At 43.9% G+C, this 72,089-nt stretch overlaps 1 protein-coding gene across 1 annotated transcript; it reads left to right on the top strand.

Annotated features, from left to right (window-relative positions):
- Positions 1-49,892: 49,892 nt before the first annotated feature.
- Positions 49,893-71,859, top strand: LOC309568287 (nicotinamide/nicotinic acid mononucleotide adenylyltransferase 1-like; the record flags this gene model as incomplete). The annotated part of the gene is made up of 5 exons (XM_082273955.1): positions 49,893-50,010; positions 57,001-57,186; positions 59,711-59,729; positions 60,099-60,235; positions 71,462-71,859. The coding sequence occupies 5 exons, from the start codon at positions 49,893-49,895 to the stop codon at positions 71,857-71,859; spliced, it is 858 nt and encodes a 285-aa protein (XP_082130081.1).
- Between the last annotated feature and the right edge of the window lie 230 nt (positions 71,860-72,089).

The following is a 72,089-nucleotide window of genomic DNA, read 5'->3' as shown; positions in this document are numbered from 1 at the left end:
CATCTCAAAAGGGCAGAATCTGCCACAAAGCACCCTGGGATAGGGTAAAAGTCTAAGGGGAGCAGATGACGCAATGTCTTTGGCGGGAAGCAGAGTCCCAGGAGGAGGGTGACGGCTGTCTCTCCTCCTGTCAGCGCGAGTGAGAGTGTCCTGGGCAGTTGGCCTAGAGGATGGAGGTTGAGCTGAGCTGCAGAGGAGGGATCCAGAGGAGGGATCCAGAGTGCTGTGGACTGAGTGGAGCTGGGCAGAAGTTTCGGGGAAAACTGTATTGTGAGTTCTTGACACTGCCCAGGGGTCTGCCTAGGCGAGGGGACCACTCCAGAAGGTCAAGGGGATCCAGGAGCCAGCTAACGTGTGGAGAAGGTTAAGAGAAAGGGGGTGCCAGTGTTTAAGCCCTGAAGATAATTGAGAGAAAGAGGGTGCCCATGTGGGCCCTGAAGTGTTTAGCAGCGCAGCAGCAGCACAAGTAGCTACCTCAGCAAGGAGTGCTTAAGGGAGCTATAAAAGGACTTCTTTATGTGAGAAAGCAGTCCAGGGTCAGTTTGGAGTTAACAGGCACCAAGCCAGCGTTAACCAGCGTTGACCGGTGTAGCAGTATTTCCAGGCATTGAGCCTGATGTGGGTCTGCCATGGTTATCGTTAACAGCAACAGCACATTTAAGCTGATTCCCCAAGTGTGAGATCTGAGACAATGAACAGTTCGACATCTTTGGTTTGTTTTGTTTATTTTATATGAGGATGGGAGAAGGGAATGAATGGGATACCCCTCTGGCTCAACTAGGTACAAATTGGGACACTTGAAGAAAAATGCCTTCAAACGCTGGCTTGACGCCGGCTGAATGCTGACCAACGCTTGCTGGCACTTGTAGATACTGACTTGTTGTCACTGAACTGAAGACTGACTTCTGACACCCTGGTTAGCTCAAAAGTCCTTTACACTGCTTCCTCCAGTCCTTCCTGACTGAGGTAGCCTCTTGTAGACACTGCTGCAACTCTCAACACTGTAATACTGTATCAGGGCCTAACCGCTGGCACCCCCTTTACTCTTTAGGGTTAACACTTACACCCCCTTTACTCTTTTCCTGCACCGGCTAGCTAGCTCCTGGATCCCTCTGACCTTCTCTAGAGTGGTCCCCTCTGACTAGGCAGACCCCCAGGGGCAGTTAGCAGTACTCACGACTCTTTCCTGGAATTTAAACCCTCACAGCTCCGCTGGTCCTCAGCACACTGGATCCTCTCTGCAGCTCAGCTCAGCCCTGTATCCCCTCAGGCAGCCGCCTGGGATACCCAATCCTTCCTCACAGGAGGAGAGACAGCCGTACCCTCCCTCCTGGGATTCTGAATCCCGCCAAAGACCACCTGTCGTGTGCTCCCCACAGACTTATACACCCTCCAAGAATGCTCTGCGGCAGAATCTGCCCTTCCAGGATGGATACAAGCCCTGGTGTGCTATTGGTTAGGTTTCCGCCACTGCCCAATGAGAGCCCTCATTGGGACACAGTGGGGAGACTTGCCAACTCAACAGGCACAGATAGGAACACATGCCAGCCTAGCTGAAAATCATGGCCCTGCTGATAAGCAGACAAGGCCCACTATACTTTACCTAGCACCTACTTTGGAGGGTGCTACACCGGCATCTAGCCAGCGTCAAGTCAGCGCCAAGAAGAGTTTTCAGTTGTCCCTAGCAAATTGTACATAGTTGAGCCAAAGGAGTATCCCACTCATTCCCTTCTCCCATCCAAGTTATCAAATAAACCTAAAAAACCCAAAGATACTGGACTGGTCATTGTCTCGGCACTCACACTTGGAGGAACATGCACAGGTGTACTTTTGTTGCACCCGGTAGCCCAGGGGGACCCATATGCAGCAAAACAGCTGGGAACCCTGCAACATTGCCATCCTTTTTTTCCCTACAAACAGGGCTTTCTTTTGGTGGTATTTGACCACCTTTGCAGTTTTTTGATTATGCGCTAAAAACAAGTGCGTCAATTTTGAAAAAAAGCTATATTTTTCACTTTCTGCTATATAACATCCCCCCCCCCCCAAAAAAAAAAAAAAATCACATTTCTTGATCATTTTAGGCCAATTTGTATTTTGCCACATATTTTTGGTAAAAAAAATCCCAATAAGTGTATTTTGATTGGTTTGCGCAAATGTTATCGCGTGTACAAACTAGGGGAAAAGATTTTTGTTGTTTTTTTTTTTACTAGTAATGGTGGCGATCTGCGATTTTTAGCGGGACTGCGACATTGCGGCGGACAGATCGGACCCCTAACTGACATTTTTGACACTTTTGGGGGACCAGTGACATTACTACAGTAATATGCACTGTTATTCAGGGCCGGAGTGGGACTCATTTTCAGCCCTGGATTTTAATGCCTTAGACTATATTAAAATAATGTAATTAAAACCTCAGAATATAAGTTTGCAATGGCGCACTCTTCTCTACAGCCTTGTAATTCATTGTATTTTTCAAAAAATATCATCATTTCCAATTCAGTGCAAATACAGTAGCCTAAGTTTTGCTTCACAGTGAAGATTTATTAGAACAGTAAATAACAGGACAGTATCAGAATCTATTTTTTTTAACCACTTCAGCCCCGCCCACCGCACATTTACTGCGGCAGTCAGGTGCTCCTGGGCAACGTGACGTAGTACTACATCGCTCGCTCAGGAGACAGCTCGTTGGCTGGGGAGCCAGGGCGTGTGACTGGCGGCTCCGATGGCTGCCGGCCACTCGCGACCTCCCGCAGCTGACAGAGAAGGACAGACGGCTGATGTAAACACAGCCGTCTGTCATTCTCCCTGAAGTGATCACAGAGGCTATGCAATCCTGCTATATAGGATCGCATGTCTCTGTGATTACTTCACAAGCCACGCCCCCTGACAGTTAGAATCACGCCCCAACGAAAAAATTACACGGGCAGGGAAGGGGTTAACTGTACTGGTGATCAAGGGGTTAAAAACAAAAAAAATGTCAGTTAGGGGTCCGTTCTGTCCACCGCAATGTCGCAGTCCCGCAAAAAAATAATCGCAGATCGCCGCCATTACTAGTAAAAAAACAATAAAAATGACATAAATCTTTCCCGTAGTTAGTAAACACAATAACTTTGGCGCAAACCAATCAAAATATGCTTATTGTGATTTTCTTTTACCAAAAATATGTAGCAGAAAACAAATAGAAAAACGTTTTGGGACTTTATATGAGGCATAGCCACCTTCGGGCTATATGCCTCCATCCCTGAATCATAAAGAAGCATTGGGGAAGGGGGGAAAAATGAAAAGGGGGGTATACTAGGCAATAGATATAAATTGTAACATATGGTCAACTAAATGATGTGTGGACATTCCACAACATAATCATAATATAGTAACATAATACAAAGAGCTAATTGCCTAACATCCCAGAAGGCTGGGAAACATGGGATAAATAAAGGGGGGAGCAGGTGGGACTTTAAATGAAGTGCATACAAGGGGTTGGGATGTAAAGGACTGATATAGGTATAAAGGTGGGTCCACAATAAAATAACGATATAAGCAATTTAATAATGTGTGTCATCAATCATACAGATATACAATATTGGCATAGGTACATACATGTGATGGTATACAATAATACAGTTAAAACAACATGATTAGAAAATCACATATGGCTGGCAAGGCCTAAAATGGTTGAGACATTGACTGAAAAACGGGCATATGCGAAACTCTGAAATAAATACATAAGTAACCGTATAAGTATACAAAAGGTATTGCATCATAATAAGCTCTACGCGTTTCGTGGAGTAGATTCCACTTCTTCAGGAGCGGATGCATCCCATGTCACTGCAAAGAGAGTAAAGAATTCCCCTTATAATATAAAATTATTAGAGATAACAGGGATGGATATGTAATCCCAGTCCAAGCCAACTCCACCCAATTTACTCACAGCCATGAAAGTCATGTAAGTATAGAATGTTGTGGGCAACGGTCCAACAAGGAATAACGTCTAACCGGGAGCTGAGGAAGACCAATAAGCGACCCGGCGAGGAACCACGAGAGGGCATTCCAGAAGAAGCAAGTGTGTCCCAATAAGAGGAATAATTGTGATAAATATCAATAGAGGTCTCCTGAGGGGGTGCCATATGCAAATAATCTATGTAAAAATGATATAGTTGTGGGTTATAATGGTGAGGTAGCAAAATTAATATACCATATAGAAAACCGCATACCCAGACAAAGGATCTCCGTTATATAAGATGTAAGTAGGAGGTGATAATAGAGACAAGTCCACACATCATTTAGTTGACCATATGTTACAATTTATATCTATTGCCTAGTATACCCCCCTTTTCATTTTTCCCCCCTTCCCCAATGCTTCTTTATGTAGCAGAAAACAAATTGGCCTAAAATGTTAAAAAATTTTGTTTTTTACATTTTTTTTTTGAGAATTTCATATAAAAATATTTGAAAAATATTGTTATTTTTTCAAAATTGTTGCCCTTTTTTTGTTTATAGCGCAAAAAATAAAAATCGCACAGGTGATCAAATACCACCAAAAGAAAGCTCTATTTGTGGGAAAAAAAGGACGTCAATTTCGCTTGGGTACAGCGTCACACGACCGCCCAATTGTCCATTAAAGTCACGCAGTGCCGAATCGCAAAATAGGGTCTGGTCATCGAGCAGCCAAATCTTCCGGGGCTAAAGTGGTTAAAGGTAAATTATACCAAAAAAAAAATCATTAGTTGAACCCACAAGTGCTTTTTTTTAACCATAGTTAAATTAGTATTCATAAATATCCAAACAAGAAAAAAAATCTAACAAAAACAAATATATTAAACAAAATAAATAATAAAGATTAAAATAAAATGTATTGCACTTTCTAATGACAGTATCAATCATCTCTTTTTCAAGGAAACAGCTGCTTTACAACTTCAATTATTTTTCACAAATGAGAACATTAGCTAAAGAATAAAACAAGTATTGCACTGTAATCTGACTTCTTTTCACAGTATAACTTTTTGTTTCTAATGATTGTTTCAGCTCTTTTTCTTCTGCATAAGTTTAGGTAACATGGACAACCCTAAAACATTAACCACTTAAGCCCCGGAAGATTTTACCCCCTTCCTGACCAGGGCCTATTTTGCGATTCAGCACTGCATGACTTTAACGGACAATTGCGCGGTCTTGCGATGCTGTACCTAAACTAATTTGACGTCCTTTTTTTCCCACAAACAGAGCTTTCTTTTGGTGGTATTTGATCACCTGTGCGATTTTTTGATCATGCGCTATCAACAAAAAAAGAGCGTCAATTTTGCAAAAATAACAATATTTTTCACATTTTTTTATATGAGATTCCCCCCCAAAAAAATGTAAAAATCAAAATTTTTTACTTTTTAGGCCAATTTGTTTTATGCTACCTATGTTTGGTAAAAAAAAATCACAAAAAGCGTATTTTGATTGGTTTGCGCTAAAGTTATTGCATTTACTAACTAAGGAAAAGATTTCTGTCATTTTTGTTGTTTTTTTTTTTAACGAATAATGGCGGCGATCTGCCATTTTTTTTGTGGGACTGCGACATTGCGGCGGACAGATCGGACCCCTGACTGACATTTTTGACACTTTTGGGGGTACCAGTGACATTACTACAGTAATCAGTGCTATACATATGCACTGTTACTGTAAAAATGACACTAGCAGGGAAGGGGTTAACTTTTTTTTGAGAGGGAGGGGTTAAGTGTGTCCCTAGGGGCGTGTTTCTAACTGTGATTGGTTGTGGCTTGAGGTGTTAGAACAGTGATCAACGGTCCTACATAGCAGAACCGTATGATCTCCATTCTTACACAGGGGAGAATGACAGGCGGCTTTGTTTACATTAGCCGCCTGCCTTTCTCCCGGTGTAACGGACGATCGCGAGTTCCCGGCGGACATCGGGTCCGCCAAGCACACGCGCGGGGGGGGGTCCATGACCGAGTGGGAGCGCGCCTACGGCGGCGCGCGCTCGCTCCCCAGAGCCTCACAGGCTAGCGACGTATCCCTACGTCGCTTTGCCTGTGAGGGGCTGACCACCGCCGTAAATAGTCGTGCGGCGGTCGGCAAGTGTTTAATAAACGCCTGAGCAGAGCACTGGTCTCTGCAACTTTATCTATCACAGTGTCATTGTCCAAAGACATGAGAATTTCTTTCCACCGGGAGACCCGGGAATCCTACCTCCACCGCCACTGAAGAGAGGACCCGGGTCTCCATGTAAAAAAACCGGAAGTGATGTCATGACATCCCTTCCGGGTACTCGGCGCTGGATTAAAAAACTGACAGCATTCAAAACAGCCAAACTTGGCGTTTTGAATGCTTTTCAGTGCCGAGGAGGGGTTTAGGGTCTTTTAGACCCCCAGATCCCTCCACAAGGAATACCTTTAGAAAAAAATAATATAAAAAGAAATCTTTTTTTACATGTCTGAAAATATCGGCCGATACCGATATCCGATGACCAAAATATCGGTATCGGCATTAAAAAAACGATATTGGTCGATCACTACTTTTCACTTCTGCCTTTTGTATTTTCAGAAAGTAAGCACCTGCACTATCTCTGTGTGTCTTACTTTTTTCATGTTCCCCTATCCTTTGGTGAATGTTTCCAGTCTTTCATGCCTCCCTTTATGAAAGGGCCATCACTTACCAAAGGTGCAAATGCCAAACAAACTGAACAGTACAGAGATTTTTTTTTTTTTTTACAGTAAGGCTCCGTTCACATGTCAGCGTTTGGATCGCGGGCAGAACCGCCGCGGTTCCGCCCGCGATCCGGAGATTTATTGCAAATCGCGGGACGCCTAGCGTTGCCCTTTGATTTGCAATAGCCCCCCAAACGCCGAGCGATGTTGCCGCGATTTCCGCCTGCCGAATCGCGGCAACATTGCGCAAACAAAATCGCGGGACGCTTCTTTGGAGCGTATTGCGTCCCGCGATTTTGTTTGCGCGATGTTGCCGCGATTCGGCAGGCGGAAATCGCGGCAACATCGCTCGGCGTTTGGGGGGCTATTGCAAATCAACGGGCAACGCTAGGCGTCCCGCGATTTGCAATAATCTCCGGATCGCGGGCGGAACCGCGGCGGTTCTGCCCGCGATCCAAACCCTGACATGTGAATGCAGCCTAAGTTAGCCACTTGCGGTTTGTTCCATCTTTGCTATTGAAAACCTTTGGTATAGGAACATTTGGGATTTGTTGAGGATGATAAGAAAAAAATGTATGCATATCCTGATACTGAGGTCAAGCAAAGTAATCAAAACTATCAACAGAATCATATTTATCTGCCTTGTTCCTAGCTTGTGGTTCTGGGTTCTGCTGCTGAGTTGTTGCCTCTGCTATCGGTTCCTGAGTCGACTCTGCTCTCCCTTTCACACTTCCTTCTGTATCCCTAGACTCGAGTGCACCTGTATATTTAATCACAATAAAAGCATATTGTCATCTTTAACATATTTCACATTGACAAAAATCACTTAACCACTTCTGCCCCGCCCACCGTTCATTTACTGCGGCACTCAGCCGATGCCGGGAAAAGCGACGTAGCCCTCTCAGGAGACTCTAGGGGGCGTGAGCTGGGGATCTCCTGCAGCTCAGAGAGAGAAGGACAGACGGCTGATGTAAACACAGCCGTCTGTCATTCTCCCTGAAGTGATCACAGAGGCTATGTGATCCTGCTATATAGGATCGCATGTCTCTGTAATGACTTCACAAGCCACGCCCCCTGACAGCTAGAATTACGCCCCTACCCATATGGAAGAAAAATATATTTCCAATATATTTAGGGAAACAAAATTTAGAAATATATTGAATATGGCCAAAATTGTAGCATGTCAAATATATTTCCAATATATTTGGGAATTTTTTTTAGAAATATATTGAATATGGCCAAAATTGTAGCATGTCAAATATATTTCCAATATATTTTGGAAAAATAAAAATGTTTTTTTTTAAATATATTTTAAATATATTTTTCTTCCATGTGGGTAGGGACACATTTAACCCCTTGATCACCAGTACAGTTAACCCCTTCCCTGTCAGTGTCATTTTTACAGTAACTGTGCATATTTTTAGCACTGATTACTGTAGTAATGTCACTGGTCCCCCAAAAGTGTCTAAAATATCAGTTAGGGGTCTGATCTGTCCGCCGCAATGTCACAGTCCCGCAAAATAAATTACAGATCGCCGCCATTACTAATAAAAAACAAAAAACAATAAAAATGACATAAATCTTTCCCGTAGTTAGTAAACGCAATAACTTTTGCGCAAACCAATCAAAATACACTTATTGCGATTTTTTTTTACCAAAAATATGTAGCAGAAAACAAATTGGTCTAAAATGTTAAAAAAAACATTTTTTTCCCCATTTTTTTTGAGAATTTCATATAAAAAATGTGAAAAATATTGTTATTTTTTCAAAATTGTCGCTCTTTTTTTGTTTATAGCGCAAAAAAATAAAAATCGCACAGGTGATCAAATACCACCAAAAGAAAGCTCTGTTTGTGGGGAAAAAAAGGACGTCAAATTTGTTCAGGTACAGCATTGCACGACCGCGCAATTGTCCGTTAAAATCACGCAGTGCTGAATCGCAAAATCTTTCCCGTAGTTAGTAAACGCAATAACTTTTGCGCAAACCAATCAAAATACACTTATTGCGATTTTTTTTACCAAAAATATGTAGCAGAAAACAAATTGGTCTAAAATGTTAAAAAAAAACATTTTTTTTCCCATTTTTTTTGAGAATTTCATATAAAAAATGTGAAAAATATTGTTATTGTTTCAAAATTGTCGCTATTTTTTTGTTTATAGCGCAAAAAAATAAAAATCGCACAGGTGATCAAATACCACCAAAAGAAAGCTCTGTTTGTGGGGAAAAAAAGGACGTCAATTTTGTTCAGGTACAGCGTTGCACGACCGCGCAATTGTCCGTTAAAATCACGCAGTGCCGAATCGCAAAATAGGGCCTGGTCATTGAGCAGCCAAATCCTCCGGGGCTAAAGTGGTTTATTATTATAAATTTATTTATTTTTTTTCAGAAAACAAGACATAATTTCTTATGCCATTTTACTTGTCTAGTAAATGTATCTTGAATTAAGAATGTTTAGATATTTGAACTGGAAACAAAACAATCCTACCTGCCCATTCTGGTGTGTTGGGCTCATGACTGGAGCTTGGTAACGTTACTGGGCCTTGCTCTTCACTGTTAGCAGCAAACCGGACTAGAGGCGGCTGCTGCTGCAGAGCTACAAGAAAAAGTTTGATACATGAACGGCGGTTTGCAGACAACGTTGTTTTGCAGTTGCACGGTCGCTAGCATCTTGCACTGCTCCTAACTAATTAAATACAGAGATGTATAGTATCTAAGTAGAACTACTTCGCTACTGTATTTAAGTACGGAAAGGCGGTATCTGTACTTTCCTAGAGTAGAATTTTTTTCTCCTACTTCCACTTTTACTTCACTACATTTTTTCAATGATTTCAATACTTCTACTCCGATTTTTTTTTTGTTGTGCTGCATAGTTACTCGTTACAATTATAAAAATTACCACTGCCAGAACAGTAGATGGCAGGTTTCATGAAGCTCAAAACATGTGTATTATCAGCGCATACGAAAATAAAAGCTACTGTATGTATAAATAAAAGCTGCATTTGAAATAATAAAAAACAATATAATGTTCAAACTTTTGACTTCTTTCTTTAATAACTACATAACACAGTACTTGTACTTTTACTTTCAGTACTTGAGTAGCAAAATTTTTAAAAAACTACTTTCAATACTTAAGTACAAAAAATGTTGAATACTTTAGTACTTCTACTCAAGTCACTTTTTGATCGAGCACTTCCACTTCTACTCAAGTCACTTTTTGATCGAGCACTTGTACTTTTACTCAAGTATGGGTTTCGAGTACTTTATACAACTCTGATAAATTAACGTTAGCTTACCGGCCATCTCGTTGTCGTCTTCATTTGTTTTTTTTTTTGGGGGGAAAAATGTGCTCAGCTTGGAACATTTGGCCGCGTCAGTTTCCAAAGCCTATGGAGAGCAGTGGTGTATATTATGTGTACAGGGAAGAGAAAGCGAGCTCTATAGATGTGATAATGTAGTGTAGGACCCACTGACAATGGGGTACTTTGACGTAGTGGTGGGCTTGAGCACGATATGGCCATATGGTGGGACCAAATCCCCATTTTTATTTATGGATTGTCTCCATATTTGATAGGCAGTTCTTTTGCATGTGTGCGCTATTCTTTTTTAAAATAAACACCACACACATACCAGTGGTGTATATCATGTGTACAGGGAAGAGAGAAAGAGGATTAGCCAATCCGGGCCTGCCAGCTAAGCAGTAGTTACAGTAAAGGGGGTACCAAGTATTAATGCCCTGAAGAAAGGGAAGTAAAGGGGGCACCAGGAAGGGCCCTGAAGTGTTCAGCAGTACAGTAAATGTTTAAAGTCAGCTACCTTAGGAAGGAGAACCTCAGGGAGCTTTAAGGACTTTTAGCAGTCAATGGTCAAGTCAGAGTTAACCGGCATCCAGCCATCGTTAACCTGCGTCAAGTCAGAGTTAACCGGCATTCAGCCAGCGTTAACCTGCGTCAAGTCAGAGTTAACCGGCATTCAGCCAGCATTAACCAGGGTCAGGCAGCATTTTGTAGTGTCCCTGCCTAATTGTGCATAGTTCAGTTATTGGAGTATCCCACTCATCCCTTCTCCCATCCAAGTTCTCAAATAAACCCTAAAAACCAGAGAAACTGGACTGGTTCTGGTCTGAGGCGCTCACACTTGGGAAAACATGATTAACCACTTCAAGACAGGGCAGTTAGACCCCCTTCCTGCCCAGACCAATTTTCAGCTTTCAGCGCTCTCACACTTTGAATGACAATTGCTCAGTCATGCACGATGTCAGCTTTAGACAGTAAGTGATCTGGAATAAAGACAGGAAGTTCCATGTTGCAGGAAACAAAAGAAATTACTGGAAGTGGCAGCAGAGGAGGATCTGACGCTTCTGGGGAAATCTGTGGACATACAGTAGCATTTTTCTTTAGCTGGGACCTGTGTTATATGTTCCTGAGGGGATCATTATAAGCTGTCCGCACTGCATTGAGTTTACATCTGCTGGGACCTGCGTAATCTTTGCTCCTAAGGGGACCAGCACTTGCTGTCTGCATCTGGTGGTAAGCAGTTGTATATGTCGGTGGTGGTCATGGTTTTAGACTGAAGTTTGGTACTCCTATGGGTCTTATCTCCCTCTGGCTAGTCCTTTAGATTGACATCTATCATTTGGCACTATATTTCCATACTTCTGGTAAGCAGTTTGTACATGTGGTGAAGGTCACGTTCATGACTGACGTTTGGCACTTATCTGGATTTATATCTTTCTCTTGCTACACATATATGTGTCTCTGGTAAGCAGTTTGGGGTATTGGTAGTGACTGTTCTACACTTTAGCACCTATTTCTATTTGGAAGGTGGACTACACATATAGGTGGCAATCAGGGCTGCTGTTAGAAATCGCGGGGCCCTGTACAGACTACCTGGCAGGCCCCCCCCAAGAAAATATTAAAGATATATTTAGCTAAAATTACAACAAAATCACTATTAGCAGACACAAATATAACATAACTCACATAATTCCTGCTAAATCTAAAAAAAAAAAAAAACTATGTTAAATAAACATGAAGATGAGTTGAGAAAAATATACAGGCTGGGCAGTTGGAGCTCAGTGATCAAAGAGACAGAGAGAGAGAAACAACGTTACAAATAAACTCCTGAGTAGAGATAACATTAGAGCCAGTGCCGGGAGGGGGGCCCACACAGGGAGGGGGATTAGTGAAGGGACGACTGTCTCTTTCTCAGCAGATAAAAGCTGATAGCAGGGAGGGGGACAGATCAGATTCAGGTGCTGGAGGAAGATTTCTGTATTTGTTGTCCATCACTAATCACCCTCTCTGTGTGGCCCCCCCTGTGTGCTCGGGCCCCCTACAAGAGGGCTGGTGGTCCCCCCCTATCAGCGGCCCTGGTGGCAATATATGTGATGCGTGCACCTTCTTAATACAGTATCACTCTATGAGTTTTCTATTTTTATATGCACATGTTTGACGCCTACTGAGTACATCATATCATCTGAGGCTGGAATTCATCTTAGTGCCTTCCTCTATCCCTGGCTACATGTTGGGTCTGGAGAAATTACATCCCATAATAGGCGTTTGAATCAGTTCATTCTGGTAAGCAGTTTGTGCACACTATTGATATCCCTGTATTGACGAGTGATACTTCAGTTTGGATGCACTTATTTCTACGGACTACTTGGACACTGTAGTCAAGAATTTCTACCATCACCATTTTACTTTTTTACTTTTTACTTTTTTGCTTTTTCACTTTTTTACATAATTTGTGAATTTATGGACTATTGCACTCAATATTATATATAGTTCCAATAACGTTCAATTTATAGCGCAGCTTTGTTTATATTAGGCCCCTTTCACACTTATGCGACGCAATTTTACCGCGATTTTGCCGCGATTTAGTGGCGCGATTTTGCCGCGACTTTGCCACGATTTTGACGTGATTTTGAAAGCAATGGCAAGGCTATATGCCTCAAAACGCATTAAAATCGAGGCAAAGTAGTGCAGGAACTACTCTGAAGTCGGTGCGACTTCAAAACGCACTGATATGAATGGGGCTCATTGAAAATAATGGAAAACGACTTGTCATGCGATTTTGCGGTCCAAAATCGCAAAACAAGTCGCACTAGTGTGAATGGGGCCTTATAATTGCTCAGTCATGCTACAATGTAACCAAACAAAATTTTTATGATATTTTTCACACAAATAGAGCTTTCTTTTGGTGGCATTTGATCACAACTGGGTTTTTTGTTTTTTGTGATATAAGCAAAAAAAGAGCAAAAATTTTGAAAAAAAAAACACAATTTTTTTTAGTTTCTATTAAAATTCTTTGCAAAAAATTCATTTTTCTTCATACATTTTGACCAAAATGTATACTGCTACTTATCTCTGGTAAAAATAACCCAAATTAGTGTATATTATTTAATCTGTGTGAAAGTTATTGAGTCTAGAAGCTATGGTACCAATTCCTGAAAATTGATCACACCTGATGTACTAACGGCCTATCTCCTTTCTTGAGGCCCTAAAATGTCAGAACAGTACAAATACCCCACAAACGACCCCTTTTTGGAAAGTAGACAGTCCAAGGTATTTAATAAGAGGCATGGTGAGTTTTTTGAAGTTTTAATTTTTTCCCACAATTCTTGGGAAAATGAAAAAAAAATAATTTTTTCTTTTTTTTCCCACAATGTTGTCAACACATAGCATGTAAAATCAAAGATGACACCCCAAAATACATTCTGCCACTCCTCCTGAGTATGGCAATATCACATGTGTGAGACTTTTACACAGCCTGGCCACATACAGAGGCCCAACATCCAAGGAGCACCTTCAGGCGTTCTAGGAGCATAAATTACACACATAATTATCTGACTACCTATTACTCTTTTAAAGGCCCTAGAGCACCAAGACAATGGAATTGCCCACAAAATGACCCCATTTTGGAAAGAAAACACTCCAACGTATATTCTATGAGGCATTGTGAGTCTTTTGAACATGTCATTTTTTTCCAAAAGTATTTGGAAAATGTAGGAAAAAAATGAAAACCTATTTTTTTTTTTTTACACAAAGTTGTCAATTTATAGGATATTTCTAACACATACCATGTTTCCCCGAAAATAAGCCCGGGTCTTATATTAATTTTGGCACCGAAAGACACAGTAGGGCTTATTTTCCGGCTAGGTCTTACTTTCATGTGCTGTCCCACTCTTTCCTCTCTGCGTGCCAAGAATCCAGTGTGAACCTAGTTTAGTGTATATAAAATCCTAGGATGTGCTTTATTAGTGTTTTATATATGTCCAGTGTGTGTTTTTGTAATACAATAGTGTAAAATACCTTCATTACTGCTCTGTGCTCAGCTACAGCAGTGGTCCTAAACTCCGGTCCTCGGGGCCCACTAACAGGCCAGATTTTAGGTATTACCTTGCGGTGATGCAGACTAGAATACTGCAATCACTGAGCAGCAAATGAGATCACCTGTGATGTAATTTAGTTATCTTGCAAACCTGACCTGTTAGTGGGCCCCGAGGACTGGAGTTGAGGACCACTGAGCTACAGTAATCTCCCACTCTCTCCTGTCTTTCTTCTCTCATACCGTGGCTGTCAGACTCAGAGGGGGATATCAGCCCCTCCCCTCTGCAGTTTACACAGAAGCGCAAGGTAGATTAGATTTTAATAGTATGAAATACCTTCTTCATCGCTGCTCCGCTGATCTGCCGTCCTCTTCTCCCCCGCTGACAGCTGGGGGTCACGGAAGTGCAGATGTAAAGGTATTTCCCACAATTCTAATCGAACACCCTGCGCTTCTGTGTTACACTGCAGAGGGGAGGGGCTGAGATCCCCCTTTGACAGGACAGCTAAGGTATGAGAGGAGACAGAATCAGCTGAAATCAGAGCGGCGATGCAAGGAATGTACTGTATTTCACAGTATTATATTACAAAAACACACATTGGACATTATTTAAAACACTAATAAAGTGCATCCTAGGATTTTTCATATACTAAACTAGGGCTTATTTTCGGGGTAGGGCTTATATTGCAGCCCTCACCAAAAATAACACCAGGTCTTACTTTCAGGGTAGGTCTTACTTTGGGGGAAACACGGTAGCATGTACATAGCAAAAATGACACCCCAAAATACATTCTGCTACTCCTCCTGAGTATGGCGATACCACATGTGTGAGACTTTTACACAGCCTGACCACATAAAGAGACTCAACATCCAAGTAGCACCGCCAGGCATTCTAGGAGCATAAATTACACACATAATTATCTGACTACCTATCACACTTTTGAAGGCCCTTGAGCACCAAGACAATGGAATTGCCCACAAAATGAACCCATTTTGGAAAGAAAACACTCCAACCTATATTCTATGAGGGATTGTGAGTCTTTTGAACATGTCATTTTTTTCCACAAGTTTTTGGAAAATGTGGGAAAAAAATGAAAACCTATTTTTTTTACACAAAGTTGTTAATTTATAGGATATTTCTAACACATAGCATGTACATAGCAAAAGTGACACCCCAAAATACATTCTGCCACTCCTCCTGAGTATGGCGATACCACATGTGTGAGACTTTTACACCGCCTGGCCATAAACAGAGACCCAACATCCAAGTAGACACCTTCAGACGTTCTAGGAGCATGCATTTTACATCTAATTTCCTAACAACCTATTACATTTTTGAAAGCCTTTCATATTTCAAACACATAGCATGTACATACTAATTACACCCCAAAACATATTCTGCTGAGCAAAGAGTAAACAAAAGATTACCTGTGGTTTTAGTAGTGGTCCACAGAGGAGAGCATCCAGGTAGAAAGCAGGGATGTGGTCAGTGACAGCAAAAGCAATCGAACAGGCAGCAGGCAGAAATACTGTCCATAGTCATTACAGGCAGCACGCATGAATACTGTCCATAGTCATTACAGGCAGCACGCATGAATACTGTCCATAGTCATTACAGGCAGCAGGCATGAATACTGTCCATAGTCATTACAGGCAGCACGCATGAATACTGTCCATAGTCATTACAGGCAGCAGGCAGGAATACTGTCCATAGTCATTACAGGCAGCAGGCAGGAATACTGTCCATAGTCATTACAGGCAGCAAGCAGGGATAGTGTCAGCACAGCCAAGCATTGGTCCAGGTAGCAGGCAGAGATGTGGTCTATAAAGTCCTGGGTCATTATATGCAGCAATATGCTCAGCACAGCCAAAATATTGATCCAGGCAGCAGGAAGGACCATCAAGCTTAGGCCTCTGTCAGGAAAGAATGGGGACAGGGGTAGAGGCTTCTCCCACCCAAATCTCTTTGAAGCCTCCGGTCTCCAGACCCTGTTCTGGGAACACAGACAACCAAAAAACAGTTTTTCTATACTCTGAACTCTATTCTGAAGCCCCTCACATATGTGTGAGACCCCTGTCTACTGAAGTAGAAGGGCAAAAGATCAGTCCAAGTGGCAGGCAAAAAGCGTGGTTGATTAGTAGGCCGGGTCGGTACACTTAGAAGTCAGAAACTTGGTTTAAAACGGCAGGCAAAGGCAAAATCGGTAAACAGGCTGAGGTCGGTGCACGTGGATGTCAGAAACATGGTTTTAAAACGGCAGGCAAAGGCATCGTCGGTAAACAGCTGAGGTCGGTGCACTTGGATTTCAGAAACATGGTTTTTAAAACGGCAGGCAAATGCATCATCGGTAAACAGGCCAGGGTCAGGTAACGTAGAAACATGGTAGCAGGGAAATGATCTGGACAGGTATTTCAAAATGGGAAATGGCAGTCTTAAAAATAAGGGGATCTAAAATCTTATAGCTGTATGGTAGATTTTGAAGCAATCTCCAATGCATAGGCCAGGTTGGGAGGGACAATCGGGACGATGATAACTAGTGTCTCTTCTAATTCCATTTCTGCTGCACACACGACATCTCTTTTGGCACCTTCTTCCTGATTCTGTGGGGGGAATGTTATAGGGAAAATGTAGCTTGTGAAGTCTACTCACACAATCAGAGCGAATGCTTGCTGGGGCCGGTCCTTGTTGGTATATTAGGGCAGTGATGATGTCTTCAATGTACTTGAGGTAGGTGATGTGTTGGTTTCCTGGTGTTTTTTGATGGCAGACAAAGGAATTGTCCATGGCCATATGAAAAAGGTAAAATGCGACTTTTTTATACCAGTAACGGGACTTTCGGGTTGATAAGTAGGGTTGCAGCATCTGGTCATTTAAATCCACCCCCCCCCCCCATGAACAGATTATATTCGTGGACACATTCAGGCTTTGTAATGGGGCCACGTCTTCTGGAAATCTCCACCAAGGTGTCATTGTGGATAGTGGACAAGATGTAAACATCTTTCTTGTCCCTTCACTTCATGGCCAACACTTCCTCATTCCTCATAAATGCGGTTTCCCCTGGTTGAAGATTTTTTTGGACCAAAGCTTGTGGGAATCCCTTCCTATTTTTTCTGCTGGTACCACAGGCCAGGGTTTTTTCAAGGTACAGGTGACGAAAAAAGGGCAGGCTGGTGTAATAATTGTCTACATAAAGATGGTATCCTTTTTTGAACAGCGGGTATGCCAGGTCCCAGACAATTTTCCCACTGGTTCCAATGTATGTTGGGCATTCGGGGGGCTGGAGCTGGGAGTCTTTGCCTTCATACACACGAAAGGCATAGACATACCCAGTGGCTCTCTCACATAGTTTGTTCATTTTCACCCCATACCTGGCTCTCTTATTTGGGATGTATTGCTTGAAGTGCAGCCGGCCAGTATGATGAATAAGGGATTCATCCACACAGATGTTTTTATCTGAGACATAAACATTGGCAAATTTTTGTAAAAAATAATTTATTAGGGGGCGCAATTTATATAGTTTGTCGTGGTTGGGATGATCTCGGGGAGGGCACTGTGAATTGTCATTAAAATGGAGGAAGTGCATGATCATGTCATACCGTGATCTGGACATGACAGAGGAAAAAAGAGGCATGTGGTGGATGGGGTGGCAGGACCAGTAAGCACGGATTTCATTCTTCTTAGAAAGCCCCATATTGAGTGAAAGGGCCAAAAATACTTTAAATTCGTCCACTGTAAGACGGCGCCAATTGAACATACGGGCATAGGAAGAATTGGGGTTGGAGGCAATAAATTGATCTGCGTAAAGATTTGTTTGGTCCACCATATACTGCAGCAAATCTTGGGGAAAAAACAAATAAAAATAATCTAATAGGGAAAAATTGGAAGTGTTGGGCTGCACACCTGGCTGTGCGGTGAAAGGGGGGATAATAGTTGATCCTGAGCTGGCGGGCAACCATACAGGGTTTGCCAGGGCATCGGGAAGGTGGGTTTCGGCCCGGCTTCTTTGGGTTTCACTTGTTATTCCAATGCTGGTACTGGGCTCTTCTTGGGGTCTAGCTGCGGCGGTGTTGGTGCTGCTGGTTGTTGGAAGGTCTTCTGGGCTTATTCTCCTGATTCTCCTTATCCTTTTAGGAGGAGAGACTGTTTCCTCCTCGGATTCAAGGTCCGATCCACTATCCTCTACTGGCTCGTATTCCGAACCAGTATCAGATGATGCGAACTCCCCGGCGCTCTCATCATCCGACATGGCTAGAATTTCACATGCCTCCTCTGCTGTAAAAAATCTTTTGGTCATACTGGCGGTACTGATGGGTACTGGCGGTACTGATAGTACTGATGGGTACTGGCGGTACTGATAGTACTGATGGGTACTGGCGTTACTAATGGTACTGATGGGTACTGGTGGGTACTGGCGGTACTGATAGTACTGATGGGTACTGGCAGTGCTGATAGTACTGATGGGTACTGGCGGTACTGATGGTACTGGTGCATACTGGCAGTACTGGTGGGTACTGGCGGGTACTGGCGGGCTGTTGGATGTGCTGACAGATCCAGATGTGGTGACAGATCCAGATGTTCTGACAGATCCAGATGTGACAGAGATGGGCTGTGACACTAGGTGACAGGTTCTCTTTATTGGGGGGGGGGGGGGAGGCTGTGTAGTGCACTGGGTACTGTAAAAATCAAGAATTTTCACTCACTGTTGACAGATCTGCTCTCTTCTCCACACACGATTGGTGTGTGACAGGAGAAGAGGTCAGATCACTACTAACGGCTCCTGTGTTTTGATTGTGACCGGCTGTGATTGGACACAGCCGATCACGTGGTAAACAGCCAATTTTATTGGCTGTTTACCCTGATCGGGTATGCGCTGTGTCCGAGGGACACATTACATGCCTGATCGCCGGGGTGCGCGCACTCGGGAGCGCGCGGCAGCTGCTTTTCCAGCCGGGTCGGAATAACTCAACCACATTCCCGCCGTCATTTTGTAATAGGGCGGACGGGAAGTGGTTAAAAGTACTGTTGTTGCTAGCGGTAACCCATGGGTACCCACACTCAGCAGCACCCGTGGGGATCATGCCATATATATATATATATATATATATATACATATATATATATATATATATATATACATATATATATATATATATATATATATATATATATATATATATATATATATATATATATATATATACTGTATATATATATATATATATATATATATATATACATATATATATACTGTACACCCGAAAAGTCGGTATGTTACTGGCCTGACTCCCAGCCTCGGTCTGCTGTCTCTGAAGCTGTTTCACGATGGCCTCGATTTGCTGCTGGTGTCTCTGTTCCAGGCCTGCAATGCTCTCTTGGTGAGCCTGTTGTTGAGCTGCAAGGCTCCGCGGAAAACCCGCATTTGCCTGCTGTTGATTTGCATTTGCTTGCTGTTGATTTGCATTTGCTATAGCCAGTTGTTTCAGTATCTCCTCCATTTTGGGTTTACTTTGACTGCCCGCATCCTCCACCATGTGTAAGGGGTTAGCTCGGTAGCGGGTGTGGGTGACCCCTTGGGTGGGTTCGTTACACAGAGAGATAGTTGAGGAGTGGTTGAAAACAACGATCTATGGTTTATTCTTCCAATTTGCTGGAAACAAGTGCAAGCATCCAAACAGCATAAATCAAACAAACATAAAATAAACCCTGGTCACTTGGGGCGTCTACCTTCACAACACAGGAACCTACCTATGGTGTCTGTCCCAACCTACTGCTGGGCAGACACTGCTGGTCATACAGCAGAAGACCAATAGTCTATTTGTTTTCTTTTCACACAGAAAAAGTCAACACCGCCTCACCTTCAGAAGTCTCTCAGCTCACTGCTCTCCTTAACGCACAAAGCCTCAGGATGCAGCAATCAGTAGTCATCCTCTGGATAACTTATAGAGGCCTTAATTGCCTCATTCTGAATAGCTGAAGCTTTCCAACGTCTTTAAACCTTTCTGGCTATCTCTGCAGCCGACACCTGATAGTAATTGGTGAATTGTCTAAACAAGGCAGAAATGTATCTCCCGTCTGTGACAACACCCACAGATTTACCTGACTTCCTGTCACAATATATATTATTAGTGATCAACCGATATTGTTTTTTTACCGCCGATACCGATTTTTTGGTCATCGGATATCGGTATCGGCCGATATTGGCAGATATTTCCAGACATTACATTTTTTTTTTTAATGCCTGCAGGTACTGTGGTGGAGGGATCTGGGGGTCTAAAAGACCCCAAACCCCTCCTCTGCACTTAAAAGCATTCAAAACGCCAAGCTTGGCTGTTTTAAATGCTGTAAGTTTTTGAATTTGGCGCCGCCAGTACCCGGAAGTGATGTCATATCATGACATCACTTCCAGGTACTCGGCGGCGCTGAATTTAAAGAAATGGAGACCCGGTCAGATGGCGGCGGTGAAGGTAGGATGCCCGGGTCTCCCGGTGGGATAGGAGAGCCGAGCGAGCCGCGGAAGGCGCCAGGAGGGTGGGGGGACATCCCCTCCCACTCCTTGGAATGACAGCCGAGCGGCTTCTCAGCCGCATCGGTTGTCATTACAAGACAGCCAACCGTCGGCTATGGACGCCGGTAGCGGGGTGAGGCCTCTAGCTGTAGGCATCACCCCGGTACATGCACTTTCCCGAAATATCGGCAATATCGGTAAATCAAAAGGCCGATTCCGATATATCGGGGAAAGTGCATATCGGCCCTCGATATGTCAGCTTTGCCGATAAACGGTCGATCTCTAATATATATACCTAATATATATACAATATATATATATATATATATATATATATATATACTGTATAAAGTACATATGAATGTGTGTAAATCAGTATTATGCTCCCCTCTCTTAGTAAGTAGAGCTGTGCCTCAGCAATGACTGTTGTACCTACATCTTCACACTTTACTAGCCCATCCCTCGTCACCATAAAAATATTTATTTCCCAGGCTTGGTTACCCGGAAGTCTTTTATTTTATTTATTTTTCCCAATATTTCATGCATTGATGCGAAAACAAATGCAGGCTACACTATGGAGTTATTAAAAGAAAAAGTTATTTCAGATATTAAAGATGTTTTATCCTAATCTAGCTTAATATCACTTGAGATAACAAATGTATGCTGAATGTGCATATCAAAGATGATGTCACTTGCATATTACTGTCTGCAAACTGCACATTTTACTTATGTGAGAGCAAATAGCAAGTTGCAAGCTAACACTTTATTACACAATATATAATGGTTTATAGTTCCTATATGTAGACTTCAGACCCGGAGTGACAATGGAGCTGGGAATAACAGGGACCCTTCTCCTGGCTGCCTTTGTCAGCCTTGTTGTCTACTTCTTCACAACTAAGAGGAAAATGAAGAGGAAGGATATGCCCCCTGGACCACCGCCACTTCCAATGCAGGGCACTATGCCGCATATGAGCATTAAAGAACTGCCCAAGTCTATGGTGAAGGTAAGTACAGACCCAAACTATACAAAAGTCGCAAAAGTGACAATATTTTAATTTTATGGCTCTGATTGGTGTGCGGAGACACAAGACGGACAGCTCACCAGGCCTCCATTACAGCCCCGAACCTCCTGCCTCCTGCCACCAATCACACGGCGGCCAAGGGGCGGAGCTACCACAACACTAACATCGCCCAATGAGTTGCCCCCCACGTCACCATGAGAACTACCTACAACTTCCTCTTCACGACAATTTCCGGTCGGCGGGCGTGATCTTCACCCAACGATTGTCAACGCTTTTGATTCTGCCTATGTTCTCTGATACCATTGAAGAAACCAACTGTCCATTCTCCACCCTAACCTCTGCTGACAGTGACAGCGCTTCCAGGTCACCAGAGCAAGGGGTCGCCATGGCCATTGCGCCTGTTATTGTCAGCGCTATACGTGAGACTATGGGCAGTGAGTGAACACCAGCATCCCGCTACTAGAGCAAAAATCCACAAAAAACACCGACCAGCCCACCGACCCTCCAGGAATTCTCCCGGTGCTTCCTATTAGCCAATCCGGGCCTGATTATCGGCATTCCTTTCCTCACACGCTGTCATTGTGTGAAGAAAGGAGAGCCGATATCAGGCAAGTCTGACAGGGCACATTTACACTGATAATCAGTGTGTTAAATTTTAGTACAGCCCCATCAGTGCCAATCAGTGCCCATCAATGCAGCTTGTCAGTGCCCATCAGTGCAGCTTATAAGTGCCCATCAGTGCCGCCTATCAATGTTCATCAATGCCTATCAGTGCTACTTCATCAGTGTAGCCTCATCAGTGCCTCCTCATCAGTGCCCATCAGTGCAGCTTATCAGTGCCACCACATCAGTGTTGGCTCATCAGTGTCCATCAGTGTCACCTTATCTGTGCAGCCTCATCAGTGCAGCCTCACCAGTGCCCATCAGGGCCACCTCATCAGTGTTGCCTCATCAGTGCAGCCTCATCATTGCCCATCAGTGTAGCCCCATCAGTGCAGCCTCATCAGTGCCCATCAGTGCCACCTCTATCAGTGCAACCTCGCTAGTGTTCATTGGTGTAGCTTCACCAGTGTTCATCAGTGCAACCCCAACAGTGCCCATCAGTGCAGCCTCATTAGTGTCCATCAGTGCCACCTCATCAGTGCAGCCTCACCAGTGCCCATCAGTGCAGCCTCTTCAGTGCCCATCATTGCAGTCTAATCAGGGCAAAAATTTTATATAAGTAACTAAGAAAAACTTTTTGATTGTTTAGCACAAAATAAAAAATCTAGTGTTGATTAAATGCCACCAAAAGAAAGCTCTATATACCTAAAGCGGAGTTCCACTCAAAAGTGGAACTTCCGCTTTAAGGCCTCCTGACCCCTGACATGCCACAATTGGCATGCCATTTTTTTGGGGGGGGGGGGGGCAGCGGGTACCTTGTTTTGACAGGTACCCACTCCCACTTCCGCTCGGGCCGCCTAGGCGGCTCAAGTGGAAGTTCTCCTCCCCCCTTTCCCTCCCTGCAATCTTCTGGGACACGTCAGAGATCCCAGAAGATTGCCCGTCCATTCAGGACGCGCATCGTGACTCGCGCTTGCGCAGTGCGTATCCGGCAGTGAAGCCGCAAGCTGTCACAGCTGGGTGCCTACAGTAGTGATTTCGGTGCTGCGGGGAGAAGAGGGAGACAGTAGTGATGCGGGTGCTGTGGGGAGAAGAGGGAGAGAACCGAGGCTCCTGCCAGCTGAATCGCTGGAGCTGGGTACCCACAGTAGTGATGCGGGCGCTGTGGGGAGAAGCGGGAGAGAACCGAGGCTCCTGCCAGCTGAATTGCTGGAGCTGGGCACCCACAGTAGTGAGAGAACCGGGGCTCCCGCCGGGCCGCATCTCTGGAGCGTAGGATAGGATACACTTTTTGTAGCTGCTGACTTTTACTTAACACAAAAAACAGTAGAACTCTGCTTTAAAAATATGATGAAAATTTCATATGGGTACAGTTTTGCATGACTGCGCAATTGCCATTCGAAGTGCAACAGTGCAGAAAGCTGAAAATTGGCCTGGGCAGGAAGGGGTAAAAGTGCCCGGTATTGAAGTGGTTAACCACTTGCCGACTGCCGCCCGACTATATACTGCGGCGGTCAGCCCCTCACAGGCAAAGTGACGTAGGGGTACGTCACTAGCCTGTGATGCTCTGGGGAGCGAGCAAGCGCGCGCCGCCGGATGCGCGCTCCCGCTCGGTCACGGACCCCCCGCGCATGTCCCCGGCGGACCCGATGTCCGCCGGGTACTCGCGATCGTCCATAACACCAGGAGAAAGGCAGGCGGCTAATGTAAACAAAGCCGCCTGTCATTCTTCCCTGTGTAAGAATAGTGATCATACGGTTCTGCTATGTAGGACCGTTGATCACTGTTCTTACACCTCAAGCCACAGCCAATCACAGTTAGAAGCACGCCCCTAGGGACACACTTAACCCCTTCCTCTCAAAAAAAGTTAACCCCTTCACTGCCAGTGTCATTTTTACAGTAACAGTGCATATGTATAGCACTGATTACTGTAGTAATGTCACTGGTAACCCCAAAAGTGTCAAAAATGTCAGTCAAGAGTCCGATCTGTCCACCGCAATGTCGCAGTCCCGCAAAAAAAATCGCAGATCGCTGCCATTACGTGTTTAACCACTTAAGCCCCGGAAGATTTTACCCCCATTCCGACCAGGGGGTATTTTGCGATTCGGCACTGCGTGACTTTAACGGACAATTGCGCGGTCGTGCGACGCTGTACCTAAACGAATTTGGCGTCCTTTTTTTCCCACAAACAGAGCTTTCTTTTGGTGGTATTTGATCACCTGTGCGATTTTTTGATCACGCGCTATAAACAAAAAAAGAGCGTCAATTTTGCAAAAATAGCAATATTTTTCACATTTTTTTATATGAAACTCCCCCCAAAAAAAATGTAAAAATCAAAATTTTTTAACATTTTCAGCCAATTTGTTTTATGCTACCTATGTTTGGTAAAAAAAATAGCAAAAAGCGTATTTTGATTGGTTTGCGCAAAAGTTATCGCGTTTACTAACAAAGAGAAAGATTTTTGTCATTTTTGTTGTTTTTTTTTTAACGTGTAATGGCGGCGATCTGCGATTTTTTTTGCGGTACTGCGACATTGCGACGGACAGATCGGACCCTTGACTGACATTTTTGACACTTTTGGGGTTACCAGTGACATTTCTACAGTAATCAGTGCTATATATATGCACTGTTACTGTAAAAATACACTGGTAGTGAAGGGGTTAACTTTATTTGGGAGGGAGGGGCTGTGTGTGTCCCTAGGGGCGTGCTTTCTACTGTGATTGGCTGTGGCTTGAGCTGTAAGGACACTGATCAACGGATCTACATAGTAGATCCATGTGATCAGTGTCTTTACAGCGAGGAGAATGACAGGTCGCTTGTTTACACAAGCTGCCTGACATTCTCCCTCTCCCCCGCCGATCGCAGAGTGGCCGGCGGACATCGGGTCCGCTGGTCACACGCGCGGGGGGGTCCGTGACCACGCGGGAGCGGGAGCGCGCCTCCGGCGGCGCGTGCTCGCTCCCTAGACCCTCACAAGCAAGCAACGTAGCCCTACGTTAGTTTGCCTGTGAGGGGCTGACCGCCGACGTAGATAGTCGTGCGGCGGTCGGCAAGTGGTTAAAAAAAACAACAAAAATTACAAAAATCTTTCCCTTAGTTAGTAAACGCAATAACTTTTGCGCAAACCAATCAAAATCAAATTTTTTGCAATTTTTTTTACCAAAAATATGTAGCATAAAACAAATTGGCCTAAAATGTTAAAAAATGTTGATTTTTACATTTTTGGGGGGGAATTTCATATAAAAAAAATGTGAGAAATATTGTTATTTTTGCAAAATTGACTCACTTTTTTTGTTAATAGCGCATGATCAAAATATCGCACAGGTGATCAAATACCACCAAAAGAAAGCTCTGTTTGTGGGAAAAAAAAGGACGTCAAATTCGTTTAGGTACAGCGTCGCACGACCGCGCAATTGTCCGTTAAATTCACGCAGTGCCGAATCGCAAAATAGGCCTTGGTCAGGAAGAGAGTAAAATCTTCCAGGGGTTAAGTGGTTAAACAGTATAATCGCAATCTGTAAGCACTGACAATACCCAGAACAGGTAATTGGCCGGGTTAACAAGTCAAAAGTCAACACAGCATGACAAATTATAAGCCTCTCTGCTGGGGTACGGTTGAAAAACAAGTTCTGTTATGCATGCCAAAGAGAGCAATGGGCATAACCAGATTGCGTCTAATCATGGGAGCGGCCTAAAAGAGAATGCTTAAAAAGAACCGGGCCCTGACCACCTACCTCTAAATGAAGATAGCAGCTGCTTGGGTGAGTACACATTGTCATTACCTCAATGCTTCGCTTCATAGTGCGGAAATTTTAACTTAACGTGTGAAGTTTCACAGGCCTGTCAAACTTGCCTGTTGAGCTCAATGGTGCTGCGCAGCAGCTACAAGCCAAATCTTAGCTTGCGGATGTAACACAGTATTTCAATGCAAAATTTCTATTTGGCTGGGGGAAAAAAAACACATTCAGGAGGCAGCAGTGTCACTTCCTGCACTAACAGTGGGAGGTTTCCTAAAGTGGCACTGAATACCAGGAGTGTGCGTTAAAGGGATATTAAAGTATTTTTTCCCTTTAAAATAGCAAAAATGTTATACTTACCTGCCCTGTGCAGTGGTTTTGCACAAAGCAGCCCAGATCCTCTGTGAAGAACTCCGGACACCCTGACTGGGTATCTCCACCAAGAAGCTGCTTCCTAAGCTCTAGAACACGAGACCCCCGAATCTGGCTATAGTTTCCCTATGAACTAGGCAATACCAGTTTTGGAGCAAACCAGAATAAGAGCTGTTTATTGAACAGGAATACAGGCGTTTTATACACTTGAGAAGTATGTCAGTCACTACATGAACAATGACCCAAATATTTACCAAAAACATCACACAATGGTTTAGGTAATGAGGTACAGCTGACACAAGGTTAATCCCATCATAAAGGATCCTCCAAGAGTTAATCAGATTAGCCACCAAACAGAAACAATAGGTGAATGGGAATCCACACCCAGACAATGCTTTGATTAATCAGGATTTCACTCCAGGGCAGACTGCCAGCATGGAGCTCATAAAGTGCAATACACATTATTACACATATAAACACATCCCCACAGTAGACAATAGGTGAGTTAATTATCACAATTAACATTGTGTGAAAGACAGGTGGTTGAGCTGATGATATCCTGCTGTGAGTCTAACTGTGTGGTGTGGAGCAGTCCTTATGGATAACGTGCCATCTAGACCTTTAACATGGTTACCAGGCCTAGAGTCCCAGAGTCTGTGTATCTTGGGGAGACATGGACTTGAATCCAAAGTAACATTACTCCAAGGGCCCCCCCAGCATACACCTCGCAAAGAGTAGTGTTCCTTTAACCACTTCCATACAGAGCAGTTACACCCCCTTCCTGCCCAGACCAATTTTCAGCTTTCGGCGCTCTCACACTTAATTACTCAGTCATACAACGTATCCAATCAAATTTTTTATCATTTTTTTCACACAAATAGAGCTTTCTTTTGGTAGTATTTAACCACTTAAGCCCCAGAGGATTTGGCTGCTAAAAGACCAGGGGGTATTTTGCGATTCGGCACTGCGTGACTTTAACGGACAATTGCGCGGTCATGCGACGCTGTACCTAAACGAATTTGGCGTCCTTTTTTTCCCCACAAACAGAGCTTTCTTTTGGTGGTATTTGATCACCTGTGTGATTTTTTTTATCATGCGCTATAAACAAAAAAAGAGCGTAAATTTTGCAAAAATAACAATATTTTTCACATTTTTTTTATATGAAATTCCCCCAAAAAAATGTAAAAATCAAAATTTTTTAACATTTTCGGCCAATTTGTTTTATGCTACATATGTTTGGTAAAAAAAATTGCAAAAGGCGTATTTTGATTGGTTTGCGCAAAAGTTATCGCTTTTACTAACAAAGGGAAAGATTTGTAATTTTTGGTGGGGTTTTTTTTAACGCGTAATGGCGGCGATCTGCGATTTTTTTTTGCGGTACTGCGACATTGTGGCGGACAGATCAGACCCTTGACTGACATTTTTGACACTTTTGGGGTTACCAGTGACATTACTGCAGTAATCAGTGCTATACATATGCACTGTTACTGCAGAAATGACACTGGCAGGGAAGGGGTTAACTGTATTGGAGAGGGAGGGGTTAAGTGTGTCCTAGGGGCGTGATTCTAACTGTAAAGGGACATGGCTATTGGTGTAAAAACAGAGATTAACGGTTCTACATAGTAGAACCGTCTGATCTTCATTTTTACACCAGGGAGAATGACAGGCGGCTTGTTTACATAAGCCGCCTGACTTTCTCCCTTCACCGGAGCGATCGTGAGTGACCGGCGGACGATCGGGTCCACCGGTCACACGCACTGACTTGTCAGTGAACGAGCCGGGGCGGGCGCACGCCCGCCTGCAATTGGCTCACAAGTCAGTGACAGGCGAGTGACGTACCCATACGTCACTCTGCCTGGCCGGGGCTGACCGCCGCAGTATATAGTCGTGTGGCGGTCGGCAACCGGTTAATCACCACTGTTTTGTTTTTGTTTTTTTTTGCGATATAAGTCAAAAAAGAGCGAAAATTTTGAAAAAAACACATTTTGTTTTAGTTTCTATTATAAAATTTTGAAAATAAGTAATTTTTTTTCATACATTTGGGCCAAAATTTATACTTCTACATATCTTTGGTAAAAACAACCCAAATTAGTGGTTATTATTTGGTCTGTGTGAAAGTTATAGAGTCTACAAGCTATGGTGCCAATCATTGAAAATTGATCACACCTGATGTACCGACGGACTATCTCATTTCTTGAGGCCCTGAAATGTCAGGACAGTACAAATACCCCCCAAATGACCCCTTTTTGGAAAGTAGACATTCCAGGGTATTTAGTAAGAGGCATGGTGAGTTTTTTGAAGTTGTAATTTTTTCCCACAATTCTTGGAAAATCTAAGAAATTATTATTATTTTTTTTTTTTTTTTACACAAAATCGTCATAACAACAAGTTATTTCTTACACACAGTATATGCATACTTGCAATTACACCCCAAAATACATTCTGCTACTCCTCCTGAGTATGGCAATACCACATGTGTGAGACTTTTACACAGCCTGGCCACATACAGAGGCCCAACATGCAGGAGCATAAATTACACATATAATTTCATTACAACCAATCACACTTTTGAAGGCCCTGGAACACCAAGACAATGGAAACCCCTACAAAATGACCCCATTTTGGAAAGCAAACACCCCAACACATAATCTAGGAGGCATGGGCTGCAGATAGGTACTCAGGTACTCTGATGGGCTGCAGACAGGTACGCAGGTACACTGATCGGCTTCAGAAAGGTACTCGGGTACTCTGATGAGCTTCAGAGAGGTATTTGGGTATTCTGATGGGCTAGAGACAGGTACTCGGGTAATCTGATGGGGTGCAGATAGGTACTCGGACACTCTGGGCTGGAGACAGGTACTCGGGTACTCCGATGACAGGTACTCGGGCATGACAGGTACTCAAAGTACCCGAGTACCTGTCATCAGAGTACCTGAGTACCTGTCATCGGATTACCCGTGTACCTGTCACCAGCCCATCAGAGTACCCGAGTACCTGTCATCAGAGTACCCGAGTACCTCTCACCAGCCCATCAGAGTACCCAAGTACCTGTCATCAGAGTACCCAAGTACCTGTCATCAGAGTACCCGAGTACCTGTCACTAGCCCATCAGAGTACCCGAGTACCTGTCATCAGAGTACCTGATGGGCTGGTGACAGGTACTTGGGTACTCCGATGACAGGTACTTGGGTACTCCGATGACAGGTACTCAAAGTACCCGAGTACCTGTCATCAGAGTACCCGAGTACCTGTCATCAGAGTACCCGAGTACCCGAGTACCCAAGTACCTGTCATCAGAGTACCCGAGTACCTGTCATCAGAGTACCCAAGTACCTGTCATCAGAGTACCCCCAATACCTGTCACCAGCCCATCAGAGTACCCGAGTACCAGTCATCAGAGTACCTGATGGGCTGGTGACAGCTACTCAGGTACTCCGACTTTGAGTACCAGTCATCGGAGTACCCGAGTACCTGTCATCGCAGTACCCGAGTACCTGTCATCAGAGTACCCGAGTACCCGTCATCAGAGTACCCGAGTACCTGTCACCAGCCCATCAGAGTACCCGAGTACCTGTCACCAGCCCATCAGAGTACCCGAGTACCTGTCATCATAGTACCTGATGGGCTGGTGACAGGTACTTGGGTGCTCTGATGGGCTAGTGACAGGTACTTTGATGGGCTAGTGACAGGTACTTTGATGGGCTAGTGACAGGTCCTATTTATTGGGGGGGAGCAATCAGTGTGTTTTGGGGTGCACTATGATCGGTAACTAGCTGTTACCACAATCTCCTCCTCACACAGGATCAGTGTGTGAGGAGCAGAACACGGTGACAGCTAGTTATCTTGTTCTCTGTTGACATTCTGTGACCGGCTGTGATTGACAGCTGGTCAAGTGGTAAAAAACCAATTTCATTGGCTCTTTACCTAGATCGGGGATGGGCTCTGCCCGAGGGAAGAGCCTCGTCCCCGATCGCCGCGCTGCCCCGGGGGCGCGCATTGAGGAGAGAACGAGCGGCTCGCGCTGGAGCAGCTCATGTGATCGGCTGTGATTGACATTTCATTGGCTGTTTACCTTGGTTGGGGATGGGCTCAGTCTGAGGGACGAGCCTCATCCCTGATCGCCACGTTGCGCGCCCCTGGGGCGCACAGTTGCGGCGAGAGCGGGCGGAAGTCATATGGCGTCCGCCCCGATCGACAAACCCTTCCTGCCGGCGTCATTTTACAATGGCCTGGTATGGAAGTGGTTAAAAGCCAGGGCCCATAGTCAGTAGGCAAGAGGCTAGCCTGAAGTTCCCTCCAAAAGCCCCTGTCCTGAGTGAGTTTGTCACTTCCTCCTCTTCTAGGCTCCCACGCCGTCAATACTGGCCCTTCCCTTCTGCTGGGTTCCCCCACAGCAAGCAGCTTGCTATGGGGGAACCCGAGCTGAGCAGCTGCTGTGTGTCTATTCACACATGGAGCCGCGACTTGGCCCCGCCCCCCTCTGTCTCCTGATTGGCTCACTGGCTGTAATTGACAGCAGCCGGAGCCAATGGCTCCCACTGCTGCCAAAAGCCAATCAGGAGTGCGAGTCCCCGAAGAGGCAAGGCTCTTGTGGACATTGGAGTATCGAGGGGGGCTTAGGTAAGTATTAGTGGGGTCTGCTGCACACAGGTTTTTTACCTTCATGCATAAAATGCATGAAGGTAAAAAACCTTGTGCCTTTACAACCACTTTAAGTACAGAGTGCAGGGTTCAGGGGTGTGCTGCATACAGAGTGCAGAGTCCAGGGGTGCGCTGTGTACAGAATGTAAGGTACAGGTGTGCCCCCTTTTCCCCCCAAATTGCCACTTCCTCCAGTACAGTGCTCTACTTCCACCCCAAATTCCCCTCCTTGACAGTACCTGATAGAGAACTGCAGAAGAGCAGAATAGGTTACTCCGGAGCTGTTGCCCCCAGACAAGCACCGGGTTCCAACTGCCTATCTATGCAGAGAGGCGGCAGGCAGAGCACAGTTGAGATCACTCCGCAGCTATAGCTAGAGGAGCAGGATCGGCAAATGCGGCCTCCTGCTCCTTCCACCGCCGGTTCCAGCCTGCTTCTATTTAAAAAAGATCCCAACTGGCTCCAAACTGTGCCTGGATAAGTGGCTGCTGGTGGTGCATCAAGCCGTCAAGGGGTTCTTTATTGCACTTGCCGAGCCAATACTAACCTGCTTGGAAAAAAAGGACTGATTTTTACTGACATAAACTTTCTCTAAAATACTTTAACCACTTAAGCCCCGGAAGATTTTACCCCCTTCCTGACCAGGGGGTTTTTTGCGATTTTTTACTGCGTGACTTTAACGGACAATTGCGCGGTCGTGCGATGCTGTACCTAAACGAATTTCACGTCCTTTTTTTCCCACAGACAGAGCTTTCTTTTGGTGGTATTTGATCACCTGTGCGATTTTTTGATCATGCGCTATAAACAAAAAAAGAGCGTAATTTTTGCAAAAATAACAATATTTTTCACTTTTTTTTATATGAAATCCCCCCCCCCCCAAAAAAATGTAAAAATCAAAATTTTTTAACATTTTCGGCCAATTTGTTTTATGCTACATATGGTTGGTAAAAAAAATCGCAAAAAGCGTATTTTGATTGGTTTGCGCAAAAGTTATCGTGTTTACTATCAAAGGGAAAGATTTTTGTCATTTTTGGTGTTTTTTTTTTTAACGCGTAATGGCGGTGATCTGCGATTTTTTTTTGCGGTACTGCGACATTGCGGCGGACAGATCGGACCCTTGACTGACATTTTTGACCCTTTTGGGGGTACCAGTGACATTACTGCAGTAATCAGTGCTATATACATGCACTGTTACTACAAAAATGACACTGGCAGGGAAGGGGTTAACTGTATTCGACAGGGAGGGGTTAAGTGTGTCCTAGGGGCGTGCTTCTAACTGTAGTGGGACATGGCTATTGGTGTAAAAACAAAGATCAACGGTTCTACATAGTAGAACCGTCTGATCTTCATTTTTACACAGGGGAGAATGACAGGCGGCTTGTTTACATAAGCCGCTCTGCCTTTCTCCCGCTGTACCGATGATCAGCGATGTCCACCGGTCACACGCCCGCACTCCTCCCTGAACGAGCCGAGGCGGGCGAGCGCCTCAGCGGGCGCACGCTCGCCCGCTATTGGCTCCGATCCCAGTGACAGGCGAGCGACCTAGATCTACATCACTCTGCCTGGCCGGGGCTGACTGCCGCAATAAATATACTGTGCGCAGTCGGCAACCGGTTAATAACAGCTAGACATGTGCAGAACGGAAAAATGTGTTTAGTTTTGGATAGAATCGTTATGTTGCTAATTTCGTTTCGTTATGGAATTTGTTTAGTTTGGTTTTGGAATTTGTTTAGTTTTGTTTCTTTTCCATTAAATTTCGTTTCATGTATTATTTTCGAATGAATTCCAACTTTTCAGAACGATTAGAATTTGGATCAGCAGCCGATTTGAATTCTGTGTGAAGAAATAGCTGGTTGTTAAGCAGCGGGCTGGGAAGCATGCCGCCAGCGTCCTTAACCACTTGCCGACCGCCGCACAACTATTTACTGCGGCGGTCAGCCCCTCACAGGCAGAGCGACGTAGGTCTACGTCGCTAGCCTGTGAGGCTTCTAGGGAGCGAGCGCGCGACGCCGGAGGCGCGCTCCCGCACGGTCACGGACCCCCCCCCGCGCGTGTGCCCGGCGGACCCGATGTCCGCCAGGCACTCGCGATCGTCCGTGACACCGGAAGAAAGCCAGGCGGCTAATGTAAACAAGCCGCCTGTCATTCTTCTCTGTGTAAGAATGGAGATCAGACGGTTCTACTATGTAGGACCGTTGATCTCTGTTCTTACACCAGTAGCCATGTCCAATCACTGTTAGAAGCACGCCCCTAGGACACACTTAACCCCTCCCTCTCCAATACAGTTAACCCCTTCACTGCCAGTGTCATTTTTACAGTAACAGTGCATATGTATAGCACTGATTACTGCAGTAATGTCACTGGTAACCCCAAAAGTGTCAAAAATGTCAGTCAAGGGTCCGATCTGTCCGCTGCAATGTCGCAGTACCGCAAAAAAATCGCAGATCGCCGCCATTTAACTTGTTAAAAAAAACAACAAAAATGATAAAAATCTTTCCCTTTGTTAGTAAACGCGATAACTTTTGCGCAAACCAATCAAAATACGCTTTTTGCGTTTTTTTTTTACCAAACATATGTAGCATAAAACAAATTGGCCAAAAATGTTAAAAAATTTTGATTTTTACATTTTTTTTGGGGGAATTTCATATAAAAAAATGTGAAAAATATTGTTATTTTTGCAAAATTGATGCTCTTTTTTTGTTTACAGCGCATGATCAAAAAATCGCACAGGTGATCAAATACCACCAAAAGAAAGCTCTGTTTGTGGGAAAAAAAGGACATCAATTTCGTTTAGGTACAGCGTCGCACGACTGCGCAATTGTCCGTTAAAGTCACGCAGTGCCGAATCGCAAAATAGGCCCTGGTCAGGAAGGGGGTAAAATCTTCCGGGTCTTAAGTGGTTAACAACCATGAGTCATCAACTGTCAGCGGGCTTCCCACTGACAGATGAATGTAAAGAATAGAACTTCGGCACTGCCCAGCAATAGAAAAATGTTAAAAAAAAACAGCATAGGGTTCCCCCTCCCCCCCTAAAATCCATATCAGACCCTTATCCGAGCATGCAGCCCAGCAGGTCAGGAAAAAGGGGGGAAGTGAGTGCCCTCCTCCTGAACCATACCAGGCCACATGCCCTCAACAAGAATGAGGGGTAGGTGCTTTGGCATGGGGTTCACTTTAAAATCCAAACCAGACCCGAAGGACTGTGGGGGGGGGACCCTAAGCCATTTTTTTTTTTCACATTTTTCTATTGCCAGGCAATGCCGTCATTGTTTTCTTTACATTCATCTGTCAGTGGGGAAGCCCGCTGACAGATGATGACTCATGTTTGCAGGGGAGGGCTGGTAGCCTTAGGTCTGGGGGGCAAGTCTCTAGTCAAGTGGCCCATTGAACCATTGAATCAGCTTACCATCCATGCCCACCTGGTTTTGGACTTGCAGCTGTATACAGTGTCTGGCCCCTACATTAATCCAGCCCTGAGTGAGGCCTTTTTACCAGTTTTTACCACTTTTCAGAGTGGCCCGGGGGGGCAATTGCCACCCTGCCCCCCTTGCCAGTCCTCCCCTGCATGTTTGTTAAGGATGCGGACGGCTGGCTTCCTGGCCCGCTGCTTAACCACTTGCCGACTGCCGCACAACTATATACTGCGGCAGTCAGCCCCCTACAGGCAAAGTGACGTACCGGTACGTCGCTCGCCCACGAGCCTGTAGGGGGCGAACGCACTCCCGCCCCTGCTCATTCCCTGCCGTCCCCGCGCGTGTGACCGGCGGCTCCGATGTTCGCCGGCCACTCGCGATCTTCCACAGGTGAGGGAGAAAGACAGATGGCTGATATAAACACAGTCGTCTGTCATTCTCCCTTAGATCACCACAGAGGCTATGCGATCCTGCTATGTAGGATCGTATGTCTCTTTGATGATCTAACAAGCCACGCCCCCTGACAGTTAGAATCACGCCCCTAGGGATACACTTAACCCCTTGATCACCAATAAAGTTAACCCCTTCCCTGCCAGTGTCATTTTGACAGTAACAGTGCATATATATAGCACTGATTACTGCAGTAATATCACTGGTACTCCCAAAAGTGTCAAAAATGTCAGTCAGGGGTCCGATCTGTCCGCTGCAATGTCGCAGTCCCGCAAAAAAAAATTGCAGATCGCCGCCATTACTAGTTAAAAAAAAACAATAAAAATGACATAAATCTTTCCCGTAGTTAGTAAACGCAATAACTTTTGCGCAAACCAATCAAAATAAGCTTATTGCAATTTTTTTTACCAAAAAATATGTAGCGGAAAACAAATTGGCCTAAATTGTTTACAAATTTAGATTTTTACATTTTTTTTGAGAATTTCATATAAAAAATGTGAAAAATATTGTTATTTTTTTCAAAATTGTCGCTCTTTTTTTGTTTAAAAAAAGTAAAAATCGCACAGGTGATCAAATACCACCAAAAGAAAGCTCTGTTTGTGGGAAAAAAGGACGTCAATTTAATTTTGGTACACCGCGCAATTGTCCGTTAAATTCACGCAGTGCCAAATCGCAAAATAGGGCCTGGTCTTTGAGCAGCAAAATCTTCCGGGGCTTAAGTGGTTAACAACCAGCTATTTCTTCGCACAGAATTCAAATCGGTTGATTGTTTTTCTAACGATCAAAATTGTAATCTTTCTGAAAAGTTGGAATTTGTTAGAAAACAAATAAACAAAACACATTTTTACCAAATTCGTTACTATTGGTTACTATTTCATTCGGAGATTCGGATACATCCGAATAGCCAAAATTTAGTCCGAATTTGTAATTGGACCAAAACTAATTGCACATATCCGCTAACAGAGGTAAAAATCACTCTCTAGATGTGCAAAGCTGTTAGAGACATCCCCAAATAGACTTGCAGCTGTAATTTCAGTGAAAGGCGGTTCTACAAAGTATTGACTCGGGGGGGTGAATACAAATGCACACCACACTTTTCACATATTTATTTGTAAAACATTTTGAAAATCTTTTATCCTTTTTCTTTCACTTCACAATTATGTGCCACTTTGTGTTGGTCTATCACATAAAATCCTAATACAGTAAAATACATTTATGTTTTTGGTTGTACTTTGACAAGATGTGGAAAATTTCAAGGAGTATGAATACTTTTTCAAGGCACTGTATTGTGTCGCAAATGTAACCTGGTGCCAGTATTGCACAGGAAAGTTTCTAGAGCAGCCACTCTCAACTAGGGTTGCCCCACAAGGTTGCTATGGGTTCCTTGAGCTGTGGCTGATTGAACTATTTTCTGATGATGCCTACATAGGTCCAGGGCTAACGATAATTGGCGCAGCTCATGACACTAATTATCTTTTTAGCTGTTTGAAAGGTTGGCATTCTGACCACCAATGTTAGGAGCATTCTTCCCACTGAGGATTTGAGGAAAGAGTTTCACTTCGTCTTGGCATAGAGTTTTAGTATTAGGCTCGGGTCTCACACTGGGGCGACTTGTCAGGCGACTTAGTCACGCTCCATTCAGTGCAATGGAACAGTTCTAAGAAATGTAAAGACGAAATCAGGGCGGCTAAAAAAGAACACGAGAGACATATAGCGGAGGAGAGTAAAAAGAACCCCAAGAAGTTCTTTAAGTATATAAACAGTAAGAAAGGGAGGTCAGAACACATTGGCCCCATAAAAGATGACAAAGGAAATATGGCCACTGAGGACAGAGAAAAGGCGGAAGTGTTAAATAATTTCTTCTCTTCAGTCTTCACAAAAGAATCGGGGGGCTACACTAACCCAGCTTGTAAGGCCGAACTAAACAACACACCTCAGGAAGTACTGCCATGGCTAACAGAAGATAGACTTAAAACTAAACTAGAGAAACTTAACATAAATAAATCACCGGGACCGGATGGCTTGCACCCGAGGGTTCTTAAAGAGCTCAGCCAGGTGATTGCCAGACCATTATTCTTGATCTTTAAGGATAGTTTACAGATGGGTATTGTGCCAGCTGATTGGAAAAAAGCCAACGTGGTACCAATATTTAAAAAGGGGCCGAGATGTATCCCGGGTAACTATAGGCCGGTCAGCCTAACATCTGTAGTCTGCAAGATTTTGGAGGGGATGTTAAGGGACCACATACAAGACTTTAGTAATGAAAACTGTATTATTAGTAGTAATCAGCATGGATTCATGAAAAATCGTTCTTGCCAAACCAATCTATTAACCTTCTATGATGAAGTGAGCTGCCACCTAGATAAAGGAAAGCCTGTGGATGTGGTGTATCTGGACTTTGCAAAGGCCTTTGACACCGTTCCCCACAAACGCTTACTGTACAAACTAAGGAAGGTAGGTATGGACCATAAGGTGAGTACCTGGATAGAGACAGTCAGAGACACGGACAGTCTACTAAAACAGATGGGAGCTATATTGTGAGGAGAAGGAACGCCTTAGTGACAAGCTGTAAGGAAAGACACAGTCAGCTGCTGCAGTTGATCGGAGGAGATTTGTGTGCTTTGCTTTGTTGCCTATCCTATGAGAATAGGTAGGCCACGCTGTCTGGTGAGTTGCCATCCCCCTATTTATCACAAAGGTGGAGGATTTGTGGTGTGGTGACCCCGTAAATACACTGGTGATCCCAATTGGTGGAGAGGAATTTTAAGAGACTCTGCAAGGGAATTTTAAAAGGACACTGCTGCTTTCTCCATGTGGAGTATTTCCTTTGAACTGTCTGCGCTACTAATACTAGTTTTTTGTTTGATTGATGGGACTTTACTCTAGTATTTTTTATACCTGGATAGAGAACTGGCTCCAGGGGAGAGTCCAGGGGGTGATGATTAATGGGGAGTACTCGGATTGGGCGGGTGTGGAAAGTGGGGTCCCCCAGAGTTCTGTCCTGGGACCAATCCTGTTTAATTTATTCATAAATGATCTAGAGGAGGGGATATCTAGTACAATCTCAGTATTTGCGGATGATACTAAACTAAGCTTGCCAATATCTTCTATGCAGGATGTGGAAACCTTACAAGCGGACCTGAACAAAATAACGGGATGGGCAACTACATGGCAGATGAGGTTTAATGTTGAGAAATGTAAAGTAATGCACTTGGGGGCCAGAAACCAGAAAGCAAGCTACTCACTAGGGGGGGAACCTCTGGGTGAGTCTAGGATAGAAAAGGACTTGGGGGTACTGGTAGACAACAGGCTTGGCAGTGGCATGCAATGCCAAGCCGCTGCAAGCAAAGCCAACAGAATACTGGGATGTATAAAAAAGGGGATTCACTCCAGAAATAAAGAGATTATTCTCCCGCTCTACAAGACTCTGGTCCGGCCACATCTGGAGTATGCTGTCCAGTTCTGGGCACCGGTCCTCAGGAAGGATGTGCTGGAACTGGAGAGAGTCCAGAGAAGGGCAACAAAAATAATTAGGGGAATGGAGGACATCAGCTATGAGGAAAGACTACAAGCACTGAACCTATTCTCTGTGGAGAAGAGACGATTGAGGGGGGATATGATATCAATGTACAAATACTGTACTGGCGACCCGAGCATAAGGAACAAACTATTCAGAGAAAGGAGATGCAATAAGACACGTGGCCACTCACTAAAACTAGAGGAAAGGCGGTTTAACCTTAAAATGCGTAAGGGGTTCTTCACTGTAAGAGCAGTAAGGATGTGGAATTCTCTTCCACAAGCAGTCGTATCAGCAGGGAGCATTGATAGTTTCAAAAAACTATTAGAGACCACAACATACAGGGGTATACAATGTAGGTTAAAAGCAAACACACACACACATCATAGGTTGAACTGGATGGACTGATGTCTTTTTTCAACCTCACTAACTATGTAACTATGTAACTAATCGGAGCGACTCAAGTCGCTCCGACTTAGAAAAAGGTTCCTGCACTACTTGGGGGCGACTTCAGAGTTGCTTGTATTGACTTCTGTTAAGCCGTTCTGGACCGGAAGGATTTGCCCCCTTAATGACCAGGCCATTTTTTGTGATTCAGCACTGCGTTACTTCAACGAAAAATTGCTTGGACGTGAGACGCTGTACCTAAATAAAATTGACGTCCTTTATTTCCCACAAATAGAGCTTTCTTTTGGTGGTATTTGATCACCTGTGCGATTTTTATTTTTTGTGCTATAAACAAAAAAAAAGAGCGACATTTCTGGAAAAAAAAAAAAAAAAACAATATTTTGTTTACAATATGTAACATTCCCCCCAAAAAATATTTAAAAATCAAAAGTTTTCATCATTTTAGGCCAATTTGTATTCTGCTACATGTTTTTGATTGGTTTGCGTAAAATTTATCGCGTCTACAAACTAGGGGAAAGATTTATGTCATTTTTATTTATTTATTTTTTTACTACCGTAATAATGGCGGCGATCAGCGATTTTTAGCGGGATTGCGGCCCACAGATCAGACCCCTAACTGACATTGAAGAACAGCTGACCGTTCTTCTCTCTCAGCGGGGAGTGATTGCGGGTGGCCGGTGGCAATCGGTGCCGCTGGTCCCGGGGATCGGCATCCCTACTGCCCCCCCAGCACCAAGCGCGCAACCGACATAGGGCTACATCGGTTCGCCAGGAGATGCAACCTGCTGCAGTAAATCTGCGATGGGCGGTCTTAATGTGGTTAAAGAAGTCGAGTGAAGTTGCGCTGAGCGGGGCGGCTTCAGAGTTGGGTGAGTTTGAAGCCGCCCCAGTGTGAACCGAGCCCTATAGGGTGTTTCCTATGAGACAATGTAACTATACAGTTCATGGTGAGAAGGGACTAAAGCAATCAAAAAGACCTTCAACCAAATCAGTGCATAGCACAGGAAAGCATTCTTTAACCATGTGCCTACCGGGCACTTTCACCCCCTTCCTGCCCAGACCATGTTTCAACTTTCAGTGCTGTAACACTTTGAATGACAAGTGCGTGACAGAGAGAGAGCTCTCTTTTGGTGGTATTTAATAGCCACTGGGTATTTATTTCTATGCTAAACAAACAAAAAAAAGGGCAAAAATGTTTTAAGGGGGAAGGGGGGGTTTCTAAGTTTCTGCTATAAAATTTTTTAAATAAGTAATTTTTCTCCTTCACTGATGAGCACTGATGAGGCTGCACTAATGGGCACTGATGAGGCTGCACTGATCGGCAGCGCTGATGCCACTGATAGGTGGTACTAATAGGCGTCAATGAAAGGTGGCATAGATAGGCACTGACAGGTAGCACTGATGAGCACTGATATGCTGCACTGATGGACACTGATAGGATGCACTGATGGGCACTGATGAGGCTGCACTAATGGGCACTGATGAGGCTGCACTGATCGGCAGCACTGGTGCCACTGATAGGTGGCACTAATAGGCGTCAATGAAAGGTGGCACAGATAGGCATCACTGATAGGCACTGACAGGTAGCACAGAAGAGCACTGATAGGATGTATTGATGGACACTGATGAGTCTGCACTGATGGGCACTGATTAGGCTGCACTGATCTGCAGCACTGATGCCACTGATATGTGTCAATGGCGTCAATGAAAGGTGGCAAAGATAGGCATCACTGATAGGCACTGACAGGTAGCACTGATATGCTGCACTGATTGACACTGATAGGATGCACTGATGGACACTGATGAGTCTGCACTGATGGGCACTGATGAGGCGGCACTGATGGGCACTGATGAGGCTGCACTGATCGGCAGCACTGATGCCACTGATATGTGGCACTAATAGGCGTCAATGAAAGGTGGCACAGATAGGCATCACTGATAGGCACTGACAGGTAGCACTGATATGCTGCACTTATTGACACTGATAGGATGCACTGATGAGGCTGCACTAATAGGCGCCACTGATGTCACAGCTATGGAGAGCCAGGACGAAGGAGAGACAAACCTATGTCACCAGATGAGTTACTTACCTGTCCCCAGAGACCAGTATCCTACCCCCCAGTGCCTGGACCTGGGGGAGGCTTCCCTCGCATAGGTGGTTTACCTCGACACAGGAGAGGCAGAACCTGTGCGGCTGGCCAGATGAACCCGGCAAGGTGAGGGCAAAAATAAAAAAATCTTCTTTCCATAGTAATAACCGGTTGAGCATTTTAGGAACAAAAAGAGTATGCCGCCGTGGGGGAGGCGACTCATTTATATAGTATAACCAGTCCTGATTGGGCGAGGGGGCGGAGCCTATACCCATACGTGTATGCTGTCATATTTGTGTCAGGAAAAAGGAGATTTAATAGAGCAGAAAAAGAAAAGTTCTTATAAAAAAAGTTACAGCAATAACAGGGTTAAGCTGATGAAGCATACCAAGGTAATAAACAGCATATTAAAATTTAAATGGGTTTTGTTTCCTAAAATAACCTGTGGAGAGCGAGGCAAAGATACACACTAAGCTAATTAAAGTGGAAAAACTGGATTAATTTAACAGCAACAAATGCTGTGTTGCCAATCCCCAAATTATTAACCCCTTGCCGCCGAGAGGCTGCATATTTGCGTGAATTGCTATCACTAGAGACTGTAAAAATGCCGCTGACGAAACTTTTTCGGTGACGAAATTAACACTGCCAGTAACTGGGCACAGTTAATAATATTATTATTATTATGTTCTTATTTTGTGTTGTGTCCAATAACCGTAATAGTAGTGGATATTCTATTCATTATGCCTAATAATAATTTTAGGACTAGTTTTTATTCATTAAGACTGCAATAAATTTTGAGATGCAGCCTTGGTGTTTTAGGATATTTTACCCCATGTATTTTTATGGCTTGTTAGCAATTGTTTTTGTATATGATATATTTTATTTCATTCACTGTTAGTATGGGGTATAAGTCACAGCTAAATGTGCTTTTTTATTGTTATGTATGTATTATGCGTTGTCACTGGACCGTTCCATAACCCTCACCTGCTATGTGGATGAACTTTGCATGATCTGGATGTTTGGGTGACTCCTGACCCATGAAAGGATGTAAAGGGTTAACTTGTTCGGAGAGGAGGTGACGCATGGTGCTGGCAGAAGTAATGCTTGTATGTTGATCTCCCCGGTGTGGGCGGAAGTGGGTTTGGCTCCGTGTCATCTGGTGGTACAGATTGGGAGCAGGCGCCGCCTACCCCGTAGCGAGATAAAGGAAGGTGGCCGTGCCGCGTGCCCACGCCCTCCGTAGAAGTCCTTGATGACGAAACACGTAAGGGTGTGAGCACATGGTCACCCAGGCAACCTAACGTCTGACGTCATACCCGGAACATCGCCGTCTAAGTACCAAGCGGCAAGTTACACAAGCTGGGCGGGACTGCAGGATGCAGGTTACCTAATATGATTATTTCACAAGCTTTATGGATTGTTTCTTATGTGAGTGCATTTTATGAGGGGAAGGAGACTGTGTAAAGTAAATAAAATAGTTATCTTACAATATCACGCTATGAGTCCTCTACTTTGATTGCACGATACCTCTATAAATGCGGAGCGATGTGTCTTGGAGTGTTTAACTTATCACTGTGAGGATTGATGACGCTATAAAGAGTTCTCCTGATCTGGAGAGCAGCAAGGCAGTGTTTACTCCTGGAGACATACGCCCATCAGTGGTTTGATTAAAGCGCATTGAAAGTTATTTCTGGTGAGTGTTCATTACCACAGGGATTTGGCAGTGGTGCGGTGGTGGTGCTTTGTGGATCGCTGAGGCACTGAGTGATGGACCTTTTATACCTGAACATTCCACTGTTTTCTTAACATCGTGGGAGTGCAATTTTGCAGTTTGACAACACTTTTACCAAAAGTATGAACTCAAAGTCTTATATATAATTTATTTAGCGCTGCTAGTGTAATCCTGTTCTTTTATACATATATATTTTGAGCAATTTAAACCTTTTGATATTTGGGTATATTGTTATTTTATATCGATTCTATTCTTTTCTATTCTATTTGAATTCAAAATTATTCTATTCGAAATTCAAATTTTGGAAAATGGTTATATTGTTTTATTCTATTTGAATTCAAATCTCTTCCAAATAAATAGAATAAATATAATTTATTCTATTTTTCCAGTCTTATTTTCAGTTTTATTCTATTCTATTCTATTTTTTTTTTATTCTATTATATTCCTTTATTTTATTCTGTTCTGTTCTTTTATTTTCTAGGCTATTTTGTTCTGTTTGACTCTTTTCTTTTTATTTTTTATTCTATCCCTTTTTTATTATTTTGTATTCTTTTTAATTTTGTATTCTGTTCTGTTTTACTCTATTATAGTCTATTCTTTTATTTTCTACTCAATTCTTTTCTATTCTATTATATTCTTTTCCATTCTATTCCTTTTTTTTCTATTCTTTTTTATTCTCTTCCAAAATTCAAATTCAATTTGAAAATGAATTCTGTTCGAACATTATTTGAATTAAACTCGAAAAATATTCAAATTTGAATTTCGGCTGAAATTTTGATTCGTTATTTTGGATTCGTGTAAATTCATAACTATTGTAATTTAGAAATTCTGGATACATCTGAATTTCTGTATAATGAAAAATTAGTCCGAATTTTATTTCGGAACAAAACAAAAACGCACATGTCTATTGTCTAGTTGGTAAAACTGTGTGTAACCGGAGCCCTGCCAGGGATGTGTCCTTTGCCTACTTACTGTGGGCCAAAAGGTGTCCCTCTTCACAATTTTAGAAAGTTAGAAGTTATGCTAAAAGGTAAGAAATTTAAAAAAAATGTAGGCATGCTGTGGGATTGGAAGCACATAACAAACACATGATGGGGTTTTCCCAAATTTGATTGCAAAAGTGGAAATGAAGCCGAATTTTAGCATTTTTACTACAAGATTTTCTCTCTCCTTGTTGCTCTGCTCCAATCTGCAGTCTGCTTCCCTGGCTTTATCTCCGGTCATACCTTTCTGCTCCTCTTTCTCCATGCTTCCTTCTGGACCAGTGGGCAGGGCCAAAGTCTGACCTTCAAATGCGGCGAATCAGGTTTCTCCTCTTTCTCAGCACTTTGTCTCTCTGCTGCATTGTCCTATCCAGCTTCGGGAGAGGGAGTTGCCAGTGGGACCACAATGGCCTGGCTGTGCAGATTCCACCAGCCAGGGCTACAAGTTTTTGCTAAAGGTTTATCACAGATCTGCTGATTGTTATCACACACACATAGGTGTGTATTCACAGTCACCATTTATCACTAAAGAAGTATTCACACCCCTTGAAATTTTCCACATTTTGTCACATTTTGTCATGTTATAACCAAAAAACGTAAATGTATTTTATTGGGATTTTATGTGATAGAGCAATACAAAGCGACGCATAATTGTGAAGTGGAAGGAAAATGATAAATGGTTTTTAACTTTTTTTACAAATAAATATGTGAAAAGTGTGGTGTGCATTTGTATTCACCCCCCTGAGTTTGTAGAACCGCCTTTCCCTGCAATTATAGCTGCAAGTCTTTTTGGGGATGTCTCTTTCAGTTTTGTACATCTAGAGAGTGAAATGTTTGCCCATTCTACTTTGCAAAATATCTCAAGCTCTGTCAGATTGGATGGAGAGGATCTGTGAACAGCAATTTTCAAGTCTTGCCACAGATTCTCAGTTGGATTTAGGTCTGGACTTGGACTTGGCCATTCTAACACATGAATATACTTTGAGCTAAACTATTCCATTGTAGTTCCAGCTTCCTGCTGGGCTGTTAAACTCTGCCCTAGTCTCAATTCTTTTGCAGACTGTAACAGGTTTTCTTCTAAGCTTGCCCTGTAATTGGCTCCATCCATCTTCCCCTCAACTCTGACCAGCTTCCCTGTCCCTGGTGAAGAAAAGCATCCCCACAACATGTTGCTGCCACCACCATGTTTCACTGTGAGGATGGTGTGTTCAGGGTGATGTGCAGTGTTCGTTTTCCGCCACACATAGCGTTTTGCTTGTAGGCCAAAAAGATACATTTTGGTCTCATCTGACCAGAGCACCTTCTTCCACATGTTTGCTGTGCCCCCCCCCCCCCCCCCACATGGCTTCCCTCAAACTGAAAACGGGACTTCCTATGGCTTTATTTCACCAGTGGCTTTCTTCTTGTCACTCTTCCATAAAGGGCAGATTTGTGGAGTGCACGACTAATAGTTGTCCTGTGGGCAGATTCTCCCACCTGAGCTGTGGATGTCTGCAGCTCCTCCAGAGTTACCATGGGGCTCTTGGCTGCTTTTCTGATGAATGCTCCCCTTGCCCGGCCTGTCAGTTTAGGTGGACGGCCATGTCTTGGTAGGTTTGCAGTTGTGCCATACTCTTTCCATCTTCGAATGGTGGATTGAACAGCGTTCCGTGAGACCTTCAAAGCTTGGGATATTTTTTATAACCTAACCCTGCTTTAAACTTCTCCCTGACCTGTCTGGTGTGTTCCTTGGCCTTCCCGATGCTGTTTGTTTACTAAGGTTCTCTAACAAACCTCTGAGGGCTTCACAGAACAGCTGTATTTATACTGAGATTACATTACACACAGGTGGACTTTATTTACTAATTAGGTGACTTCTGAAGGCAATTGGTTCCACTAGATTTTAGTTAGGGGTATCAGAGTAAAGGGGGGTGAATACAAATGCCTGCCACACTTTTCACATATTTATTTATAAAAAATGTTGAAAACCATTTATCATTTTCCTTCCACTTCACAATATTGTGCCACTTTGTGTTGGTCTATAACATAATATATATATAAAAAAAAAAAAAAAAGTTTTTGGTTGTAACATGACAAAATGTGGAAAATTTCAAGGGTTATGAATAAATTCTCAAGGCACTGTAATTTCATAGTGGGGACATCTTTACAGCACAGGCTGAACTGCATTGGTATCTCTGTTAAGCTTTTTTGGGGAATATGTAATACTACATGAATATATACTGTATATATTGTAGCAGAGCATCCCAGAGAGAGCCAGGAAAAGTCCTGTTTGGGGTTTATACATCTCCCAGGCATCTCTCGTATACCTTTAGGGATCTCTGATCCATGATCCAGTTCAGATCTTGGTCCTCTTCCCCAGGCCAATTTAAACTCACCTGAGACAGACAGCAGCTCTCTCTCAGCCTGGGAAAACAGACCACGTTTGTCTATGAGAGCGGAAGGTCAGTAAAACTACCAGTTTGTGTCTCTGGAAGCTGACAAGCTGTAGGCTTGCTCAGTCTGTGTTAGTGAGGGACTGCATTGTGTGTAGTAAGCGCCGGGACACGGCTAGGCTTTTGTTTATTATTATTATTATTATTCCTGCTTGTTTTCCTTAAAGCACTGTACAGCACCTGTATATAAACTTGTATATAGCACCAATAAACACCGCACTGTTTGTCACTACCACACTGGATTTGGTATCTGTGCCTGAAAGACTGCTTATCCCAGGGAGCTTTGTACCTGCTACCTGTTCCCCAGCTTACAATATATAAAAAAATAATAATAATTTTACAGCAATTTGCAGATCAATGATAAATGCCAAATGTAGTGTGACGCTAATAAAAAGCTCCGCAATGTGAAATGAATATATTACCCAATAAATTTTGAAAAGTGTACAGTACAAAACAAAACAAGAATGATTACTTAGTCCCTCCCCAAAACTGTAAATAAGTGCAAACATAGTTCAACATATACAGTGGGTACGGAAAGTATTCAGACCCCCTTAAATTTTTCACTCTTTGTTATATTGCAGCCATTTGCTAAAATCATTTAAGTTCATTCTTCTTCCTCATGAATGTACACATAGCACCCCATACTGACAGAAAAACACAGAATTGTTGACATTGTTGCAGATTTATTAAAAAAGAAAAACTGAAATATCACATGGTCCTAAGTATTCAGACCCTTTGCTCAGTATTTAGTAGAAGCCCCCTTTTGATCTAATACAGCCAGAAGTCTTTTTGGGAAAGATGCAACAAGTCTTTCACACCTGGATTTGGGGATCCTCTGCCATTCCTCCTTGCTGATCCTCTCCAGTTCTGTCAGGTTGGATGGTAAACGTTGGTGGACGGCCATTTTTAGGTCTCTCCAGAGATGCTCAATTGGGTTTAAGTCAGGGCTCTGGCTGGGCCATTCAAGAACAGTCACGGAGTTGTTGTGAAGCCACTCCTTCGTTATTATAGCTGTGTGCTTAGGGTCATTGTCTTGTTGGAAGGTAAACCTTCGGCCCAGTCTGAGGTCCAGAGCACTCTGGAGAAGGTTTTTGTCCAGGATATCCCTGTACTTGGCCGCATTCATCTTTCCCTCTATTGCAACCAGTCGTTCTGTCCCTGCAGCTGAAAAACACCCCCACAGCATGATGCTGCCACCACCATGCTTCACTGTTGGGACTTTATTGGACAGGTGATGAGCAGTGCCTGGTTTTCTCCACACATACCGCTTAGAATTAAGGCCAAAAAGTTATATTTTGGTCTCATCAGACCAGAGAATCTTATTTCTCACCATCTTGGAGTACTTCAGGTGTTTTTTAGCAAACTCCATGCAGGCTTTCATGTGTCTTACACTGAGGAGAGGCTTCCGTCGGGCCACTCTGCCATAAAGCCCCGACTGGTGGAGGGCTGCAGTGATGGTTGACTTTCTACAACTTTCTCCCATCTCCTGACTGCATCTCTGGAGCTCAGCCACAGTGATCTTTGGGTTCTTCTTTACCTCTCTCACCAAGGCTCTTCTCCCCCGATAGCTCAGTTTGGCCGGACGGCCAGCTCTAGGAAGGGTTCTGGTCGTCCCAAACGTCTTCCATTTGAGGATTATGGAGGCCACTGTGCTCTTAGGAACCTTAAGTGCAGCAGAAATCTTTTTGTAACCTTGGCCAGATCTGTGCCTTGCCACAATTCTGTCTCTGAGCTCTTCAGGCAGTTCCTTTGACCTCATGATTCTCATTTGCTCTGACATGCATTGTGATCTGGAAGGTCTTATATAGACAGGTGTGTGGCTTTCCTAATCAAGTCCAATCAGTATAATCAAACACAGCTGGACTCAAATGAAGGTGTAGAACCATCTCAAGGATGATCAGAAGAAATGGAAAGCACCTGAGTTAAATATATGAGTGTCACAGCAAAGGGTCTGAATACTTAGGACCATGTGATATTTCAGTTTTTCTTTTTTAATAAATCTGCAACAATGTCAACAATTCTGTGTTTTTCTGTCAGTATGGGGTGCTATGTGTACATTCATGAGGAAGAAGAATGAACTTAAATGATTTTAGCAAATGGCTGCAATATAACAAAGAGTGAAAAATTTAAGGGGGTCTGAATACTTTCCGTACCCACTGTATACAATGATATAGAGATCTTCTGTGTAATAATCAAAAAATGTGTTCCCAAGTTGTCTTCACCGTGTACAATATGTTCATTTGCCTCTCAGTCTGCCCACCTTTAAACTAGTGATCGACCGATTTAGTTCTTGTAGTGCCGATACTGATATTTTGGTCATTGGATATCGGTATCGGCCGATATTGGCCAATATTTTCGGACATTTAAATTTTTTTTTTTATTAAAAGGTACTGTGGTGGAGGGATCTGGGGGTCTAAAAGACCCCAAACCCCTCCTCTGCACTTAAAAGCATTCAAAACGCCAAGTTTGGCTGTTTTGAATGCTGTCATTTTTTTTTAATTTGCCGCAGAGTACCCGGAAGTGATGTCATGATGGTTTTTTACATGGAGACCCGATCAGAGCCAAATGTGGCTTTGATCGGGTCTTCTCTTCGGCGGCTGTGCAGGTAGGATGCCCGGGTCTCTCGGTGGGACGAGAGACTCGGGCGAGCCGCGGAAGGCATTGGGGGGGGGGGAAGTCCCCTCCCGCTCCTTGTAATGACAGCCGAGCGGCTTGTCAGCCGCATTGGTTGTCATTACAAGACAGCCGACCTTTGGGTATGGACGCCGGTACCGGGGTGATGCCTTTAGCTGCAGGCATCACTCCGGTACAAGCACTTTCCCTAAATATCGGCATTATCGGTAACCTCAGGGGCCGATTCCGATATATTGGGGAAAGTGCAAATCGGCCCCCGACATATTGGCATTGCCGACAATCGGTCGATCCCTACTTTAAACATAGACCTCTTAGGTGGCAGGAGGTCAATAACACACTTGTGTATGAGAAGCAAAGGCTTCGCCATTCTTCCACATCCACAGAATCACTGACTTGGAGAATTCATAAATTCATCCTCTTATCCAGTATGGCTCAGAGAAAAAACAAAAATCATAGTGCTCACTGTGAACTTAAAACCACACATCACACACACAGAACACTCACAAATAATATGAAAGTAGTGACCCAAAAATGACTGTGAATACTCAAAAAATACTTGTCAAGTGCCTCTCCATGTGCTCCTCAAAATGCTTCCTCCAAGTGAACAGTGATTCTGAATGTGAATCCACCATGCAGTGTGTCAAATCTGCTCACCTTCTGAAAAGGACCTCTAAGGACTTAGGAGGTCAGACACCAGTCTGTATCCCAAGAGATTTAAACTCCACACCCACGTTACAGCCAACAACTGCACCCACAGATGTTAATATAGTCTCTTCCTTGTTAGGCACCAAATAGCTCAAAAAGAAAACAAACAAGCCATAGAGTTCAATCTGCTATGATTTATTCACTGGCAAAAAAGAATAGAAACACACGGTAAAAACAACATCTGGTAAGAATGTTGACAGCTCTGCATAAATTCTGCCCTGCTCTGCAAATCACTCAGCATTAAGTTCCTCCCATAAGTGATGACATCACTGGCGTGACTCCAGCTGATGTGTTGCGCCCAGCTACTGTTGGACAGGTTAATTTGGTTGGTAAGCAGACTGGTTGGTGAGTTGAGCTGGCAATTTTCTCTGGTTTTGTCTTTCATGTGTTTTCCCTGTGCTCCTTGCTGTGAAGGCCGGTTATAGATGGGGGCAGGGGCCATCCCTTTGCCTCCCGCTACTGGATGCACTACATGTGGCACAAAACATTGGTTAGAGGTGTGAATCACTTTTTAGTGCTGGCTTGCTTATTTCCTTTTAGAGGTGTAGGCATGATTTAACACAAAGTAATATTGGTATATTCAGTCTCTCGATCAAGTTTATTCTTTTTGCTTTAAGGTTGTATAAATAAAGCCAGACACAATCTGCTTGAACCCCTAGGAGCCATCATATACCATGGAGAAATCAGATGAACAAACAGAAGTTGTACTACTGGCTGCTGGTTCATTTAACCCAATCACTATAATGCACTTGAGGATGCTTGAAGTAGCACGGAACTATCTTCACTCTACAGGTACCCAAAAACCTACCCATTACTACGCAGTTCTGCTACATGGCAAGAACATTTTGGAAAAGGTGTATTTATGATGAGACATGTTCCTTATTGCAATCTCTGATGAGGAGCACTCTTCTGCAACAGGCAGAAGGAAACAATACCCCGAGTTTAGTAAAAACTAGGAATAGACCAATATGTTTTTTTCAGGGTCGATACCGATATTTTGGTCACAACGTATCGGTATCGGCCAATATGGGCCGATATTTTGTACATTTAAAGTTTTGAAAAATAAAGACAATTTTTGACACAAATCTGATACTGATCATGCTAATTTTTGTTTAATGCTTAATGGCTGGCTTGCTGGCACTCTGTGGTGGGTGGCTGGCTGGCTGACACCCTGTGGTGGGTGGCTGGCTGGCTGACACACTGTGGTGGATGGCTGGCTGGCTGGCTGACACCCTGTGGTGGATGGCTGGCTGGCTGGCACCCTATGGTGGGTGGCTGGCTGTCTGCCACCCTGTGGTGGGTGGCTGGCTGGCACCCTGTGGTGGGTGGCTGGCTGGCACTCTGTGGTGGGTGGCAGGCTGGCTGGCACCCTGTGGTGGGTGGCTGGCTGGCACAGTGGCTGTGGGTGGCTGGCTGGTACAGGGCCTGTGGGTGGCTAATAGCTGGTACAGGGCCTGTGGGTGGCTGACTGGCTCGCTGGTACAGTGCCTGTGGCTGGCTGGTATAGGGCCTGTGGATGTGGGTGGCTGGCTGGCACCGGGCTGCTTTGGGTGGGTGTATGGCTGTGATACACTCCCGCGAGTCTAGTCCCGACTCCAGACGAGGCTGTCCAAGGCGAGGGAGGCGACCTAAGAAGGCAGAAAAAAATCGGCAATATTGGCTAGGGCCGATGCCGACATATCGGGAAAAGTGCATATCGGCCCCCGATATATCGGCCTTGCCGATAATCGGTCTACCCCTAGTAAAAACCCAAAGAAAGCAGAATTATAACAATGCAGAGCTCAGGCTGACTTACAGAATAGGGCTTAAAGTTAGAAATTTGGGCAAATTTTTTTTTCATTTTGAATAGAACAAGTGAGGGTTATAACCCCTGTCAGATTTTTTTTTGCCAACTGTGTTCCATTGGGGAGATTGTCCCATAGCCAAACAGGAAGGACGAGGAAATCCCTGCAAATAAAGGGAATTCCTTGGGGACCCCCAGTCACCAGAACTAGTGTACTCATTGGCAGATTTCCCCTCTATTTTTTGGGAGGGATAACCCAAAATTTTGAAATTTCCTTTACATTCACTTTCAATGATAATGGTAAACAGAAAAAATAGAGAGGGTGAATCTCCTTAACGGGGGGATAGACAGCAATAAAAATCCAACAGGTGTTCTAATCTCTCTCGACTCTTAGCCTTTAGTTATGTGACCATAGTGAAAAATAAATAAATACATCTTCATTTAAATTACAGAAAATATATAAAAATTGTGAAATCCATATATGAACCCACACGTGAATAAGGTCCTCAGTGAGTATAGGAAAGATTCCTCCCCACCCGCATGCAGACGCACTATGCACTCACCAGACTTAATTGACCCCTATTACAGGGAGTCAAATTACGCATATGGGAAAATCCAAAATGTCATACATGAGGTCACAGGAATGAATTCAAAACGCTGCTGTCATCCAACGGATGTGTATATAAATAGCGTATTCAAAGCTCTAGTGTTGCCATATAGAGAGGGGGAGAAAAGAACACTCTCATGGTGCAGTATTTCAAATCATTTATTTAAAAAAGTAGGTTGTATTGCACTTTCATCAAAGAAGACATGGATAAGCATCTGGTAAAGGGGGGGCTTTCCTGAGCGTGCCAACATCCTAATCTAGTTAAAAAAAAAGATAAACCGGTATTTAAGAAGAAACAGGGCTGTGTATAATGTGGTTTTTAAGGGCACAAAATGAGACACATATCCCAAGTTAGTTTTCATAAAATGTAATTTATAAAACAATCCTCTAAAACATAACTATTATAAAGGGAGACAAGCCCTGTACTTGGGCTCAGCTCACATAACAAGAGGACAAACAGGAGAAAAGAATCTCCTTGAAGTATACGTTATGTACACCTTACATTTGAAACATGGACAAGAAAAAACGGAGGATACATATCATAATTGCATAGATATGTTAGAATATAATTCCATATAACACAACCACTAATACTATTAAGCAGAAGAAAGCAAACCAAAATAGTTTAACATAGCTTAGTAAAGGCGGCGTCTTTCCGATCCCCAAGTGTAGCAGTCTGGGGAGGTAGACACAGGGGCACAAGTAGGACCGGCCAACAGTATATGCCTGAGTACACAGCCCATTTGTCCTAGACATAAAATAAGAGTAAATATTGAGGGAAAACCCTTCTCTGCTTTTTATTTCCAAATTGAAGGGTAATAGACTTACTAGAAGTTATAATGTAGAGGGATGAGCAAGTAGCTCAATCATGTACATCATAGTGGAGATAGAGACAGGGTCCACATAATATATTTGGATACATTGTTCGTAAATAGTCGCTTCACGGTAATATCCTAAAGGCTGGACATATAGAAAGGGTTTATTTATACCAGGGGTCTTCAAACTATGGCCCTCCAGTTGTTCAGGAACTACAATTCCCATCATGCCAAGTCATGTCTCAGCTTGTCAGAGTTTTACAATGCCTCATGGGATGTGTAGTTCCGCAACAGCTGGAAGGCCGTAGTTTGAGGATCCCTGATCTATACGGATAAAAATAAATATATTCATTAGTTACTGTTATCAATCTGTATAATTAATCCTGTATCCCCTTATCTTATAAGATATCTTAGATCCCACCTGTTCTCTATAAATGGTGTTAGATGGTAAATATTATCACAAATTATACCCCAAATGGATAGGAGGGGGTAAGTAGAAGATAAACCACTCCTTGAAAAACAAGGTATCTTCTACTTACTCCCTCCTATCCAGTTGGGGTATAATTGGTGATTAAAATTTACCATCTAACACCATTTATAATGAACAGGTGGGATCTAAGATATCTTATAAGATAAGGGGATACAGGATTAATTATGCAGATTGATAACGGTAACTAATGAATATATTTATTTTCATTAGTTTTCATGTTGAACTATTTTGGTTTTCTTTTTTCTGCTTAATAGTATTACTGATTGTGTTATATGGAATTATATTCTAACATAAAATGTGTTTTTTTTTTTAAGAGAATATTGTTTGTACACTTACACCCATATGGCCCTGAAGAAGCTATTTGCGAAACGTGTTGATCGGGGATCAGACAAGAATATATGTATCTATGCAATTATGATATGTATTATCTTATTTTTCTTGTCCATGTTTCAAATGTAAGGTATACATAATGTAAACTTCAAGGAAATTCTTTTCTCCTGCTTGTCCTCTTGCTATGATGTGAGCTGAGCCCAAGTACAGGGCTTGTCTCCCTTTATATGTTTTAGATGATTGTTTAATAAATTATATTTTATGAAAACTAACTTGTGATATGTGTCTCATGTTGTGCCCTTGAAGTCCACATTATACACAGGTGTTTCTTCTTGAACACCTGTTTGGCTTTTTTTTAATGGATCAATATGAATTATATATAGGAATCGCCGGTTTGCGCTCCACCTGAGTTCCAGCTGACTGGAAATGACATATCTCAAACACCACCCAACGCTGTTTCTTCAGCCTATGTCTGACATCCTCAGGGGTACCCTGTCTTCTTTGATGTAAGTGCAATACAACCTTCTTCTTTAACCACTTAAGCCCCGGAAGATTTTACCCCCATTCCGACCAGGGGGTATTTTGCGATTCGGCACTGCGTGACTTTAACGGACAATTGCGCGGTCGTGCGACGCTGTACCTAAACGAATTTGGCGTCCTTTTTTTCCCACAAACAGAGCTTTCTTTTGGTGGTATTTGATCACCTGTGCGATTTTTTGATCACGCGCTATAAACAAAAAAAGAGCGTCCATTTTGCAAAAATAACAATATTTTTCACATTTTTTTATATGAAATTCCCCCAAAAAAAATGTAAAAATCAAAATTTTTTAACATTTTCGGCCAATTTGTTTTATGCTACCTATGTTTGGTAAAAAAAATCGCAAAAAGCATATTTTGATTGGTTTGCGCAAAAGTTATTGCGTTTACTAACAAAGGGAAAGATTTTTGTCATTTTTGTTGTTTTTTTTTAACGCGTAATGGCGGCGATCTGCGATTTTTTTTGCGGTACTGCGACATTGCGGCGGACAGATCGGACCCTTGACTGACATTTTTGACACTTTTGGGGTTACCAGTGACATTTCTACAGTAATCAGTGCTATATATATATGCACTGTTACTGTAAAAATACACTGGTAGTGAAGGGGTTAACTTTATTTGGGAGGGAGGGGCTGTGTGTGTCCCTAGGGGCGTGCTTTCTACTGTGATTGGCTGTGGCTTCAGCTGTAAGGACACTGATCAACGGATCTACATAGTAGATCCATGTGATCTGTGTCTTTGCAGCGAGGAGAATGACAGGCAGCTTGTTTACACAAGCTGCCTGACATTCTCCCTCTCCCCCGCCGATCGCCGAGTGACCGGCGGACATCGGGTCCGCTGGTCACACGCGCGGGGGGGTCCGTGACCACGCGGGAGCGGGAGCGCGCCTCCGGGGGCGCGCGCTCGCTCCCTAGACCCTCACAAGCTAGTGACGTAGCCCTACGTTAGTTTGCCTGTGAGGGGCTGACCGCCGACGTAGATAGTCGTGCGGCGGTCGGCAAGTGGTTAAATAAATGGTTTTAAATACTGCACCATGAGAGTGTTCTTTCCTCTCCCTCTCTATATGGCAACACTGGAGCTTTGAATACACTATTTATATACACATTGAATGGACGACAGCAGCGGTTTGAATTCATTCCTGTGACCTCATGTTTGACATTTTGGGTTTTCCCATATGCGCAATTTGACTCCCTGTAACAGGGGTCAATTAACTCTGGTGAGTGCATAGTGCATCTGTGCGCGGGTGGAGAGGAACCTTTCCTATACTCACTGAGGAGGTTGTTCATGTGTGGGATCATATATGGACTTCACAATTTTTATGTAATTTCTATAATTTAAATGAAGATGTGTTTATTTGTTTATTCACTATTGCTTATTCACTATGGTGATATGTAATAACATATATGTAATATGATATGAATATGTAATTAATATAAGAGCGTGGTTCCTTTTAAAGTTATAGGTTTTTTTTACACTTTATAACAAGCAGTTCTTTATTGTAGTGGGTATGATATACTGTTGGTATATCACCCGTGCCAATGGGCCAATACTATGCTAAGGGGAAAATGCAGCTGCTATGGTAAAGTGCAAGTGAATGTATGTGGATAACCTTAGTAGGAAAGGCTACCTATAGCGCTTGCTTGATAATAAGGCTCCGTTCACATCTAGGCGTTTTGGGGCGTTTTTGGGGCGTTTTTCTGCTCTAGGATCAGCTCTCAAAACGCCCAACAAGACAAATCCTATTCATTTCAATGGCCCCTGTTCACATCTGAGCGTTTTGACGCTGTATACAAAACGCCCAACGCTCAAAAAAGTACATGAGCTTCTTTTTGGGCAGATTACAGGCGTTTTCCATTGATCTCTATTCAATCTAAAAACGCCTGCACAAAAATCGCGGTAAAAATCGCGGTAAAATCGCGGTAAAAAACGCCGCAAAAATCGCGGTAAAATCGCGGTAAAAAACGCGCGAAAAACGCTACGCTCAGGTGTGAATGTAGCCTAAGACTTTCAAATAAGGTGCATAAATATTATGGTGCAAACAATGCAAATATAGTTCAGGGCTAGGTAATGGTGCCCTGAACTATATTTGCATTGTTTGCGCCATAATATTTATGCACCTTATTTGAAAGTCTTATTATCAAGCAAGCGCTATAGGTAGCCTTTCCTATTAAGGTTATCCACATACAGTTCTTTATTGTAGTTTATTTGTTTTTTGGTTATTGATTTGTATAGGTTTAGAACCTTTTGGGTTCCTATTTTTCTTTTTTTGCCTTTATTTATACTTTAAGGTTCCGTTCAGATCTGTGCAAACCAAGTTCTGTGGGTAGGGCAGTCCATTTATTTTAATGGGCTGCCCTACCCACAGAAACATAGGGAAAAAAGACTTGGGCTCTTTTATATATATATATATATATATATATATACACACACACACACACACAGTCTAGAGCACCTTGGACTTTATAGGCACTGATAAAATGATATCATAATTTTATTAATTGGAGATGTTAATAATATTGAAAATTACAATATACAATATATATATACAAATTCTACAGAAACACATTTCCTAATGGACTTGCTACGACATAGGACAAAAGATACCAACTCCTTAAAACCAGACCGCATATGTCCAACCCCGGGGAGGCATAACAAGAAACCCCCAGAGGTAGGCCATGCGATAATGACTATACAGTCATTGGTAATATAAATCCAAGCTCGACGTGTTTCGCGATATACGCTTCTTCAGGAGCTCTTCAAATTCAAACTGTACAATATAGAAATAGAATAAGTATAATTGTATGAACAGTACAGACTATGTTATATCACCATCATAACAACATGTTAGTAAACTTGCTGTATCACAGACCCAGGGGAGCACCACCAGGCAGTGTAGGAGTAGAACAGATGTGGGGACGCACAATATTAGGTTCCAGTAGGGGGACATAAAGATATAATCATGATAGTATAGAAACAGCCCTACACGTGGTCAAACGGAAACACTCCATTAAGGGAAAGACAGTTGAAAAATAGGAATACTAACCTTTTTTTTTTTTAGTCTTCCCTATCTTAACCAAAAAGCTTTAGCTATGTATACATTTTTAAGACGGTCCGCAGTTTATTTCAAAGAAAATCATTATGGACAGTTTTTGATTGATACATTGAGCAGTATGGAGGTGGCTAATTGTCCTTATATGTATGTGTTAATTTTCCCATACAGGAAACTATAAGGTAGTAAAAGGAATTATATCTCCTGTGAGCGATGGATACAAAAAGAAAGGCCTAGCCGAGGGCTCACATCGGCTGTCAATGGCCCTATTGGCGACACAGACGTCAGACTGGATAACTGTGGACCCGTGGGAGTGTTTGAAAAAGGATTGGACTGACACTGTAGCAGTTTTAAGGTAACACATGCAGGAACACCAATACCCTCCAGGGTATCAGGGAAAAAGAAATCAGGGCATATAAGGCCTCATGCACACTGGACATTATACAAAAACCAATAATGGTAGCTGTAGAATGAGTATTTCAGCGTTTTTTATTTATTTTTTGGCATTTTTTAGTTTTTTTTTTTTTTTTTAGCAAAATTACATTCCCATAGAAGTTTATGGCTCAAAAATGCTGAAAAACACTGAATAGCTGCGTTTTTTTTTTTGCGTTTTTTTCAGCTTTTATGAGAGTTAGAGCGTTTTTACAGCTAAAAAATTACTCTTGAGGCCTCATGCTCACTGGCTTTTATAAAAAAAAAAAAACGCTAATAATGGTAGCTGTAGCTGTAAAATGAGTATTTCAGCGTTTTTCTGCATTTTTTAGCTTTTTTTTTTTTTTTTTTTTTTAGCAAAACTACACTCCCATAGAATTTTATGGCTTTAAAAATGCTGAAAAACACTGAATAGCTGCATTTTTTTTGTGTTTTTTTCAGCTTTTATCAGAGTTAGAGCATTTTTACAGCTAAAAAATTACTCTTGAGGCCTCATGCTCACTGGCTTTTATAAAAAAAAGCCAATAATGGTAGCTGTAGCTGTGAAATGAGTATTTCAGCATTTTTCTTTTTTTTTGGGCATTTTTTAGCTTTTTTTTTAGCAAAACTACACTCCCATAGAAGCTTATGACTCAAAAATTCTGAAAAATGCTGAATAGCTGCGTTTTAACGTTTTTCAGCTTTTATCAGAGTTAGAGCGTTTTTACAGCTAAAAAATTACTCTTGAGGCCTCATGCACACTGGATGTTTTTAAAAAAAAGCCAGTAGCGTTAGCTGTAGAAAGCTGTAGGTATAGGCCTCATGCACATGGGACGTTTTTACAGCAGCTGTTTTTGGCGTCGGACAGTTTTTTCTGCAGCCAGTAAGGTCCCCAGCATGTTATCCTGCACACATAGGCTGTTATCAGCCGTTTTTGGCAGGGGCGTTTTTTTGGCTGGAAAAAAAAAAAAAAACAGAACTAGTGGCTTTTGAGAGGAGTTTTTCAGCTGTAAAAACGATCCAACTCTGATAAAAACTGAAAAATGCTAAAAATGCTGAAAAACTTGGCTATTCTGCGTTAATCAGTGTTTTTGAACCATAAGCTTTTATGGGAGAAAAGTTTTGCTAAAGAAAAGTTAAAGGGATTGGAACTGCTCTGCAGCTCTCCTGGCCCCTCCCTCCTATCAAATGCCCCCCCCCCCCCACAGGAAGCAGCTTGCTATGGGGGCACCCGAGCCGAGCTGAAGCTCTGTGTGACCATTTAGATACGGAGCTGCCGTTCAGCCCCGCCCCCTCTCTCTCCTGATTGGCTCACTGAAAAACGCAGCTATTCTGAGTTTATTTATGTTTTTGACCTATAAGCTTTTGTGGGAGTATAGTTTTTCTAAAAAACGCTACAGCTGAAAAAAAGCTAAAAAATGCTGAAAAACGCTACTGCAAAAAAGCTGAAAAACTCATTTTACAGCTACAGCTTTCTACTGGCGTTTTGATAACGTACACTGTGCATGAGGCTGTAGAGTGAGTTTTTCAGCGTTTTTGCAGTAGTGTTTTTGGCTTTTTTTTAGCTGTAGCATTTTTAAAGGAGTTGTAAATCATAAGGTTTTTTTATCTAAATGTATTTTATGCAATAAGATAAAAATCCTTCTGTGTGTAGCAGCCCCCCTAATACTTCCCTGTGCCCCCTTTCCATCCAGCGATGTCAACGAGTCCCTCGGCCGTCCAGGACTCTCCCTCATGATTGGCTGAGATACAGCCGCGGCGCCATTGGCTCCTGCGGCTGTCAGTCAAAGTCAGTGAACCAATCAGGAGAGACAGGGGGTGGGGCCGAAGGACAGCTCCGTGTCTGAATGGACACACGGAGCTGCAGCTCGGTTCGGGTGCCCCATAGCAAGCTGCTTGCTGTGGGGGCACTTAGCAGGAGGGAGGGGCCAGGAGCACCAGTGAGGGACCTGAGAAGAGGAAGATCCGGGCTGCTCTGTGCAAAACCAACTGCCCAGAGGAGATAAGTATAACATTCCATAAGGTGACTGTAGTGAAATACTGAGGGGAAAAATTCAAAGAATGTTTTCAAAGTTTAAAAGTCCAATAAATAATCCAATAAATAAATAAAGTGAGTCTCTTGTGCAAACAGTGCTTATTTCCAAACCGTAGGTACAAGTGCTCAGCGTAGTGATTTCTCAATCCGCTCTGTAGTGCTCAGTGCAGCTTTAAATTCCCCCGTGACAAATGGTAAGATTGAATCACTTACCAAATAGCGTGGGTTATGTATGCCTTATGGCACCAAGACCAGTTAAGCTTAAGTAGCCTTCCAGGCTATGATGGAGTCTCCTCGTGGCTTGCTTTAGGTGGATAGGATGGCGGGCTCCCCGTCTCTCTCCTCTCACCTCAGGCCAGATATGAAGGAAGACAAAAAAACTCCGGATGGTGTAGTATTTTTGATATAAAATTTATTTTGTATTCCCCAATTTAGGTAAAAATGATAATACAAGGTAGTTTAGAACAAATGAAAGCAAAAAAATATATGTATAGGAGTTTGCCAATTAAAAAAGGGGCCGAGAGCGGCCGCTCGTGAGCGTGTGTGTCGGTGCAAACTGAGTGCAGGGTAGCGAGCGGGAAGACTTTCGGCTTGCGTTCCACCTGCGTCACACGTCACGTACGCTGTGCGTTCCAAATCTTACGCGTTTCGTCACATCCGGTGACGTCTAAGGCCTTTTGCACAATGCAGCTTGACAAAACTCAGTACAGCTTTTTTTTCTTTTCTACTGAGCTAAAATACAGCCCATTAATTGTAATGTGCCTATGCACACAGGTGCGTGAAAAGTTTTCTTTTAAATAACTTTTTTAAATACCTCATTTAGACACCACCAGCAACAGCAGCAGCAGTGTGTGGATATGAATTACAGAAGGAACCTGGATATTAAGTTTGAGCACAGGGAGCATAAAAGGGACAGCAACTGCCAGGATGTTCCTGACCATAACTGTTCCAAGAGCAGAGGTGAGATATGATGGCCAAATGATATTGTGATGCTCCTAAAATTTGAGAAATTTAGTGGTGTGGCCTGGGGCAGCATGGGATAAGACGCAGTGCCATCTTAAGAGCATTAAAGGGCCCCGGGCAATGCAGTGCACTGGGGCCCCGCCTACACAATCACCCACGAGAAGAAAAATGCTAATTATCGATAAGGCGATATTTATTGGTACAGCAGTGCCAGGCTAATGAGAGTTTTCAAGTTTGGCGGCTGGGTCCCATGAACACACCCACACGGATGGGAGTCAGACTCGACTGTCCTGTGTGCGCCTGTTCCCATGGAGGCGGACAGGCATTCCTGCAGTTGTGGACTCCCCCTCCACGGCCCAAGTGGCCTGACAGCAGCGCAGGGACGACAGGTGCTTGCCACCTGCTAAGTTTGGCGGCGGGATGCACACGGGAATCTGGACTAATGCTTAGCTGGGGCTGGGTCGTTGGGCAGGTGGGGCCCCCCGGGGAACTGCCCAGCTTGCCCATTTTGTAAGATGACCCTGATAAGACATGGGTAGTGAGAGCTCCACTTCAGCTACACCCTGAAGCCTCACCTGGATCAGCTTTCCATGGAGAAGAGCACTCTACCTGCCTACACCTGGTGGCAAGGCCATAGATAGGGGGTACCACCAGTCCTCCTGTATGGGGCCCGGGCCAGCAGGGGGGCCCAGGCAGCAGGTTGAATCAGATGTGAGCAGGGAGGATGCTCAGTGCTGCAGGAGGCACATACTGGGACCAATCCCCTGTATGGTTCTCTCTGCAGCAGCTGAGATGACCCTGATAAGACGTGGGTAGTGAGAGCTCCACTTCAGCTACACCCTGAAGCCTAACCCGGATCAGCTTTCCATGGAGAAGAGCACTCTACCTGCCTACACCTGGTGGCAAGGCCATAGATAAGGTGGATACCACCAGTCCTCCTGTATGGGGCCCGGGCCAGCAGGGGGGCCCAGGCAGCAGGTTGAATAAGATGTGAGCAGGGAGGATGCTCAGTGCAGCAGGGGGGCATATACTGGGACCAATCCCCTGTATGGCTCTCTCTGCAGCAGCTAAAAGCTGGCTTCTTCTACACCCCCCCCCCCCCCCGTTGGCTTTTAGCTGCTGCAGAGAGAGCTATACAAAGGATCGGTTCCAGTAACTGCTCTACTCCCCCTCCACACTGATCACCCACCCTGTGCCCCATCCGTTTCCCCCTGATGCCCAAGCCCCCCTGTGTGCCCCCCTACCCCTGCAATGATGCCAGCTTCCCTCTTCTCCTTCTTGTCAGCAGCTGCAAGCACAAAATAGTAATAGGAGTGGGGGAAGGGTCCGGTAAATATGTCATACTTACCAACCCCTTCCTCTTCTGAATGAACACAATTTGGTACCAATCCCTCACTGTGTTCATTTATAATGGAGGCATTAGTTGAATGGTGCCCCATGTCAGGTTGCCTGTATGGGACCCCGGATCAGGTTGTCTGTATGGGACCCCGGGTCAGGTTGTCTGTATGGGGCACCGGGTCAGGTTGTCTATATGGGGCCCCGGGTCAGGTTGTCTGTATGGGGCCCCGGGTCAGGTTGTCTATATGGGACCCGGGTGAGGTTGTCTATATGGGACCCCATGTCAGGTTGTCTGTATGGAGCGCCATGTCAGGTTGTCTGTATGGGGCACCATGTCAGGTTGTCTGTATGGGGCCCCGGATCAGGTTGTCTGTATGGGGCCCCATAGTTTCTAACAGCAGTCCTGCCTGGTGGTACCTTTTTCAACTACGACCCAGCCAACATGTACCAAGGTGGTGAGTGCAAAACTCAACAAGACAAAGATGGCGGTTCCCCACTAACACCTGATTGAGATCCATTTGCTTCGGACACTGATATTATTGCCCCAAATGGGGGGGTAGGAGGCACCCCTTCATGCCAGAAGCGTCCACTACTCAGTCCATGTGGCCAGCCCAGCACACAGTGTTCACCCAGGTTCACTCACCGGCCATGAGTAGCAACCATCTTTTGCCCGCCATTCGCATGCTAGGTGTGCCAATGACAGGAGGCCAAATGTGAGCCCACTCACCATGCTCCTAGTCTCTCTTGATAACCACATGTCTCTGTGCTGATGATACCAGATACTTCAAGCCTGAAGGTTTCTTGTGGTTCCAAGATAGCACCTCTCTCTGCCTATTCACCATCGGCCCCTAGCTAGACCAGGTTTGTTACTATACTGCTGGTTACACTGAGATTCTTCTTCACTAAATAGGAATTGCTAAGGGATGCTCTGTTTAACTTTTCCTAGCAAGGAGCTTTCCCAACACTCAGCAAGGTTTCTGACATATGAAGGTGCCAGGGGCTTGGCCCAATGCAATTTTATTGTAGAAGTTCCAATAAAGTAGCTGTTATTTGGCTTTTTAAAGCAGAGCTCCCTCCCCGGCTGATGTTTGTAAAACTGAGCTTTTGGGGAGGAGGGGGGCAGCAGGTACCCCATTTTGACAGGTACCCGCTCCCACTCTGTTCCGGTTGCTTTAGGCAATCGGAAGCAGAAGATCTCCTTCCCGAAGTCTTCTGGGAGACATGAGAGGTCCCAGAAGACTTCGGGACCAGTCAGAGAGCGGAGCGCCGTTGGCGCATGCACAGTGGGCACCGGGGTGTGAAGCCACAAGCTGTCACAGCCAGGTGCCCAGAGTAAAGATGCTGTCGCCTCCGAGGGAGGACACAGGGTGAAAACATCAGGGTTGAGTACACTGCTGGATCGTGGGACAGGTGAGTATGTGTTTATTAAAAGTTAGCAGTTACACTTTTTGTAGCTGCTGACTTTAAATAAACACAAAAATTAGTGAAAATCCACTTTAATAAATTACTTTACTTCTAGTGCTATGCTTAGTCTGGCACCCTCTTGTGTTCCTTTTTAGGCTCTCCAAATGTGTATCCACAATGGACTAAAGGTATAACAAGATTTCGTAAAGTGGATTTTCAATTTCCCAATCAACATTGAATATTTGTTACCCTCATGTTGCTATCATTAGTAAATAGATAGGAATGTATAACAAATTTGCTTGTTTTAAACTTTTTTTTCCTTTACATTTACTTCCTGGTTTCTTTCTTAAGTCATACATCCCAGGAGTCTTCAGGAGGGGAGGAGAGGAGGAGGGGTTTTCTCAGCCAGGAAGTATATGGTACAGGAATAATTTGCCCCTACTCATGGCCACAAATAGAAAAGCTAGGGGTGTTTTTTAAGAGTGATTTTTCAACAGAATAAAAGATAAAGACATGGAGGGATGGGGGAGTTTGCTTTGAATAATAAAAATAGTGTTTTTGATTTGTGGTGCTCAGATGCAGTGAAGATCCGCTTTAAGTGTGAACACAAAATACCGCTTGGGTTTCCTTCCCAATCTTTTTCTAGCTTCCTTGCTACCATTCCTTTTGTTACAGGTAACTATTTTTGAGAACCCCACACCCCCTCCCTTTTTTTGAAGGGGTGAGACGGTGAGGCCATTATCTCCCTGTGGCACCCCAGCCCAGTCTGGTTTTTGCTGTTGTGTGAACACAAAACCTCACTGTAAGGGAAATGACCATAGGAGAGCTGGCAATGTTGCCAGTAGTACAAATGGGTGCACCAGGCGCATCCCTGTATGCCCTGGAGCGAGAACAGCGAGCAGGCATACGCAGCAGCGCGAAGGTGCGAATTGGCGAATGCGCATACGCAATGCATGACAGACACAGCCACATGCTGGCCTATGAAACACTGCTGTGGGATCCTTCTCATTGCTGGATTATTGTCAGCTTCCCTGTGTTCCTGAGCTCCTGTATTCTTCTGTTGGATTTCATGTTGTGACCCGGCTTGCTCCTGACTCTGCTTGATCTTCTCCTCCTGGCTTTGACCCTCTGGCTTTCTCCACCAACCTTGCTCCTGCTGATCTACCGTGTTTGACCCCGGCTTGCTTCAAGGACTCCTCTACATTCTATTGTCAGTTCTTCTCAGCATAACCCCGGCTCACACTACAGATTTCGCTACCTTCTCCTGCCTAAAGACCTTGGCCAGTTACTGTTTTTCCTACTAGCCCTATCTTCGGATTGACTTCTCGTATTAGACCCTCAGCCTGGACTTTACCACTGCACAAGTTTGCCTAGCTCCTCTGGAGCTCTCTAGAGACTTTCACCTTGCTGTGCCTCCAGCTCTTCCCAGCCCTCTCCTGGTGTCCACCGGCTCTACTCTTCTGCATCCTGTTAGCAACCTGTGCTACTTTGGGCACTACACCTCCTGTACCACCTTCAGGGGTGTGCCGTACTTAGCCGCAAGGGGAGCCCTCTCAGCACCATGGCCTCGGATCAGGTTCGTGGCACTCATGCTACCAAGCATAAAAATAGTTTAAAGATCCCAAAATAGATGTTAAATAAATATGAGGATGCTGCTAAGCCACTGACTTATATTCCCACATCCAAAATATCTTGTATCCAAAAGTGCAGCGCAACCAATATAAATATCAGTGCAATCTCATAAATATGATACATCTGGTAAGTACAATAAAATTTGGTAGTAATTTCTTTTGCATGTGTGCACTATTCTTTTTTAATATACATGTCTTTTGGTTCACAGCTGCACCAGCTTTAGAAATACATGGGTATGCTCCCCCAAATTTTTTGCTTGTTTATTAAGTACAATAAATACAGTGAAGAAAATAATAATACATTTTTTTCAACAATAAGGTGTATGTGTGATTATTTAAAGTCCATGAATCTTGCAATATTAGACGTGCAAACCAAACATACCCTATATTACCAAAAATGTTGGGGCGCCTGTCTTTACACGCACATGAACTTTAATGGCATCCCAGTCTTAGTCCGTAGGGTTCAATATTGAGTTGGCCCAACCTTTGCAGCTATAACAGCTTCATCACTTCTGGGAAGGCTGTCCACAAGGTTTAGGAGTGTGTCTATGGGAATGTTTGACTATTCTTCTAGAAGCGCATTTGTGAGGTCAGGCACTGATGTTGGACAAAAGGTCTGGCTCGCAGTCTCCACTCTAATTCATCCCAAAGGTGTACTTTTGGGTTGAGGTCAGTCAAGTTTCTCCACTCCAAACTTGCTCATCCATGTCCTTATGGACCTTGCTTTGTGCACTGGTTACATAGTTACATAGTTAGTGAGGTTGAAAAAAGACATCAGTCCATCCCGTTCAACCTATGATGTGTGTGTTTGCTTTTAACCGTACATTGAATACCCCTGTATGTTGTACATTGTATACCCCTGTATATTGTACATTGTATACCCCTGTATGTTGTGGTCTCTAAGGTGCCCATCTAATAGTTTTTTTAAACTATCAATGCTCCCTGCTGATACAACTGCTTGTGGAAGAGAATTCCACATCCTTACCGCTCTTACAGTGAAGAACCCCTTACGCACTTTAAGGTTAAACCGCCTTTCCTCTAGTTTTAGTGAGTGGCCACGTGTCTTATTGTATCTTCTTTCTCTGAATAGTTTGTTCCTTATGCTAGGGTCGCCAGTACAATATTTGTACATTGATATCATATCCCCCCTCAATCGTCTCTTCTCCAGAGAGAATAAGTTCAGTGCTTGTAGTCTTTCCTCATAGCTGATGTCCTCCATTCCCCTAATTATTTTTGTTGCCCTTCTCTGGACTCTTTCCAGTTCCAGCACATCCTTCCTGAGGACCGGTGCCCAGAACTGGACAGCATACTCCAGATGTGGCCGGACCAGAGTCTTGTAGAGCGGGAGAATAATCTCTTTATTTCTGGAGTGAATCCCCTTTTTTATACATCCCAGTATTCTGTTGGCTTTGCTTGCAGCGGCTTGGCATTGCATGCCACTGCCAAGCCTGTTGTCTACCAGTACCCCTAAGTCCTTTTCCATCATAGACTCACCCAGAGGTTCCCCCCCTAGTGAGTAGCTTGCTTTCTGGTTTCTGGCCCCCAAGTGCATTACTTTACATTTTTCAACATTAACCACTTGCCGGCCGGCCACCGTCAAATGATTGAAACGGTGCGGCCATTGTTCTGGGCGGACGTCATATGACGTCCGCCCATTCAAGCAGGGCAGGCGCGCGATCGTGTGCGCACCGCCCTGCACTGCCGGTGTCGGCGTGTCCCCGGGACACAGCCCGTCACCGGCAGGGGGGAAACAGCCAATGGGCGTGGCTGTTTCCCACGTGATCGGCTGTGTTCCAATGACACAGCCAATCACAATAGAGGAGCCCGGAAGAAGACCGAGCACGCAGCACGGTCATGTCGGTGGCTCTGTGTTCCCTAGGAACACAGCTGTCACCGGCAGTAGTAAACAGTCACTGACAGTGACTGTTTACTATGTGATCGGCTGTGAATCCATTCACAGCCGATCACAAAATGTAAACAGAGAGCAGTAACTCACTGTTACTAGCTCTTCTCCCCTCACACAGTTTCCAGTGTGAGGAGAGCAGAGCTAGAAACAGTGAGTTACTGCTCTTTACACCTGTCACAAAGTAAAATCACAGCAATAAAGGTCCCCACACAGTCCTCAGCCCCCCCCAATTGCACCTGTCACCCAACAGTCACCTCATCAGTGCCCAGAAATTGACACCCATAATGTTCACATGTGAGCGTAGCGATCGCGGGCAGAATCACCACGATTCTGCCCGCGATCCGGAAATCATTGCAAATCACATCACGGGACGCCTGTGCGTTGCCCGTGATTTGCAATAGCACCCCAAACGCTGTGCGATGTTGCCCCGATTTCCGCCTGCCGAATCGCAGTAACATCGCACAAACGCATGACGCCCAAAAAAGGTACAAGAGCTCTTTGGGGCGTCATGCGTGATGTTACCGCGATTCAGCAGGCGGAAATCGCAGCAACATCGCACAGCGTTTGGGGTGCTATTGCAAATCACGGGCAACGCACAGGCGCCCCGCGATTTGCAATGATTTCCGGAATGTGGGCAGAATCGCGGTGATTCTGCCCTGATCCGCTACGCCCACATGGAACTAAATTCATTGGATATTTCAAACTTTTTTAACAAATAAAAAACTGAAAAATTGGGCGTGCAAAATTATCCAGCCCCTTTACTTTCAGTGCAGCAAACTCTATCCAGAAGTTCAGTGAGGATCTCTGAATGATCCAATGTTGACCTAAATGACTAATGATGATAAATAGAATCCACCTGTGTGTAATCAAGTCTCCGTATAAATGCACCTGCACTGTGAAAGTCTCAGAGGTCCGGTTAAAGCGCAGAGAGCATCATGAAGAACAAGGAACACACCAGGCAGGTCCGAGATACTGTTGTGGAGAAGTTTAAAGCCAGATTTGGATACAAAAAGATTTCCCATGCTTTAAACATCCCAAGGAGCACTGTGCAAGCGATAATATTGAAATGGAAGGAGTATCAGACCACTGCAAATCTACGAAGACCTGGCCGTCCCTCTAAACTTTCAGCTCATACAAGGAGAAGACTGATCAGAGATGCAGCCAAGAGGCCCATGATCACTCTGGATGAACTGCAGAGATCTACAGCTGAGGTGGGAGACTCTGTCCATAGGACAACAATCAGTCATATACTCAAGGGGGCCGAATACTTTCGCAAAGCACTGTAGGTATAGGGGGATGACTCAACCCTACAAGTTCAGCAGGTGTAATCATAGAGTTAAAAATTAGACTCTATAAAACATGTAGTAAGAGATGATTTCATAATCACCATTAAAACTCAAACACATATGCATCATAAACATATATCCATAATATTAGTGAAAATTAAATATACATAAAGTGTCTCTGTGACAAGTGTTGGTGAGGTGATAGTGAATGTCACCAAAACATATAATCTCAAACCTATTAAAGTGTTCCAGTGACTGTGCAAAAAAAAAGAAATGCCAGAAAATATGAATAAACCCCCAAAGAAATGTGTGGGTTAAAAGAAATGTAAAGTGCTGAATAAAAGTCAGGTGATCAATAAACAATTAATAGTTGCAGAAAATTTTTTTGCGATTATCCCAAAATCACATCAGCAAAAAATGAAAAAAAGCAAATGCAAATTGCACATAAAAAGTGCTAAAAAGTGACTATAACCGATAAATAAGCCAAAATTGGGCATGAGAAGTAAGGTACTGAAGTTAGAGTTCCATATTGTTTATTAGGTTAAAGACCCATTGATAAAAGTGAGTAAGTACTGAAGGTTTGTGACAAGGTGATATGGTGACTTAATTGAATATTGTTCCCTGCTGTTCCAGGTGTGTAGTTCAGCCTGGAATTTTGCAGAGAAGAAATATCCTAGAAAATCCAACGCGTTTCGGCTGGTTATGGTAGTATGCCTTTATCAAGGATTATTCACCATATATTTTCAGTGTTTGCCTGATCCATGTTGAAAAGACTTTTGCTGATCCTCAAATTGCAATGAGAACTGTATGAGTGCTGCTTAAGCTGCAGAATGTTCGCAGCTGTACTAGTGGGGTCCACGTATTTCCCCGGTTTCATCCAAATTTAAAAGGTGATGTTCAGGTGTCCAATATTGGTCATCAGAAGGAAGGTACTCCTGGAGCAGCGTCTCTGCTGGTGTACTCATCTCCCTCTCCAAGAGGGAAGTCTAAATACCCAACTATCCACTTCAGAATGGTCCTCAATATGGACCAACCTGAGAAGGTGCACTAAATCTTTGACAGTCAGAGATACAGCTGTGAAACTTTTTATACACCAGCTCACTTAAACACAATCTTTCAGGATGTCTCTCCTGACTGCTTTAGAGGATGCGCCTCTCCAGGCACTTTCTCGCATATTTTTTGGAGTTGCAATAAGCTATCCCCTGCATGGAAGGGGTATTTACTCTCATCAACAAATTAGTTGGTGCCAAATTGCCTATTATTCCAAAATATTCCAGAGATACATTCATCCCTTACACAACTGATTCATACCATATGTGTTGCCACACACTGGACCATAGCTCTCCTCTGGAAGAAAAATGTTGTACCATTCTCACAGATCTTATCAAGAATTGAAGAGATTAAGATTATGGAGAACATTTATCACACAATAAATGCCACAAAGAAACTCTTTGATCTTAAATGAGATCCATGGTTTATTTACAAAAATACACCGAATGCATAGATTACATGCCGATACTCAGGGCCGGACTGGCCTATCGGGATACCGGGATATCTCGCCCGCAGTGCCGCTTTAAGGATTGCATTGAGTGGGGCCGCTTGCCGCTGATTGGCCGCTCGCGCTCGCCGCTGATTGGCCGGCGGCCGCTGACGCTGTGCAGGCTACGTGCACTGCCCCGGCCCCCTCTGCGCTCCCGCTGTGAGCGGCATGACGTCACGGCGGGGGGGGCTGGCCGGCTGCACCTGCGCGGTGGACGGCGGTGCTGGCTCTGGCTGGTGCATCGTCTGGCGCCGACGATCCCTCCCCCTCCCAGTCTCCCACACTGCACGCACGCCAGCAGCCAGCATGTGATCGCAGGTCAGAGGTCAGCTCCAGTCCGGTTTGGCCGTTTTCATGCTGGCAGACTGTCGAGTGTGTGTGGTGTGTGGAGTGTCCTGCGTGCCTGGTAAGTATATCATCATGCTGCCAATGAATGGGGGCATGCTGTGCGCTCTGCAATGAATGGGGGCAATGCTGTGCACTCTGCAATGAATGGGGGCAATGCTGTGCGCTCTGCAATGAATGGGGGCAATGCTGTGGCACTCTGCAATGAATGGGGGCAATGCTGTGCGCTCTGCAATGAATGGGGGCAATGCTGTGCGCTCTGCAATGAATGGGGGCAATGCTGTGGCACTCTGCAATGAATGGGGGCAATGCTGTGCGCTCTGCAATGAATAGGGGCAATGCTGTGGCGCTCTGCAATGAATGGGGGCAATGCTGTGGCACTCTGCAATGAATGGGGGCAATGCTGTGGCGCTCTGCAATGAAAGGGGGCAATGCTGTGGCGCTCTGCAATGAATGGGGGCAATGCTGTGGCGCTCTGCAATGAAAGGGGGCAATGCTGTGGCGCTCTGCAATGAAAGGGGGCAATGCTGTGGCGCTCTGCAATGAATAGGTGCAAGGCTGTGGCGCTCTGCAATGAATAGGTGCAAGGCTGTGGCGCTCTGCAATGAATGGGGGCAATGCTGTGGCGCTCTGCAATGAATGGGGGCAAGTCCTTTGTGTGCTTTTATATCGGTCTTATCTATAAATAATGCTCTCATTAAATGTGCTTTAAAATGCATGATTTTACCTTTTTATGAACAAGAACTCAACGTTGTGCTGGTATGACGACGCAATGCTATGGGGCTGGTATGTAATTTTTTCTGGGGCTGGTATGTAATTTTTTCCAGGGCTGGTTTTCATACCCAGTCTGGCCGTGCCTATACTATACTACAATACATAGTACCTTAATTTTGTTCCCTTATCTTATGGAATATTTTTACCTTTTTCTTTTGTTTTCTTTCTTTTGTCCTTTTTGTTTCTCTTTTTATGTTATTATTATTTCATAATTAAAATACATGAAAAAGATCATTCAACATGGACGTTTATAAACAAATAGAATAACAAGCATGATGACGCCAAAGATTTTTTTTCACGGTTATGGAATGTAAACCTTTATTTTCTTTAAAGTCATGCTTATATGCGACTATCATGTTATATAGCGATTACCATTCCATATGATCCGTGTATAATACATAGTTACATAGTAATAATTATGTAACATAATTATTTTTCAATAAAAGTTTGTAATAAAAAAAAAAAAGAGTTCCCTTCACTGGAACTAAGGGGCCAAGTCCAATCCCTAAAAAACAACCCCACACCATAATCCTCCCTCCACCAAATGATTTGGACCAGTGCACAAAGCAAGGTCTATAAAGACATGGATGACTGAGTTTGGGGTGGAGGAACTTGACTGGCCTGCACAGAATCCTTGACCTCAAACTGATAGCAGACCTTTGGAATGAATTAGTGCAGAGACTGCAAGCCAACATCAGTGCCTGACCTCACAAATGCGCTTCCGGTAGAATGGTCAAACATTCCCATAGACACACTCCTAAACCTTGTGGACAGCCTTCCCAGAAGAGTTGAAGCTGTTATAAGCACAAAGACTCAGGTGCGTGTAAGGGCAGGCGTCCCAATACTTTTGGTAATATAGTGTATCTATTAATTTTCCAATATATGAAAGAGCCACATTAGTTGTGTCTTGTGCTTTCACTAGTTCCTAACACCCATAATAAATACCCTTATCACTTTTCTACCAACATATTGTGTTTTTTGTTGTGTTGTGTCTTCCAGCTGTCCCTCAGGTGAAGCTGCTGTGTGGGTCAGACATGTTGGAATCCTTTGGAACCCCGGACCTGTGGAAGCCTGAACACATAGTAGAGATTGTATCCTCCTTTGGTCTAGTCTGTATCAACAGGATGGGAAGCGATGCACGGAAGATCATCTATGAGTCAAGCGTCCTCTGGAAGTACAGGCACAATATTCATTTGGCGCAAGAATGGGTCATCCATGACATCTCTTCCACCAAAATCCGGCTGGCCTTACGGAGAGGGATGAGTGTCCAGTATCTTGTGCCCGATCCAGTTTTGGATTATATTAAAAACCACGACTTGTATAGCGAGGAGAGTGAGAAGAAAAACTCAGGCCTTATTCTAGAGCCCCTGGTGAGGAACACCATGGACCTTCAATAAAGATTTTTTTATCATTTCTGTATTCTGTGGCTGTCTAGTTACACTAATCTTTTAATTAGAAACTCACCATGATGCATGGCCAAAAGATCTGAGTTATGACTAAGACCTTATAGGCTGAAACTCGTCAACTGATCTTATCAGGAGTTGTGTTCTGTGGTTTCTGAATAAAGATGAAGACTTTTTAAACGCAACTACCGGTGTGCGGATCATCTTTCTCCAAAAGATCTGCA

The sequence above is a fragment of the Pelophylax lessonae genome (assembly GCF_965119305.1).
Source record: "Pelophylax lessonae genome assembly, chromosome: 12".
NCBI classification, from domain to species: domain Eukaryota; kingdom Metazoa; phylum Chordata; class Amphibia; order Anura; family Ranidae; genus Pelophylax; species Pelophylax lessonae.
This window is presented reverse-complemented; position numbering and strand designations above follow the sequence as displayed.